Raw genomic sequence first — 72,089 nt, 5'->3', positions numbered from 1 at the left:
GTGCGTGTAGGTCGCCGGAGGGCGTCTGTTCTTTGCTCAGACAGGACGGGGTTAAAGGAGCTGCTGATTCGGAGGCTCTGGCTCACTCAGCCCGGGGGGTAGGGAGGGTCACGGAGTGTGGGGCGGGCCTGCAGCGGCAGAGGCCGGCGTGACGTTGCAGCCTGAGGCGCGCCGTGCGATCTCCCGGGCGAGTTGTCCCTGGATCCCGGGACCCTGGCAGTGGCGGGCTGCACAGGCTCCCCGGAAGGGCGTGTGGCTAGTGACCTGTGTTCGCACACAGGCCTCCTGGTGGCGGCAGCAGCGGCCTTAGCGTCTCATGTCTGTCTCTGGGCTCCGCACTTTTAGCCGCGGCTCGCGCCCGTCCCTGGAGCTCTCTCAAGCAGCGTTCTTAATCCCCTCTCCTCGTGTACCAGGAAACAAAGAGGGACGTAAAAGTCTCTTGCCTCTTCGGCAGGTCCAGACTTTTCCCCGGACTCTCTCCCGGCTAGCCGCGGTGCACTAACGCCCTGCAGGCTGTGTTCACGCCGCCAACCTCAGTCCTCTCCCGGCGCTCCGACAAAAGCCGGAGCCTCAGCTCCCAGTCCCGCCCGCCCTCGCGGGCGGGCAGAAAAGCCTCTCGGCTGGTGAGTTCCGGTCGGCCTGATTCTCTGCGCTGGAATCTGTCCGCTTTGCCCTCCGCACCCCTGTTGCTGTGCTCTCCTCCGCGGCTCCCAAGCTCCCCCACTCCGCCTCCCGAAGTCTCCACCCGCGAAGGGGCTTCCTAGTGTGTGGCCACTTTTCCTCCTTCACAGCTCTCTCCCGCTGGTACAGGACCCGTCCCTATCCTTTTGTCTCTGTTTAGTTTTTTCTTTTGCCCTAACCAGGTACGTGGGGGGTTCCTTGCCTTCTGGGAGGCCCGAGGTCCTCTGCCAGCGTTCAGCAGGTGCTCCGTAGGAGTTGTTCCACGCGTAGATGTATTTCTGGTGTATCTGTGGGGAGGAAGGTGATCTCCGCGTCTTACTCTTCCGCCATCTTCCCGGAAGTCCCTGGTTTGCTGGAAATTTTTTAATCACAGTTTCAATTTCAGTGCTTGTGATTGGTCTCTCATATTTTGTGTTTCTTCCTGATTCAGTCTTGGCAGATTGTGCATTTCTAAGAATTTTTCCATTTCTTTCATGTTGTCCATTTTATTGGCATAGAGATGCTTGTAGTAATCTCTCATGATCTTTTGTATTTCTGCAGTGTCATTTGTTACTTCTCCATTTTCAATTCTAATTCTATTGATTTGAGTCTTCTCCCTTTTTTGCTTGATGATTCTGTCTAATGGTTTATCAATTCTTTTTATCTTCTCAAAGAACCAGCTTTTAGTTTTATTGATCTTTGCTATTATTTCCTTCATTTCTTTTTCATTTATTTCTGATCTGATCTTTATGATTTATTTATTTTGCTAACCTTGGGGGTTTTTCGTTCTTCTTTCTCTAATTACATTAGGTGCAAGGTTATGTTGTTTATTCGAGATGTTTCCTATTCCTTAAGGTAGGATTGTATTGCTATAAACTTCCCTCTTAGAAATGCTTTTGCTGAATCCCATAGGTTTTGGGTGTCGTGTCTCCATTGTCATTTGTTTCTAGGTATTTTTTCAATTCCTCTTTGATTTCTTCAGTGATCACTTCGTTATGAAGTAGTGTATTGTTTAGCCTCCATGTATTTGTATTTTTTACAGAACTTTTCCTGTAATAGGTATCTAGTCGCATAGCATTGCGGTTGGAAAAGACTTCATACAATTTCAATTTTCTTAAATTTACTAAGGCTTGAGTTGTAACTGAAGATATGATCTATCCTGCAGAATATTCCATGAGCACTTGAGAAAAGTGTGTATTCTGTTGTTTTTGGATGGAATGCCTTATAAATATCAATTAAATCCACCTTGTTTAATGTATCATTTAAAGCTTTTGATTCCTTAATTATTTTCATTTTGGTTGATCTCTCCATTGGTGAAAGTGGGGTGTAAAAGTCCCCTAGTATGAATGTGTTACTGTCTATTTCCCCTTTTATGGCTGTTAGTGTTTGCCTTATGTATTGATATGCTCCTATGTTGGGTGTATATATATTACAATTGCTATGTTTTCTTCTTGGAATGATCCCTTGATCATTATGTAGTGTCCTTCTTTGTCTCTTGTAATAGTCTTTATTTTAATGTCTATTTTGTCTGCTATGAGAATTGGTACTCCAGCTTTCTTCTGATTTCCATTTGCATGGATTATCTTTTTCCATCCCCTCACTTTCAGTCTGTATGTGTCCCTAGGTCTGTAGTGGGTCTCTTGTAGACAGCATATATATGGGTCTTGTTTTTGTATCCATTCAGCCAGTCTGTTTCTTTTGGTGGGAGCATTTAGTCCATTTACATTTAAGGTAATTATCGATATGTATGTTCCTATTCCCATTTTCTTAATTGTTTTGGGTTTGTTATTGTAGGTCATTTCCTTCTCTTGTGTTTCTTGCCTAGAGAAGGTTCTTTAGCATTTGTTGTAAAGCTGGTTTGGTGGTGCTCAACTCTCTGATCTTTTGGTTGTCTGTAATGTTTTTAATTTGTCCATCAAATCTGAATGAGATGCTTGCTGGGTAGAGTAATCTTGGTTGTAGGTTTTTCTCCTTCATCACTTTAAATATGTCCTGCCACTCCCTTCTGGCTTGCAGAGTTTCTGCTGAACGATCACCTGTTAATGTTATGGGGATTCCCTTGTGGGTTATTTGGTTTTTTCCCTTACTGCTTTTAATATGTTTTCTTTGTATTTAATTTTAACCATTTTATTTATATATGTCTTGGCATGTTTCTCCTTGGATTTATACTGTATGGGACTCTCTGTGCTTCCTGGACTTGATTAACTCTTTCCTTTCTGATATTAGGGAAATTTTCAACTATAATCTCTTCAAATATTTCTCAGTCCCTTTCTTTTCCTCTTCTTCTTCTGGGACCCATATAATTCGAATATTGGTGCATTTAATATTGTCCCAGAGGTCTCTGAGACTGTCCTCAGTTCTTTTCATTCATTTTTCTTTATTCTGCTCTGCAGTAATTTTTTCCACTGTTTTATCTTCCAGATCACTTATCCGGTCTTCTGCCTCAGTTATTCTGCTATTGATCCATTCTAGAGTATTTTTAATTTCATTTATTGTGTTGTTCATCATTGCCTATTTCATCTTTAATTCTTCTACGTCCTTGTTAAATGTTTCTTGCATTTTCTCTATTCTATTTGCAAGATTTTGGATCATCTTTACTATCATTATTCTGAATTCTTTTTCAGGTAGACTGCCTATTTTCCCTTCATTTGTTAGGTCTGGTGTGTTTTTATGTTGCTCCTTCATCTGCTGTGTGTTTTTCTGTCTTCTCATTTTGCTTCTTACTGTGTTTGTAGTCACGTTTTTGCAGGCTGCAAGTTCATAGTTCCCCTTGTTTTGGTGTCTGTCCCCAGTGGCTAAAGTTGGTTCAGTGGGTTGTGTAGGTTTTCTGGTGGAGGAGACTAGTGCCTGTGTTCTGGTGGATGAGGCTGGATCTTGTCTTTCTGGTGGGCAGGTCCACGTCTGGTGGTGTGTTTTGTGGTGTCTGTGGCCTTATTCTGATTTTAGGCACCCTCTCTGCTAATCAGTGGGGTTTTCTTCCTGTCTTGCTAATTGTTTGGCATAGGTTGTCCAGCAGTGTAGCTTGCTGGTCGTTGAGTGAAGCTGGGTGCTCGTTTTGAGATGGAGATCTCTGGGAGATATTAGCCATGTGATATTACATGGGGATGGGAGGTCTCTTGTGCTCCAGTGTCCTCAAGCTGGCTTTCCCACCTCAGAGACACAGCACTGACTCCTTGCTGCAGCACCAAGATCCTTTCATCCACGTGGCTCAGAATAAAAGAGAGAAAATGTAGAAAGAAATAAAGAGGGTAAAATAAAATAAAACAAGATAAAGTAAAATTATTAAAATAAAAAATAATTATTAAGAAAAAATTCTTTTTAAAAAGTAAAAAAATGAAAAATAAGTAAGTATGGGCAGAACTCTAGGACAAATGTTGAAAGCAAAGCTATACAGACAAACTCTCACACAGAAGCATACACATACACAGTCACAAAAAGAGCAAAAGGGGAATAAATAATAAATCTTGCTCTCAAAGTCCACCTCCTCAATTTGTGGTGATTAATTGTCCATTCAGGCATTCCACAGATGCAGGGTACATGAAGTTGATTGTTGATATTTAATCCACTGCTCCTGAGGCTGCTGGGTTTAATTTCCCTTTCTCTTCTTCTTTCATACAGCTCTGGGGCTTATCTTTGGATATGGCCCCACCTCTGCGTGTAGGTCGCCAGAGGGTGTCTGTTCTTCGCTCAGACAAGACGGGGTTAAAGGAGCCGCTGATTCAGAGGTCGAGCCTATGGTGGCAGAGGCCAGTGGGACGTTGTACCAGTGTGAGGTGCGCCATGCGTTCTTCTGGGGAAGTTGTCCCTGAATCCCAGGACCCTGGCAGTGGTGGGCTGAACAGGCTTCCCGGAAGGGAGGTGTGGATAGTGACCTGTGCTCGCACACAGGCTTCTTGCTGGTGGCAGCAGCAGCCTTAGCGTCTCATGCCTGTCTCTGTGGTCCATGCTGTTAGATGTGTCTCTCTCCCGTCTCTGGAGCTCCTTTAAGCATCTCTTTTAATCCCCTCTCCTCGAGCACTAGGAAACAAAGAGGGAAGAAAATGTCTCTTGCCTCTTTGTCAGGTCCAGAGTTTTGCCCGGATTCCTCCCAGCTAGCCGTGGTGCACTATCCCCTTCAGGCTGTGTTCACGCCACCAGTCCTCTCCCTGCGATCCGACCGAAACCCACGCCTCAGCTCCCAGCCCCCTCCCACCCCGTTGGGTGAGCAGACAAGCCTCTCGGGCTGGTGAGTTCTGGTCAGAACCGATCCTCTGTGCGGGAATCTCTCTGCATTGCCCTCCACACCACTGTTGTTGTGTTCTCCTCCACAGCTCCAAAGCTTTCCCCCTCCACCACCTGCGGTCTCTGCCCATGAAGGGGCTTCCTAGTGTGTGGAAACCTTTCCTCCTTCACAGCTCCCTCCCTGAGGTGCAGGTCCCATCCCTATTCTTTTGTCTCTGTTTTTTCTTTTTTCTTTTGCTCTACCCAGGTATGTGGGGAGTTTCTTGCCTTTTGGGAAGTCTGAGGTCTTCTGCCAGCGTTCAGTAGGTGTTCTGTAGGAGTTGTTCTACATGTAGATGTATTTCCGATGTATGTTTCGGGAGGAAGGTTATCTCCACATCTTACTCTTCCACCTTCTTCCCCCTCTCCCCCTCTATTCCTTTTTAAATTAGTGTTTTCATCTTAAATAAATGCTGAAATTTATAAAATACTTTTCTGAAGACCTACAATTCTTGTTTTCAGAATAAAGTAGATAAGGAAAGAATATAAAGTTGGAATGTTTATATGATATTTTGAGTATTTCTATTCTCAGGCAAGACTAGCTTCAAGCGAGAAGACAGTGAAAGATGAGCTGCAGGCGTTTTCATTTCCTGGGGGAAAAGCTTAAGTTTTATGACAGAAATAGGCATGTATCTGTGTATATGCTCTGTTCAGCTCAGTGTTTGGCACAGAATATTTGCTCAAGAAATATTTGTTGACAGAGGAAACAAAGAAGTGAGAATGGATGATTCTACTGAACACCACAAATTATTCTAAATATAAACTTTCAACTTGTAAGATAACAAAACCGGAGGTTGCTCTGGCAACATCTCAAAGTTGATCAGTCATATATATGTATTAACTTTCTTCTACAAGCCAAACAGTGTTCTGGGTGCCATGGTTAATAAAAAAGAAGATTTGATTACTGCCCATGAAGGGCTTTCAGTCTGGTTGGAAGACAATATTAGGATCAACCTGACAAATAAATAACAATGTAAGTGTCATAGTGTTTTTAGGGGAAGTTGAGCTTTGAAAAAGATACCTACAGAAGGGGAAAAAAATTGTAGGAAAAAATGAGAGTAATATTAATAAAATAATAAAGGCAATAATATCACTAATAAAGTCTTACACTTGTGTAGTGATTTAACATTTACACAACCCTTTCACATCTTCTTTGTCATTGAAACTGAACAACAATTTGTTTTAATGAGTAGGTTATGTACTGGTATTCTTTTTGTCAGATGACTTAACCCAAATCACAAAATAACTGCTACTTAATTGTGGAGTTAAGTCTCAAATCCATTTTTTGTGTCTCCTCCAAGTTAGAAATTGATTGAGAAGAGGAGATAGCCTACAAGAGTATGGATGAGAAATAGTCTAGGTATATAGATTTGGAAATACCCACAGAAAAGTGGAAATTGAAGTCATAATAACAAATGAATGCTTCCAAGAAGAAACTTTGAGTTGCATATGGGAGGAAGAAGAAGTGACAGAAATGAATATAAATAGTGGTTAGGAAGGATGAAAGAAAACAATAATAGTAGAAATTCCAAAAAGTTACAGTGGGAGACACATTTCCAATGAAAACAAGAAGTCACTAGGTAATGAAGATGGAAACAAGGACATAGTATTTTGTAAAAGGTTATTACAGGGGACCATTAAAAGAGTGCCTTTAAGAGAAGAACTAGAGAAAGGGGACAAGAAAGGAGAATTGAAGAGAAAAGTAAGAGCACTAAGAAAAAAGTTACAAATACAATGGTTAAAGCTATAAAGGTAATTAATAAATGAACTAAAAATAGCTACAATCATACTAGAAAAAGAGAAAATGAATAAAAGCTTCAACCATTTTGGAAGAAAACCAACAAAAAATGTATAAAATTGAGAAGAAACCATATAAATATGTCATTTAGAGATATGGAAGTAATCAGCAAACAAAAACACATTAATATGTGCCTATGTCTTTCTGTATGTATGGGGGATTAAATTATACTGATACATCTATATCTCATCATCAAATAGAGTGAGATGACCTCAAATTAATGGTAGCTTTGGATAAAAAGATCAGATTAGGTAATTATAGTGAGATTGGAATTGACATACATACACTAATATGTATAAAATAGATAACTAATAAGAAACTGCTATACAAAAAAATAAAATAAAATTCAAAAAAAGATAATTATAGTGTCAGAAAAAAATGACTTCCTAAGTCATGACTGTATATTGTACATACATTTTTTAACATCTTTATTGTTGTATAATTTATAAATAATTGATTTTCTGCTTTATAACAAAGTTAATCAACTTTACATATACATATATCCCCATATCTCTCCCCTCTTGCATCCCACCCTCCCTATCCCACCCCTCTAGGTGGTCACAAAGCACAAAGCTGATTTCCCTATGCTATGGGGCTGCTTCCCACTAGCTATTGATTTTATATTTGGTGGTGTATATATGTCCATGCCACTGTCTCACTTTGTTCCAGCTTACCATTCCTCCCCCCCTTGCCCTCAAGTCTATTCTCTAGAAGATCTGCATCTTTATTCCCATCCTGACCCTAGGTTCTTCATAATCGTTTTTTTTAGATTCCATAAAAATGTGTTAGAATATGGTATTTGTTTTTCTCTCTCTCACTTACTTCACTCTGTATGACAGACTCTATATCCATCCACCTCAGTACAAATAATTCAATTTCACTGCTTTTTATGACTAATATTCCATTGTATATATGTGCCACAACTTCTTTATCCATTCATCTGTTGATGGACACTTAGGTTGCTTCCATGTCCTGGTATTGTAAATGGAGCTGCAATGGACATTGTGGTACATGACTCTTCTTGAATTATGGTTTTCTAAGGGTATATGGCCAGTAGTGGGATTGCTGGGTCATATGGTAGTTTTATTTTTAGTTTTATAAGGAGCCTCCATATTGTTCTCCATAGTGGCTGTATCAATTTACATTCCTACCAATAGTGCAGGAGGCTTCTGTTTTCTCCACACCCTTTCAGCATTTATTGTCTGTAGATTTTTTTGATGATGGACATTCTGACTAGTGTGAGGTGATACATCATTGTAGTGTTTTTTTTTTTTGTTTTGTTTTTTGTTTTTTGCGGTATGCAGACCTCTCACTGTTGTGGCCTCTCCCGTTGCGGAGCGCAGGCTCCGGACGTGCAGGCTCAGCAGCCATGGCCCTCGGGCCCAGTCACTCCATGGCAAGTGGGATCTTCCCAGATTGGGGCAAGAACCCGTGACCCCTGCATTGGCAGATGGACTCTCAACCACTGTGCCACCAGGGAAGCCCCATCATTATAGTTTTTATTTGTATTTCTCTAATGATTAGTGATGTTAAGCATTCTTTCATGTGTTATTGGCAATCTGTATATCTTCTTTGAAGAAATGTCTATTTAGGTCTTCTGCCCATTTTTGGATTGGGTTGTTTGTTTCTTTGATATTGAGCTGCATGAGCTGCTTATAAATTTTGGAGATTAATCCTTTGTCAGTTGCTTCCTTTGCAAATATTTTCTCCTTTTCTGAGGGTTGTCTTTTCATCTTGTTTATGGCTTCCTTTGCTGTGCAAAAGCTTTTAAGTTTCATTAGGTCTCATCTGTTTATTTTTGTTTTTATTTCAATTTCTCTAGAAGGTGGGTCAAAAAGGATCTTAGTGTGATTTATGTCATAGAGTGTTCTGCCTCTGTTTTCCTCTAAGAGTTTAATAGTGTCTGGCCTTACATTTAGGTCTTTAATCCATTTAGGTCTTTAATTTATTTTTGTGTATGGTGTTAGGGAGTGTTCTAATTTCATACTTTTACATTTACCTGTCCAGTTTTCCCAGCACCATTTATTAAAGAGGCTCTCCTTTCTCCACTGTATATTCTTGCCTCCTTTATCAAAGATAAGGTGTTCATAAGTGCGTGGGTTTACCTCTGGGCTTTCTGTAGTGTTCCATTGATCTATATTTCTATTTTTGTGCCAGTACCATAGTGTCTTCATTACTGTAGCTTTGTGGTATAATCTGATTTCAGGGAGCCTAACACCTCCAGCTCCATTTTTGTTTCTCAAGATTGCTTTGGGTATTCAGGGCCTTTTACGTTTCCATCCAAATTGAGAAAATTTTTGTCCTAGTTCTGTGAAAAATACCTTTGATATTTTGATAGGCATTGCATTGAATCTGTAGATTCCTTTGGATACTATAGTCTTTTTTACAATATTGATTCTTTCAATCCAAGAACATGGTATATCTCTCCATCTGTTTGTATCAATATTAATTTCTTTCATCAGTGTATTAGAGCTTTCTGCATACAGGTCTTTTGTCTCCTGCATACAGGTCTTTTGTATTCCTAGGTATTTTATTCTTTTTGTTGCCATGGTAAATGGGAGTGTTTCCTTAATTTCTCTTTCAGATTTTTCATCATTAGTCTATAGGAATGCAAGAGATTTCTGTGCATTAATTTTGTATCCTGCTACTTTACCAAATTCATTGCTTAGTGCTATTAGTTTTCTGGTAGCATGTTTAGGATTCTCTATTTGTAGTATTATCATGTCATCGGCAAACAGTGACAATTTTACTTCATATTTCCTGATTTGGATTCATTTTATTTCTTTTTTCTTCTCTGATTGCTATGGCTAAAACTTCCAAAACTATGTTGAATAATAGCAGTCAGAGTGGGCAACCTTATCTTGTTCCTGATCTTAGTGGAAATGGTTTCACTTTTTCACCATTGAGGTTGATGTTGGCTGTGGGTTTGTCATATATGGCCTTTATTATGTTGAGGGAAGTTCACTCTATGCCTTCTTTCTGAAGGGTTTTTATCATAAATGGGTGTTGAAATTTGTCAAAAGCTTTCTGTGCATCTATTGAGATGATCATATGGTTTTTCTCCTTCAATTTCTTAATATGGTGTATCACGTTGATTGATTTGCTTATATTGAAGAATCTTTGCGTTCCTGGAATAAACCCTACTTGATCATGGTGTATGATCCTTTTAATGTGCAGTTGGATTCTGTTTGCTAGTATTTTGGTGAGGATTTTTGCATCTATGTTCATCAGTGATATTGGCCTGTAGTTTTCTTTCTTTGTGACATCTTTGTCTGGTTTTGGTATCAGGGTGATGGTGGCCTCGTAGAATGAGTTTGGGAGTTTTCCTCCCTCTGCTATATTTTGGAAGTTTGAGAAGGGTAGGTGTTAGCTCTTCTCTAAGTTTTTGATAGAATTTGCCTGTGAAGTCTTCTGGTCCTGGGCTTTTGTTTGTTGCAAGATTTTTAATCACAGTTTCAATTTCAGTGTTTGTGATTGGTCTGTTCATATTTTCTATTTATTCCTAGTCCAGTCTTGGCATGTTTTGCATTTCTAAGAATTTATCCATTTTTTCCAGGCTCTCCATTTCATTGGCATAGAGTTGCCTGTAGAATATTGGTGTGTTTAACGTTTTTCCAGAGGTCTCTGAGACTGTCCTCAATTCTTTTCATTCTCTTCTCTTTATTCTGCTCTGCAGTAGTTATTTCCACTATTTTATCTTCCAGGTTATTTATCCACTCTTCTTACTCAGTTATTCCACTACTGGTTCCTTCTAGCAAATTTTGCATTTCACTTATTGTGTAGTTCATCATTGATTGTTTGCTCTTTAATTCTTCTAGGTCCTTCTTAAACTTTTTTGGTATTTTCTCCATTCTATTTCCAAGATTTTGGATAACTTTTACTATCATTATTCTGAATTCTTTTTCAAGTAGACTGCATATTTCCTCTTCATTTGTTTTGTCTGCTGGGTTTTTACCTTGCTCCTTCATCTGTTGTGTGTTTCTATGTCTTCTCATTTTGCTTAACTTACTCTGTTTGTGGTCACGTTTTTGCAGGCTGCAGGTTCGTAGTTCCCTTTGTTTTGGGGGTCTTCCCTCAGTGGCTAAGGTTGATTCACTGAGTTGTGTAGGCTTCCTGCTGGAGGGGACTAGTGCCTGTGTTATGTTGGATGAGACTGAATCTTGTCTTTCTGGTGGGCAGGTCTACATCCAGTGATGAGTTTTGGGGTGTCTGTGACCTTATTATGATTTTAGGCAGCCACTCTGCTAATGGATGGTGCTGCATTCCTGTCTTGCTAGCTGTTTGTCATAGAGTTCCCAAACTGTAGCTTGCTGGTTGTTGAGTAGAACTGGTTTTGGTGTTGTGATGGAGATCTATGGGAGGTTTACGCTGTTTAATATTACATGGAGCTGGGAGGTCTCTGTTGGACCAATGTCCTGAACACGGCTCTCCCACCTTAGAGGCACAGACCTGACACACGGCCAGAGCACCCAGACACTGTCATCCACACGGCTGAATATAAAGGGGGGGGAGAAAGAAACAAGAAAAAAATGTAAATAAATAAAATAAAATAATTAAAGTAAAAATAATAATTAAAAATAAAAAAATAAAATGTAATTACAAAAAGCAGGAAAGAAGAGAGCTACTAAACCAAAAACAACAAGTCCACCAATGATAACAAGTGGTAGAAAGTATACTAAACAAACAAACAAACAAACAAAAACGGACAGGCAGAACCCTAGGACAAATTGTAAAAATAAAGCTATACAGACAAAATCACACAGAAGCATACACATACACACTCACAGAGAGAAAAAAAAGGAAAAAAATAATATCATTGCTCCCAAAATCCAATGCCTCAATCTGGGATGATTCGTTGTCTATTAGGATATTCCACTGGTGCAGGGTACAAGTTGATTGTGGAAGTTTAATCCGCTGCTCCTGAGGCTGCTGGGAGAGATTTCCTTTTCTTTTCTTTGTTTGCACAGCTCTTGGATTTCAGCTTTGGTTTTGGCCCTTCCTTTCTTTCTAAGTCGTCTGAGGGCGTCTCTTCTTCACTCAGAAAAGACGAGGTTAAAGTAGCAGCTGAGGGCTTCCCTGGTGGCACAGTGGTCAAGAATCTGCCTGCCAAAGCAAGGGACACGGGTTTGAGCCATGGCCCGGGAAGATCCCACATGTCGAGGAGCAACTAAGCCCATGTGCCACAACTACACTGCCTGAGCTCTAGAGACCACGAGCCACAACTACTGAGTCCATGTGCCACAGCTACTGAAGCCTTTGTGCCTAGAGCCTGTGTTCTGCAACAGGAGAAGCCATGACAATGAGAAGCCCGCACACTGCAACGAAGAGTAGCCCCGGCTCACTGCAACTAGAGAAAGCTGACGCAAAACAACGGACACCCAACACAGCCAAAAATTAAAAAATAAAATAAGAAATTAAAAATAATAAATAAAGTAGAAGCTGATTAGGGGGCTCTGGCTCACTCAGGTCAGGGGGAGGTAGGGGTGTGGAATGTGGGGCAAGACTGTGGTGGCAGAGGCCAGTGTCACATTGCAACAGCCTGAGGTGTTCTGTGTGTTCTCTCAGGGAAGTTGTCCCTGGATCACAGGACCGTGACAGTGACCGGCTGCACAGGATCCAGGAGGGGAGGTGTGGATAATGACCTGTGTTCACACACAGGCTTCTTGGTAGCTGCAGTAGCAGCATTAGCATCTCATGCTCATCTCTGGGTTCTGCACTGATAGCCACGGCCCAAATCCATCTCTGGAGCTCATTTAGGCAGTGCACTTAATCCCCTCTCCTTGTGCACTGTGAAACAAAGAGGCAAGAAAAACTGTCTTGCCTCTTTGGCAGTTCCAGACTTTTCCCCAGACACCATCCTGGCTAGCTGTGGTACACTAACTCCCTTCAGGCTGTGTTCACACAACCAACCCCAGTCTTCTCCCTGGGATCAGACCTCTGAAGCCTGAGCATCAGCTCCCAGGCCCACCTGCCCCAGTGGGTGAGCAGAAAAGCCTCTCGGGCTGGTTAGTGCTGGTTGGCACCGATCCTCTTTGCGGGAATCTCTCTTCTTTACCCTCTGTGCCCCTGTTGCTTGCTTTCCTCCATGGTTCCTAAGATTCTCCTGCACCACCTGCCATCTGCACCAGTGAAGGGGCTTCTTAGTGTGTGGAAACTTCTCCTCCTTCACAGCTCCCTCCCACTGGTTCAGGTCCCATCCCTATTCTTTGTCTCTGGTTTTTCTTTTCTCTTTTGAACTACCCAGGTATGTGGGGAGTCTCTTGTATTTTGGGAGGTCTGAGGTCTTCTGCCAGTGTTCAGTAGGTGTTCTGTAGGAACTGTTCCACATGTAGATGTATTTCTCTTATATTTGTAGGGAGGAAGGTGATCTCCACATTTTACTCTTCCCCCATCTTGAAGGTCTCCTCCTGTACATACATCTTTGAAATTTTTCCAAAACTCAGAATCAGAGTGGTCCTTAAGAATTCCTCTATCTTTTCTTAAGAAGGATTCTATGGAAGAGTCTGAGAAGTATAGGTGTTAGCTCATCTCTAAATGTTTGATAGAATTTGCCTGTGAACCCAACTGGTCCTGGGCTTTTGTTTGTTGAAAGATTTTTAATCACAGTTTCAATTTCAGTGCTTGTGATTGGTCTGTTCATATTTTCTATTTCTTCCTGATTCAGTCATGGCAGGTTGTGCATTTCTAAGAATTTGTCAATTTCTTCCAGGTTGTCCATTTTATTGTCATAGAGTTGCTTGAAGTAATCTCTCATGATCTTTTGTATCTCTGCAGTGTCAGTTGTTATTTCTCTTTTTCATTTCTACTTCTATTTATTTGCGTCTTCTCCCTTTTTTCTTGATGAGTCTAGCTAATTGTTTACCAATTTTGTTTATCTTCCCAAAGAACCAGCTTTTAGTTTTATTGATCTTTGGTATCATTTCCTTCATTTCTTTTTCATTTATTTCTGATCTGATCTTTACGATTTCTTTCCTTCTGCTAATTTTGGGGATTTTTTGTTCTTCTTTCTCTAATTGCTTTAGGTGCAAGGTTAGGTTGTTTATTCTAGATGTTTCCTGTTTCTTAAGTTAGGACTGTATTGCTATAAACTTCCCTCTTAGAACTGCTTTTGCTGAATCCCATAGGTTTTGGGTCGTCATCTCTCCATTGTCATTTATTTCTAGGTATTTTTTTGATTTCCTATTTGATTTCTTCAGTGATCACTTGGTTATTAAGTAGCGTACTGTTTAGCCTCCAAGTGTTTGTATTTTTTACAGATCTTTTCCTGTAATTCATATCAAGTCTCATAGCATTGTGGTTTGAAAAGATACTTGATACAATTTCAATATTCTTAAATTTACAAAGGTTTGATTTGTGACCCAAGATACGATCTATCCTGGAGAATGTTCCATGAGCACTTGACATAAATGAGTATTCTTTTGTTTTTGGATGGAATGTCCTATAAATATCAATTAAGTCCATCTTGTTTAATGTATAATTTGAAGTTTGTGTCTCCTTATTTATTTTCATTTTGGATGATCTGTGCAATGGTGAAAGTGGGGTGTTAAAGTCCCCTAGTATGAATGTGTTACTGTTGATTTCCCCTTTTATGGCTGTTAGTATTTGCCTTATGTATTGAGGTGTTCCTATATTGGGTGCATAAATATTTACAATTGTTATATCTTCTTCGTGGATCAATCCCTTGATCATTCTGTAGTGTCCTTCTTTGTCTCTTTTAATAGTCCTTATTTTAAAGTCTATTTTGTCTGATATGAGAATTGCTACTCCAGCTTTTGTTTGGTTTCGATTTGCATGGAATATCTTTTTCCATATCCGCACTTTCAGTCTTTATGTGTCCTTTGGTCTGAAGTGGGTCTCTTGTAGACAGCACATATATGGGTCTTGTTTTTGTATCAATTCAGCCAGTCTAGGTCTTTTGGTGGGAGCTTTTAATCCGTTTACAGTTAAGCTACTTATCGATATGTATGTTTCTATTCCCATTTTCTTAATTGTTTTGGGTTTGTTATTGTAGGTCTTTTCCTTCTCTTGTGGTTTTTGCCTAGAGAAGTTCTTTTAGCATTTGTTGGAAAGCCTGTTTGGTGGTGTTGAACAGTCTCAGCTTTTTCTTATCTGTAAAGATTTTAATTTCTCCATCAAATCTGAATGTGATCCTTCCTGGGTATAGTAGGAACACTCGCAATCTCATTCTATGAGGCCACCCTCACCCTGATACCAAAATCAGACAAGGATATCACAAAGAAAGAAAACTAGAGGCTAATATCACTGATGAATATAGATGCTAGAATCCTCAACAAAATACTAGCAAAAAGAATCCGACAGCACATTAAAAGGCTCATCTCACATGATCAAGTGGGGTTTATTCCAGGAATGCAAGCATTCTTCAATATACGCAAATCAATCAATGTGATACACCATATTAACAAACTGATGGAAAGAAACCATATGATCAGCTCAGTAGACACAGAGAAGGCTTTTGGCAAAATTCAACACCCATTTATGATAAAAACACTGCAGAAAGTAGGCATAGAGAGAACTTTCCTCAACATAATAAAGGCCATATATGACAAAGCCACAGCCAACATTGTCCTCAATGGTGAAAAACTGAAACCATTTCCACTAAGATCAGGAACAATGTAAGGTTGCGCACAATCACCACTCTTATTCAATATAGTTTTGGAAGTTTTAGCCACAGCAATCAGAGAAGAAAAGGAAATATACCGAATCGAAATCAGAAAAGAAGAAGTAAATCTGTCACTGTTTGCAAAACACCTGATACTATACATAGGAAATCCTAAAGATGCTACCAGAAATCTACTAGAGCTAATCAATGAATCTGGTAAAGTAGCAGGGTACAACATTAATGAACAGAAATCTCTGGCATTCCTATATAGTAATGATGATAAATCTGAATGTGAAATTAAGAAAACATTCCCATTTACCACTGCAACAAAAAGAATAAATATATAGGAATAAACCTCCCAAAGGATACAAAAGACCAGTATTAAAAAAATTATAAGACACTGATGAAAGAAATGAAATATGATACAAATAGATGGAGAGATATACCATGTTCTTGGATTGGAAGAATCAACATTGTGAAAATGACTCTACTACCCAAAGCAATCTACAGATTCAATGCAATCCCTATCAAACTACCACTGGCATTTTTCACAGAACTAGAACAAAAATTTCACAATTTCCATGGAAATACAAAAGACCCAGAATAGCCAAAGCAATCTTGAGAACGAAAAACAGAGTTGGAGGAATCAGGCTCCCTTACTTCAGACTATACTACAAAGCTACAGTAATCAAGACAGTATGGTACTGGAACAGAAACAGAAATATAGATCAATGGAACAGAATAGAAAGCCCAGAGATAAACCCATACACATATGGTCAACTTACCTTTGATAAAGGAGGCAGGAATGCACAGTGGAGATAAGACAGCCTCTTCAATAAGTGGTGCTGGAAAAACTGGCAGGTACATGCAAATGTGTGAGGTTAGATCACTCCCTAACACCATACACAATAATAAGCTCAAGATGGATTAAAGACCTAAATGTAAGGACAGAAACTATCAAACTCTTAGAGGAAAATATAGGCAGAACAATGTATGACATAAATTACAGCAAGATCCTTTTGGACCCACCACCTAGAGAAATGGAAATAAAAACAAAAATAAACAGATGGGACCTAAGATAACTGCCAAGCTTTTGCCCAGCAAAGGAAACCATAAACAAGACCAAAAGACAACCCTCAGAATGGGAGAAAATATTTGCAAATGAAGCAACTGACAAAGGATTAATCTCCAAAATTTACAAGCAACTCATGCAGCTCAATAACAACAAAACAAAAAACCCATTCCAAAAATGGGCAGAAGAGCTAAGTAGACATTTCTCCAAAGAAGATATACAGATTGCCAACAAACACTTGAAACAATGCTCAACATCATTAATCATTAGAGAAATGCAAATCGAAACTACAATGAGATATCATCTCTCAGCAGTCAGGATGGCCGTCATCAAAAAAGCTAGAAACAAAAATGCTGGAGAAGGTGTGGAGAAAAGGGAACACTCTTACAATGCTGGTGGGAACGTGAATTGGTACAGCCACTATGGAGAACAGTTTGGAGCTTCCTTAGAAAAGTACAAATAGAACTATCATACAACCCAGCAATCCCACTACTGGGCATATACCCTGAGAAAGCCATAATTTAAAAAGAGTCATGTACCAAAATGTTCACTGCAGCTCTATTTACAATTGCCAGGATATGGAAGCAACCTAAGTGTACACCATTGGATGAATGGATAAAGAATATTTGGCATATATTCACAATGGAATATTAGTCATAAAAAGAAACGAAATTGAGTTATTTGTATTGAGGTGGATGGACCTAGAATCTGTCATACAGAGTGAAGTAAGTCAGAAAAAGAAAGACAAATACTGTATAGTAACACATATATATGAAATCTAAGAAAAAAAATTTCATGAAGGACCTATGGGTAAGATGGGAATGAAGACACAGGCCTACTAGAGAATGAACTTGAGGATATTGGGAGCGGGAATGGTAAGCTCTGGCAAAATGAGAAAGTGGCATGGACATATATACACTAACAAACTTAAAATAGACAGCTAGTGGGAAGCAGCCACATAGCACAGGGAGATCAGCTCAGTGCTTTGTGACCACCTAGAGGTGTAGGATAGGGAGGGTTAGAGGGAGAGAGACACAAGATGGAAGAGATTTGGGAATATATGCATATGTATAACTGATTCGCTTCGTTATAAAGCAGAAACTAACACACCATTGTAAAGCAATTATACTCCAATAAAGATGTAAAAAGAAAAATAAGGATTATATGAGGTAATTATGTTCATTCAATGTCACCATCATTTCTTGAGTTCTAGTAGTTCAGTTACCTCTGCTACCTCATTAGGGGTATTCCATTCCTATTCTAACCCAATTATGAGCAGATATATTGCTTCTTTCAGCCACCATTAGAGAACACTAAACACTTCCTCCTGTGCTGTCTACACCAGTGTCAATTTATAGTTCATGTAGTTTGATTCCTCATTTTGGAGATGAAACAACAGGCCCAGAATAGGGAAGAGGTTCACTTGCCTTATTTTATCATGTTGCAACATGTGTTTTAAGAAAAATATATATATGTAACCTAGCCCCACAGTTACTATCTGTTTAACTTCAATTTGTTTTTTGGCTGATTTCACGTAGAATAAATACTTTGAAGTGCATTCCAGTTTTATACAAATAATACCTACTTTCCTTGAATAACAACAATGAATCATCTTGTAATCTCCTTTTTTGGGGTGTTTTCTGATTATTTGGTTGGCCTTCTTTGGCCCTTAATTAATTCTAGAATTTGACAAGATGAGCTATTTAATCAAATGCTTAGTATTGAGTATAATGGCATGTTAACCTCTGTGTGCTCAGTAAATGACAATACCTGTTGGAAAATGAAATAAGCTATCAATTATCTGATTTTATTAAGCAGAGGGTGACAGCTAAAATATAGATTGGTTTGTTTATTAACTTAAACATTTTGTACTAAATGTGGTTTTTTTTTTACCTTGTGTTCATAGAGCCTGGATGAAATTAAAATCTACATGTGTCATTATTTGAGGAATCTTGATAAGGTTGGGGCTCCTTCAATATGCATAATACAATATCAGATACTATACTAGGTATTTTATATAGTTATTTTCCCTGTAGAATGTCCTGTTAATGTCCCATTTTGCATTGAGGAAAATGATGCTCCAAATGATTAAGAAAGTTCCTCAAAAGTATCTTGCTACTAAGTGGTAGAGTAAGGATTCAAATCAAATCTGTCTTACTCCAAAGCTGTAGTAGCAGCCATTAAATTATACAACATGTATGACACTTCCTATTTTCAAACTGCTTTAGTTCTTTGGGGAGAGATTAGGAAATCTCCTTTGTTTACGCATTTCAGTATAGTAAAACTTCATTTATTGCAATGCTCAGAGTTTTGGAGTTGTTGACAGTTTATTATTTACTGAGGACTAGTTTTTAATTTTTTAACCCCTGTTGAAAACTACCTTATGGATAAGATAATTTCTGCCAATATAGAAATCCAAGAATAAATAAAAGAAATTACAGATACATTTGATTATATAAAAATTTAAAAAATTGCACAGCAAAATAAACCATAAAAAATTAATAGACATGTGAGAATTGTGGACAATCCAACAAAGAAGACAGATAAAGAATTAACTTCTAAGTATACAAAGGGTCTTTCATAAATTGACAAAAAAATTATAAATAACTGATGATAAAAATGAACAAAGAATACAAAGGAATGATTCTTAAATGATTAAACCCAAGGTGACACAAAACATTCAAAGGATGTTCAAACTCAATTGTTGTCAGGGAAATGCAAATAAAAGTATCAATGATATAATTTTGTATCCATTGGAGTGTCAAAAGGAAGAACTATTGCTGACTGGGATGCAGAGAAGTATATAATATTATTTATTGCCTTTAAATAAAACAATAACAAAACCTCACTCTCTCTCATGTTTTCTACACCACTCCTCCCATCCTCCAATCCCCTTCACCACATGTGGATGTGTTTGTGTGTGTGTGTGTGTGTGTGTGTTTGAAGGTTTGATACAGTACAGTGACTCTTAGAGAAATGTATGGAATGATACATAGTAGACTGTTGATAAATGTCATTTAGGGAGGAGATAAAAAGTAACAATGGATGGGAGTAGAAATGGGGAGTGGGGAGAAAGCAAAATTAAAGGACTGAAGTAAAACAAATCTGGAATGTATAATATCCCATCATGTAAAATTATGTGTGTTTTCATAAGTAAGTTGGAAATAAAAACAAGAGTGTTAGATATATGTCTACTGAATTTTAAGGATGACCAGGGTATCATCAAGTGATAAAGTAACATATAAAGTACTGCATATGCGTGATTTTATTTCAGTCAAAACAATTTATCTATCTATCTGCTTACTTATGCTTGTAAGTAGAAGATGATGTAAATGAAAAAAGGACACGAGGTTGCTAACACTGGTTACCACAAGAGGATAGAAATGTAGGGACATTTGGAGTGGAGGAATGGGCATGAGGATATAAATGATTTTCTTTATATATTTTGTATTACTCTGGTTGTAATAATAAATACGTATTAATTTTGTCACTAAAAATACATATAAAGGAAAGTTAACCATACAGAAAGAAAATCAGTAAGAAAACATTGGCTTTAACTGACACATTAGACAAGATGAACTTTATACTGAGCATTTCATGCAAAAGTAATGAAATACACATCATTCTCAAGTGCACATGGAACGTTCTCAAGTATAGATCATGTTAGGCCACAAAGCAAGTCTTAATAAGTCTAAGAAGAAGGAATTTATGTCAAACATATTTTCCCACCACAGTGGCATGAAAATAGAAATAAATTACAAGAGGAAAACTGGAAAAAATGACAGATATGTGGAGCTTAAACAACATGCTACTGAAAAAAATGAATGTTTCAAAGAAGAAATAAAAATATACCTTAAGGCAAATGAAAATGGAATTACAAGTTATCAAGTAATATGGAATGCAGCTAAAGAAGTCTTAAGGAGGAAGTTCATCATGATAAATGCTTGCCTCAAGAAACAAGAAAAAATTTAAATAAGCAAACTAACTTTACACCTCAAGGAACTAGAAAAAGCAAAACAAACTAAGCCCAAAGTTAGAAGAGAGAAGGTAGTAAGAAAGATTAGAGCAGAAATAATAAATGAAATAAAGCCTAAAAGGCCAATAGAAGAGATCAGTGAAACTAAGAGTTGGTTCTCTAAAAAATTAAAAAGATAAACAAATCTTTAGTAAAATCACCAAGAAGAAAAGGGAGACGATTCATATAAATAAAATTAGACAAGTAAGAGGAGACATTACAACAGATAGAATAGAAATACAAATGATCATGAGACTACTATAAACAATTATACACCAAAAAATTGTACAACTTAGAAGAAATAGATAAACCCTAAAACAATATGACATACCAAGACTGAATCATGAAGAAATAGAAAATCTGAACAGACAGATTACTAGTAAGCAGATTGAACCAGTAATTTAAAACTTCCCAAAAAACGAAAGTCCAAGACCAGATGGCTTCACTGGTGACTTCAACCAAATATTTAAAGGATAATTAATACAAATCCTTCTCAAACTCTTTCAAAAATTAGAAGAGGAATTAACACTGCCAAACTCATTTATGAGGCCAGCATTACTCTGATACTGAAACCACACAAAAACACCACAAGGAAAAAAAAAAGGATCAATATCCCTGAGGAACATAGATGCAAAAATCCTCCATAAAATATTAGCAAACTGAATTCAACAATACATTTAAAGGATCATACACAATGATTAAGTGGCATTTATTCCAGGGATGGATGGATGGTTCAATATCTGCAAATCAATATGTTATATCACATTCATAAAATGAAGCATAAAAACATATGACCATCTCAATAGATGTAGAAAAATCATTTGCAAGATTCAACATTTATTTATAATAAAAACTCTCAAAATGTTACATAAGGAATATACATCAGCATAATAAAAGTCATATATGAAAAACCCACAGCTAACATCATATTCAATGATATAAAACTGAAAGCTATTTCTATGAGATCAGGAACAAGAAAAGAATGCCCACTCCACCACTTATATTCAATGTAGCATTGGATGTCCTAACCAGAGAAGTTAGGCAAGAAGAGGAAATAAAAAACATCCAAGTCAGAAAAGAAAAGAAACTGTAACTATTTGGAGATGACTTGATACTACAAATGGAAAAACTTAAAGATTGCACCCAAAATGGTGAGAACTAACAAATACATTCAGTAAAGCTGCAGGATATAAAATCAATAAACAAAAATCTGATGTGCTTTTCTACACTAACAATGAACTAACAGAAAGAGAAATTAAGAAAACAATTCCATTTATATTTGCATCAAAAAGAATAAAGTACCTAGAAATAAATTAACCAGGAGATGAAAGACCTGTTCACTGAAAACCACAAGTCATTGATAAAAGAAATTGAAAAAGACACAAATAAATGGAGAGCTATTCCATGTTTATGTATTGAAAGAATTAATATTGTTGAAATGTCTGCACTCCCCAAAGCAATCTACAGATACAAATCAATATCAAATTTCCAATGGCATTTTTAACAGAATAAAACTAAAAATCCTAAAATTTGTATGGAACCATAAAAGACACCAAGTAGCCAAAGTAGTCTTGAGGAAGAACAAAGCTGGAGGCACCATATTCTTTGATTTAAAACGATATTACAAAACTATAGCAATCAAAACAGTATAGTTTTGGCATAAAAGCAGACACTTAGATCAATGGAACAGAATAGAGAACCCAGAAATAAACCCACCCAGATACAGTCAATTTATTTACAACAAATGAGCCAAGAATATACAATGAGGAAATGACAGTCTTCAATAAATTGTGTTGAGAAAAGGGAAGAGCCAAATGCAAAATAATGAAAGTGTACTATATTTTATACCATACACAAAAATTTACTCAAGACAAATCAATGATTTGAACATAAGACCTGAAATCATAAGATTCCTAGAAGTGAATACAGGCAGTAAGATTCTTGATATAAGTCAGTGATAATTTTTTGGATTTGACACGAACAGCAAAGGCAACAAAAACAAAACTAAGCAGGTGGGACTAGATCAAACTAAAAAGCTTTTGCATAGAAAAAAAACTATTAACAAAATGAAAAGACAAACCTACAGAATGGGAGAAAATATTTGTAAATTGTATATCTGATAAGTGGTTAATATTCAAAATATGTAAATAACACATAAAACTCAAAAGGAAAATAAACAATTCAATTAAAACATGGACAGAGGATCTGAATAGTCGTTTTCCCAAAGAAGGCATATTGATGACCAACAGGTACATGAAAATGTGCTCACTATCACTAATCATCAGGGAATTGCAAATCAAAACCACAGTGAGATATTGCCTCACATCTATTAGAATGGTTATTATCAACAAGACAAGAAAAAATTGTTGATGAGGACTGGGGAAAAGGGAAACCTTGTGCACTATTGGTAGGAATGTAAATTAGTGTAGTCACTAGGGAAAACTGTATGCAGGTTTTTCAAAAAGTTAAAAATAGAACTACCATATAATCCAGCGATCCCACTTCTGGTTAATCAGAAGAAAATGAAAACACTAACTCAAAAGAATATTTGCACCCTCATGTTTATTACAGTATTATTTACAATAGGAAAGATATGAAAACAACATGAGTATCTATCAATGGATGAATAAAGAAGTTGCAGAATATATATTCATACCTATATATGTATGTGTGTGTGTGTGTGTGTGTATATATATATATATATATATACAATGTAAAAGTATTCAGTCATAAAAAAGAAGGAATTTGTGAGACATTCAAGATGGCAGAGGAGTAAGACATGTAGATCAACTTCCTCCCCACAAATACATCAAAAATACATCTACATGTTGAGCAAATCCTACAGAACACATACTCAATGCTAGCAAAACACCTCAGACTTCCCAAAAGGCAAGAAAATCCCTATGTACCTGGGTAGGGAAAAAGAAAAAATAGAGACAAAAGGATAGGGATGGGACCTGCAACTCTGGGAGGGAGCTATAAAGGAAGAAAAGTTTCCACATACTAGGAAAACCCTTCACTTGCTGAAATGGGGGGTGGGTGGGAGGGAAGCTTCAGAGCCACGGAGGAGCGCTCAGCAACAGTGGTGCAGAGAGCAAGAAGGAGAGATTCCCACACAGAGGATTGGTGCTGACCAGCACTCACCAGCCTGAGAGGCTTGTCTGCTCACCCATGGGTGTGGGTGGGGACTTGGAGCTGAGGCTCGAGCTTTGGAGGTCAGATCCCAGGGAGAGGACTAGGGTTGGCTATGTGAACACAGCCTGGAGGAGGCTAATGCACAACAGGTAGCTGGGCGGGAGTCTGGGAAAAACTCTGGACCTGGCTAAGAGGCAAGAAACCATTGTTTCGGGGTGCACGAGGAGAGGAGACTCCTCCCCTGTCTGCCCACAGAAGGCAGAGCACTGCCTAAATGAGCTCCAGAGATGGGAGCAAGCTGCGGCTATCTGATCAGACCACAGAGACAGGCATAAAAAGCTAACACTGCAGCTGCAGCCACCAAGAATCCTGTGTACAAGCACAGGTCACTATCCACAAACTCCTCTGGGAGTCTGTGCAGCACACAACTGCGTGGGCAGTGTGATCAAGGGACACTTCTCCAGGAGAAAAAATAGAGTGACTCAGACTGTTGAAATGTCTTGCGGGCCTCTACCATAACTACAGTACCTTTCCCTCCCCCTGGCCTGAGTGAGCCAGAGCCCTAATCAGTTGCTGATTTAACCACTTCCTGTCTGGGCAGGAACAGATACCTGAGGGTGACCTACACACAGGGGTGTGGCCAAAACCAAAGTTGAACTCCAGAAGCTGTGAGAACAAAGAAGAGAAATAGAAATTTCTCCATGCAGCCTCAGGAGCAGCAGATTAAATCCCCACAATCAGCTTGATGTACACTGAATCTGGGGAATACATGAATAGACAAAGAATCATCCCAAAATTGAGGAGGTGGACTTTGGGAGCAACTGTATACTTGGGGTTGCTGTCTGCAAATGATTTGTTTCTGATTTTTACATTTATCTTAGTATAGTTTTGAGCGCTTGTTACCATTGGCATATTTGTTTATTGGTTTGGTTGCTTTGGTTTTTAAATTATTATTATTTTCTTAAATTTGAATTATTATTTTTATTATTATTTATTTTCTTTGCCTTTTTTCTCCCTTGTCTTCTGAGCTGTCTGGCTGACAGGGTCCTTGTGTTCCGCCCTGGTGTCAGGCCTGACCTTCTGAAGTGTGAGAGGCAAGTTCAGGACATTGGAACACCAGAGACCTTCCAGAGCACATACTATCAATCAGTGAGAGCTCTCCCAGAGGTATCCATCTCAACATTAAGACCCAGCTAAACCAAATGGCCAGGAGAGTCCAGTGCTGGATGTCCAATGCCAAACAACCTGCAAGACAGGAACACAACCCCACCCATTACCAGAGAGGCAGCCTAAAATCACACTAAGTTCACAGACAGCCCAAAACACACCACTGGACGTGGTACTGCCCACTAGAAAGAAAAGATCCAGTCCCACCCAACAGAACACAGGCACCAGTCCCCTCCATCAGGAAACTGACAAAAGCCATTGAATCAACCTCACCCACTGGGGGGAAAACACCAAAAATAATGGGAACTACAAACCTGAAGCCTGCTAAAAGGAGACCATAAACACAGCAAATTAAGCAAAGTGAGAATAGAGAGAAACACACAGCAGATGAAGGAGCAAGGTAAAAACCCAGAAGACCAAACAAATGAAGAGAAAATAGACAGTCTACCTGAAAAAGAATTCAGAGTGATGATTGTAAAGACGATCCATGATCTTGGAAATAGAATGGAGAATATACAAGAAACATGTAACAAGAACCCAGAAGAACAAAAGAGCAAACAAACAATGAAGAACAAATGAAATTATAAATGAAATTAAAAATTCTCTAGAAGGAATCAATAGCAGAATAACTGGTAAAAAACGTATAAGTAACATGGAAGATAAAATAGGGGAAATAACTGCTGCAGAGCAGATTAAAGAAAAAAGAATGAAAAGAATTAGGAACTGTCTCAGAGACCACAGGGACAACATTAAAGGCTCAAATATTTGAATTATAGGGGTCCCAGGAGAAGAAGAGGAAAAGAAAGTGTTCAGAAAATACTTGAAGAGATTATAGTTGAAAACTTCTCTAACATGGGAAAGGAAATAATCAATCAAGTCCAGGAAGTGCAGAAAGTCCCATACAGGATAAATCCAAACATGCCAAGACATATCATTAAAACTATCAAAAATTAAATAAAAAGAAAAAATATTAAAAGCAACAGGGGAAAAGCAACAAATAACATACAAGGAATCCCCATAAGGTTAACAGCTGAAGCTTCAGCAGAAACTCTGCAAGCCAGAAGGGAGTGGCAAGACACATTTAAAGTGATGAAAGGGAAAAACCTACAACCAAGATTACCCTAGCCAGCAAGGATATAATTCAGATTCAATGGAGAAATTAAAACGTTAACAGAGGAGCAAATTTAAGAGAATTCAGCACTAACAAATCAGCTCTAAAACAAATACAAAAGGAACTTCTCTAGGCAGGAAACACAAGAGAAGAGACCTACAAAAACAAACCCAAAACAATTAAGAAAATGGTAATAGAAACATAAATATTGATAATTACCTTAAATTTAAATGGATTAAATGTTCCAACCGAAAGACACAGGCTTGCTGAATGTTTACAAAAACAAGACCCATACACGTTGTCTACAAGAGACACACTTCAGACCTTGGGACACACACAGACTGAAACTGAGGAGATGGAAAATGTTATTCCATGCAAATGGAAACCAAAAGAAAGCTGAAGTGGCAATTCTCATATTAGACACAATAGACTTTAAAATAAAGTCTATTACAAGAGTCAAGGTATGACACTACAAAATTATCAGGGGATCAATCCAAGAAGAAGACAATGATTGTAAATATTTATGCACCCAAAATAGGAAAACCTCAATACATAAGGCAAATGCAAACAGCCATAAAAGGGGAAATCAACATTAACACAGAAATAGTAGGGGACTTTGAACCCCACTTTTAACACTGAACAGATCATCCAAACTGAAAATAAATAAGGAAACACAAGCTTTCAATGACACATTAAACAAGATGGACTTAATTGATATTTATAGAACATTCCATCCAAAAATAACAGAATACACTTTCGTCTCACGTGCTCATGGAACATACTCCAGAATAGATCATATCTTGGGTGACAAATCAAGCCTTGGTAAATTTAAGAAAATTGAAATCATATCAAGTACCTTTTCCAACCACAACGCTATGAGACTAGATATCAATTACAGGAAAAAAATCTGTAAAAAATATAAACACATGGAGGCTAAAAAATACATTACTTAATAACCAAGAGAACACTGAAGAAATCAAAGAGGAAATAAAAAATACATAGGAAAAAAGACAAAGAAAACATGACAACCCAAAACCTATGGGATGCAGCAAAAGCTGTTCTAAGAGGGAAGATTATAGCAATACCATCCTACTTCAAGAAACAAAAAACATCTCAAATAAACAACCTAACCTTACACCTAAAACAATTAGGGAAAGAAGAACAAAAATCCCCAAAGTTAGCAGAAGGAAAGAAATCATAAACATCAGATGAGGAATAAATGAAAAAGAAATGAAACAATAGCAAACATCAATAAAACTAAAAGCTGGATTTTAGAGAAGGTAAACAAAATAGATAAACCATTAGCCAGACTCATCAAGAAAAAAAGGGAGAACACTCAAATAAATAGAAATAGAAATGAAAAAGGAGAAGTAACAACTGACACTTCAGAAATACAAAGGATCAGGAGAGATTACTACAAGCAACTATATGCCAATAAAATGGACAACTTGGAAGAAATGGACAAATTCTTAGTAAAGCACAACCTTCTGAGACTGAAACAGGAAGAAATAGGACATATAAACAGACGAAACCCAAGCACTGAAATTGAAACTGTGCTTAAAAATCTTCCAACAAACAAAAGCCCAGGAAAAGATGGCTTCACATGCAAATTCTATCAAACATTTAGAGAAGAGCTAACACCTATACTTCTCAAACTCTTGCACAATATAACAGAGAAAGGAACACTCCCAAACACATTCTACAATGCTACTATCACCCTGATAAGAAAACCAGAAAATGATGTCACAGAGAAAGAAAATTACAGTCCAATATCACTAATGAACTTAGATGCAAAAATCCTCAACAAAATTCTAGCAAAAAAATCCAACAGCACATTAAAAGGATCATACACCATGATCAAGTGGGGTTTATCCCAAGAATGCAATGATTCTTCTGTATATGCAAATCAATTAATATGAAACACTATATTAACAAACTGAAGAATAAAAACCATATGATCATCTCAATAGATGCAGAAAAAGCTTTGACAAAATTCAACACCCATATATGATTAAAAAAAACCCTCCAGAAAGTAGGCATAGAGGGAACTAATCTCAGCGTAATAAAGGCCATACATGACAAACACACAGCCAACATTGTCCTCAGTGGTGCAAAACTGAAACCACTTTCACTAAGATCAGGAACAAGACAAGGTTGCCCACCCTCACCACTATTATTCAAAATTGTTTTGGAAGTATTAGCCACAGCAATCAGAAAGAAAAAGAAATAAAGGTAATCCAAATCAGAAAAGAAGTAAAGCTGTCACTGTTTTCAGATGCCATGATATTTTACATACAGAATCCTAAGGATGCTAACAGAAAACTCCTGTAGCTAATCAATAAATTTGGTAAAGTAGCAGGATACAAAATTAATGCACAGAAATCTCTGGCATTCCTATACATTAATGATGAAAAATCTGAAAAGAATTTAAGGAAACGCTCACATTCACTATTGCAACAAAAAGAATAAAATACCTAGGAATAAACATATCAAAGGAGACAAAAGACCTGTAGGCAGAAAAGTATAAGACAGTGATGAAAGAAATTAAAGATGATACAAACAGATGGAGAGATATACCATGTTTTTGGGTTGGAAGAATCAACATTGTGAAAATGACTCTACTACACAAAGCAGTCTACAGATTCAATGCAATCCCTATGAAACTACCACTGGCATTTTTCACAGACCTAGAAAAAATCTTTCACTCTTTGTATGGAAACACAAAAGACCCTGATTAGCCAAAGCAATCTTGAGAAAGAAAAATGGAGCTGGAGGAATCAGGCTCCCTGACTTCAGACTATACTACAAAGTTACTGTAATCACATCAGTATGGTACTGGCAGAAAAAACAGAAATATAGATCAATGGATCAGGATAGAAAGCCCAAAGATAAACTCACACACATATGGTCACCTTATTTTTGATAAAGGAGTCAAGAATTTACAGTGTAAAAATGAACGCCTCTTCAGTAATTGGTGCTGGGAAAACTGGACATCTATATATAAAAGAATGAAATTAGAACACTCCCTAACACCATACACAAAAATAAACTCAAAATGGATTAAAGACCTAAATGTAAGGCCAGACACCATCAAACTCTTAGAGGAAAACATAGGCAGAACACTTTATGACATAAATCTCAGCAAGATCCTTTTTGACCCACCTCCTAGAGAAATGGAAATAAAAACAAAAATAAACAGATGGAATCTAATGAAACTTAAAAGGGTTTGCACAGCAAAGGAAACCATAAAGAAGACCAAAAGACAACCCTCAGAATGGGAGAAAATATTTGCAAATGAAGCAACTGAAAAAGGATTAATCTCCAGAATTTACAAGTAGCTCATGCAGCTCAGTATCAAAAAGCCCCCAAAACCCAATCCAAAAATGTACAGAAGACCTAAATAGACATTTCTCCAAAGAAGATACACAGATTGCCAACAAACACATGAAAGGATGCTCAACATCACTAATCATTAGAGAAATGCAAATCAAAGCTACAATGAGGTATCACCTCACACCAGTCAGAATGGCCATCATCAAAAATCTACTAACAGTAAATGCTGGAGAGTGTGTGGAAGAAACAGAACCCTCCTACACTGTTGGTGGAATGTAAATTCGTACAAGCATTATGGAGAACACTATGGAAGTTCCTTAAGAAACTAAATATAGAACTATCATATGATCCAGCAATCGTACTCCTAGGCATATACCTAAGGAAAACCCTAATTCGAAAAGATACATGCACTCCAATGTTCATTGCAGCACTATTTACAATAGCCAGGACGTGGAGGCAACTGAAATATCCATCGATAGAGGAATGTATTAAGAATATGTGGTACATATATACTATGGATATATCTCAGCAATTAAAAAGAACAAAATAATGCAATTTGCAGCAAGATGGATGGACCTAGAGGTTTTCATACTGAGTGAAGTAAGTCAGAAAGAAGACAAGTATATGATATCACTTATCTGTGGAATCTACAAAAATGGTACAAATGAACTCATTTACCAAACAGAAATAGAGTTACAGATGTAAAAAAGAAACTTTTGGTTACCAGGGGGGAAAGTGGGGAGAGGGATAAATTGGGAAATTGTGATTTACATATACACACTACTATATATAAAATAGATAGCTAATAAGGACCTACTGTATAGCACAGGGCACTCTACTCAATACTCTGTAATGACCTATATGGGAAAAGAATCTAAAAGAGTGGATATTTGTATATGTATAACTGATTCACTTTGCTGTACACCTGAAACTTATACAACATTGTAAATAAACTATACTCTAAGAAAAATTATTAAAAAAGGAAAAAGACAAATACTGTATGATCTCAGTTATATGCAGGAATTTTTTTTTAAAAAAATGAAAACAAAAAACTGAATTACAGAAAATGGATTGGTTTTTGTCAGATGTGGAGAGGCTAGGGAGTGGACAAAATGGGTCAAAATGGTTAAAAAGTACAAACTTCCAGTTATGAAATGAATAAGTCATGGAGATACAATGTACAGCAGGGTCACTGTAGTCAATAATACTGTATGTATATTTGACAATGCTAAGAGAGTACATTTTAAAAGTTTTCATCACACAAAAAGTATTTTGTAACTATTCATGGTGATGAAGGTTAAATAGACTTGTTGTGGTAATAATTTCTACAACTATACAAATATCAAATCATTATGTTGTATATCTGAAACTAATATAGTGGTGTATGTCAATTATATCTAAATAAAATTAGAAAGAAAAAAATTAGAATGGAAAACAAAACACTCTAAATTAAGACTAGTTTTCTACTCCAGTAAGTGTAATATAAAGAATTCTTCATTCATAGTTGAGGAGCATGTCAAGCTTTACAAACATAATTCAAATATGAATTATTTTAATCCAGAACAGAGCTGGCCCTGAAAAAAAGCACTTGGCAAGAAAATAATCTTGGTGTGTATGAGAAACAAAAAGAATGTGGTTTGGCTAGATCATAAAATAAAATGGAAAATTGGTTCAAGATGAGGGTGGAAAATAGGCAGGAGCTGGAATAATATATGCAGTGAAAGGTAGGGTAAGCAGCCTTGGTTTATTCTGAATATAATGGGAAACCACGAGAGTGTTTTAAGCAGTGGAGTGTAGAAGTAGCAAGGCTAGCTAGGAACTCTTGCAGTATTCCAGCAAAGATTATGATGATGATTGGGACCATTTAGGTGGTAGTGATTGAGAAGGTAGGAGTGGACTGATTCAGGATACATTTTGGAGATAAGGTAGACAAGTCTTACTGATTGATTACATGTGGGGAATGAGGAAAAGAGCAGAATCATATATGATATCCAGATTTTAAAAGATTAAATGGGTGGATCACAATGCCATTTATTAAGATGGAGAATACTGGGGAGGAATAGGTTTGGGGATGGGTTAAGAGTATTATTGAGATATATTAAGCCTGAGATGTCTAGTAGGCTCTACACTGAAATTTTCAAGTAGGCAATTAGATATAAGAATTTGGAACTGTTTGGAAAGACCAAAGTTGGATATATTAATTTTGGAGTTATCAATACATAGATGATATTTAAAACTGTTGAATGAGATGAACTTATGAAGGAGAATTTTAGATAGAGAAGTTCCAGGACCAAGTCTTAGATCATTCCGACATTAAAGGTGAGGAAGAGTAGGATACAATAAAGGTGGCGAAAAGCTACCAGTAAGTAGAAAGAACAGGAGAGCATAGAGTCAAGTAAAGTGTTTTTAGAAAGAAGAAGTGGTGGGTTTAAATGCTGCTGGACTATAGAATAACATGAGGAGAGAAGAGAGACCAGTATATGTGAATACAAGAAGGTATTTGGTAATTCTGAAAAGAGCAGTTTTAGTGAAATAGTAGGTATGGAAGAGCATAAATAGATGGTAGCTATGCACATGGAAGTTTATTAAAGAGACTTGGTGTGAATATATACAAGGCCAGAACATACCCTGAAAGTTCTTTTTTACAGTTAAAATTAATCATCGGTCCAAAGAATTTTGTTGTATTGTTTTCTTGTATTTTACTTATTTTTCATAAAAACTGCTTTTGGAAAAGAATTCAGCTTTTTGAGTGTCCCTTTTTCTCATTTATCTTAAAAATTATCCACCAATATATTTTCATTCCTTATAAATCTTGCTCTTGTGACTATCCACCCATTGACTTAACCTCTAAGACTGAATAAATAATGGAGTCATTACTCAGCTTTGAGTGTCAAAGCTGACATTTTGAGTTCACCAGGAGAAAAATGGACTTAAAAACCAAGCTTTCTGAGAGAGATAAAAGGAATTTATAAATCCCTCCCACAAATGGAAAATATATGAAGAGCAAATGGAGGTCAATATATAAGGTTTTATTATAAACAAAGGATAGAAAAAACTTGGAATACAAGGTAAAGGGAGATTCTCACCAATCCAGAAGAGGAAATAGAAGCTCTCTGAGAGGGAAAAACAAAAATAGGGGGACAGGGAGGAAGAGGAGAAAGGGCGGGAAAAAATTAATTAAGTATAAAGCTCAAGGTCGAGACCCAGCCATATCTACAGATGTTCTGAATTTAGCAGCACAGAGAGCATCAGACCTACCATGCTGAGAATAGACAATTAACACTGTGCAAAAGTAGAGGAAACACAGACTTATTCCCAGAAACCATGCAAATGAATTACACTTCAACCAAAGATCAGAGAGCCAAAAAGGGAGGACAACAATGGGAAGAGCAGCCCTTCCATCCAAAATGAGATGTCTAACTAAGCTTCCCCTTACAGCCAGGTTTTGAAGGAAGGGGGATTGAAAGTGAGATCTTCTAAAGGAGAGAAATAGAAACTTTAAATTTACAGAGTATTTACCTCCAAAGAGATTGGATTGACCTTGAAGAGACTGCTATAAACCAGAAAAAAACTAGTTACTTCCAGCAAGTTAACATTTTCCCCCTAATTATCAGTAAGAAAGACCGCTCATAAAGATATGGATTAAATAATTAAATATGGTTTTTGCATATCTGAATCCTAGTATACTATGTTTCTATCTTGCTGTGTCTGAATTTGGTTGAGTTTTTACTATATGCAACAACTGCCTAGGAAATGTCTTTATTTCTCACTAAAATCTGTCCTTTAGAATTTTTAGTCATTTTCCTTTTGGTTCTTTCATAAGTATAGAACAGTTAATCACTTTTGTAATATGACTTTTTAAAAATAATTATAAATATTTTCTTAAATCACAAGCCAGTTCTCTCTGCTCCAGTCTAAATATTATTTTTAACTTTTTGACATTTGTTTTGCAAATCTTTTGAGTCCTTTGGAAGTACTCTTCATCTTTCTCATCTGTGAGCCCCAAACTTGTCAGTATACCAGGAAAATGGAACTATTCTTCAGAGAACATATAAACTCAAAATTTAAAACTATCTTTCATTTTTAATCCAATTTTCTCTAAAAATAAAACAGGAGTAATCATACCAAAGGAGCATATCTTGGTTTTGGAGGTGGAGGAGGATTCTGGCACCCACAGAGACGTTTGGCCTTAGGTGATGGCAGTAAAGTCTCACAAGGAAGTAGTGGTGGTCTTTCTCTTGATGGAGGAACTCTACCTGTACCTACGTTTTTCCCTTTTTCTTTGAATATAGTCCTTTTGGATGGCATTTTGAAATTTCTCTTTGGTTCCAGTGCTTCCTTCTTTGAATCTGTAGATGTGGCATCTGATTCATCAACTATCCTTTTAGGCCTAAGTTTATATAGTGACTCTTCAGATTCAGCATCTGAACTTTTCAATGTTTCAGGCTTCTTTAGGTTTTTCTCAGAAGACACATCAGATTCAGCATCACTAGACTCTAGGTCCTTCTTTGCATCCTTCTTTTTTGCATCTTTTTTGAATCTTTCTTAACCTTCTTTTAATCCTCTTGTCCGTCTTTGATTCCCAATCAGACTTGGTTTCAGTAGACTCTTCAGACTTCATTGCAGACTTCCTTTTGTCATCTTTCTTTGAATTTTTTACCCATTTTTGTATCCCCTTCAGATTCAGAATCAGCATCAGTAGACACAACATCCTTCTTGGCATCCTTTTCCTTGTCATCTTTCTTTGAATTTTTCTTTGCATCTTTTGAATCTACAGATTCTTCTGCATCCTTCTGGCCATCTTTTTTGTCATCTTTCTTTGAATCTTTCTTTGCATCCTTTGAGTTTCCAGATTCTGCATCAGTAGACTCTGTGTCCTTCTTTGCACCCTTCTTGCTGTCTTTCATTGCACTTTTCTTATCTTTCTTCTCATCTTTCTTTGCATCTTTTGAATCTTCAGATTCAGCATCAGAGCCCTTCCCCTTTGTATCCTTTTTTGCATCCTTCTTTGGAAGCTTTTTAAAATTATTCTGTGAGTAGTTATTTAACCACATATCAAATTCCATGGGTTCAGCACCAGACTCCTCTAAATACATCATTAAATCCATATTTGAACTACTTTTTGAGCAAATCTCTAATTTGGCATCACGATTGTTCTTTCAGCTCCTATAATACTTCTTTGTACATATGGATTCAAAATCCATCTCCCTGGAATCCTTTGAATATCTCTTATCTTTTTTTTATCCTTTATTGAGACTGACTTAGAACCTTTGGATTCTGGGTTTGCTTCTGAATTGGACTTTGACTTCTTAGATAGTTGACTTTCATGTGATGATTTTGATGGAGTTTTAACTGCTTTATTTCCTCTTTTAGGTTTCTCATTATTTACTGTTTTCTTGGATTCTAAAGTTGTTTTGTGTGGGCCTATAGCTTTCTTGGAAACTTTCTTCAAATTTATTCCTTTTTTGTCATCTTTGGACTTTTTAGATTCTGCCTTTTTAGAATGAGTGATAAGAGTATAAGAATGTCTGAATGAAGCCTGTCTCCTGATAGTTAAATTAATAGATGACCTTTGAAATGTTTTTCTTAATGAATGTATTATCCATATATGAGCTGGCTTCTGAGCTTCATCTAAATTTCTTTTGTCATGTCTATGAAAAAAATTTGGTTAGAATAATGATGTGTTTTTTGAATTAGTTATATCTTGTTATATTGAAACATAAAAATAGTCTAGCTTTTAGATAACCATCTATTTAAATAGTTTTTTTTTTCCTTTTCAACATTCTATGTGTGTTTGTGTGTGTATGTGAGATAACTCCACTTTGGAAATAAAATAAATTTAGGTGGAACCTTAGAATTTCCTCAATGATTAATATTAGGATCAGAGCAGGCCCACATGATCCATGACATTTCAGGTCCTGTCCTCACAACTGATAATATGTTCCATTTGGACTCCTACAGGGGAGAGATCTTTTGGAACATTTAATGTACCCCTCAGCCCCAAGTCAGATCAGAAATAAGCTGATGCCCTTGAAGGTTGTTATGATAATTCTTATGATAGGCTACAATTTTATAGACTTCAGGTCTAGCTTGATTTCTACACCTACTTTCAAGGTCTCTGAACAGATTTAAAGCCTAAGATCCCTGCTGTGAAATACTGCCAAAAACAAAGACATAAAATAAAACAAATATTATATACACATTTCTTAGTGTAACAATAGTGTATATTTTTTACTCCAACCCAAACATTTCTCAAATCTGGTTGTCATAGTGGCCACATAGACTAATTTACATTTACTTCTTATACTCCTTCAGCTATCCATTAGGGATATCACCAGTCAGTGAAATTGTTATATGGAATTAAAGGAGGACAATGAAGAGAAGCATGAAACTTTGATCTCTACAGATGTAAAAATGACCATTGAATAAATGCATTGACTGTGACCCTGCTTTGGGAGATACTTTTAAAATATATTTTGATATCTGGGTGACCTCAGTAGGCTAGCTTTTCTTTTTGTTAGTTGATAGAATAACTTCACTTTATAAAAGCAGTAGAAAACGTGAATCTCCAAGTATCTAGTATTTGAATGCCAGATTAAAGAAAATGGAAAGGCCCTGAAACCTCATCAAGATGGGCTCCTCAAGTAGTGAAATTGAGACTGTGATTAAGAATCTTCCAACAAACAAAAGCCCAGGAACAGATGGCTTCACAGGCGAATTCTATCAAACATTTAGAGAAGAGCAAACACTTATCCTTCTCAAAATCTTCCATAATATAGCAGAGGGAGGAACACTCCCAAACTCATTCTACGAGGCCACCATAACCCTGATATGAAAACCAGACAAAGATGTCACAAAGAAAGAAAACTACAGGCCAATATCACTGACGAACATTGACGGAAATATGCTCAACAAAATACTAGCAAAGAGAATCCAACATCACATTAAAAGGATCATACACCATGATCAAGTGAGGTTTATTCCAGGAATGCAAGGATTTTTTCAATATATGCAAATCAATCAATGTAATACACCATATTAACAAATTGAAAGAGAAAAAACATATGATCATCTCAATAGATGCAAAAAAAACACTTGACAAAATTCAAAAAACATTTATGATAAAAAACTTCCAGAAAGTAGGCATAACAGGAACTTACCTCAACATAATAAAGGCCATATATGAAAAACCCACAGCCAACATCATTCTCAATGGTGAAAAACTGAAAACATTTTCACTAAGATCTGGAACAAGGCAAGATTTTCCTCTCTCAACACTATTATTCAACATAGTTTTGGAAGTTTTAGCCACAGTGATCAGACAAGAAAAAGAAATAAAAGGAATCCAAACTGGAAAAGAAGAAGTAAATCTGTCACTGTTTGCAGATGGCATGATACTAAACATAGAGAATCCTATAGATGCAACCAGGAAACTACTAGAGCTAATCAATGAATTTGGTAAAACAGCAGGATATAAAATTATGCACAGAACTCTCTTGCGTTCCTATACACTAATATTGAAAAATCTGAAAGAGAAATTAAGGAAACACTCATATTTATCATTGTAACAAAAAGAAGAAAAAACCTAGGAATAAACCTACCTAGGGAGAGAAAAGACCTGTATACAGAAAACTATAAGACCCTGATGAAAGAAATTAAAGATAATACAAACAGATGGAGAGATACACCATGATCTTGGATTGGAAGTATCAACATGTGAAAGTGACTATACTATCGAAAGTAATCTACAGATTAAATGCAACACTTATCAAACTACCAATGGCAGTTTTCACAGAAAGAAAACAAAATACTTCACAATTTTATGGAAACACAAAAGACCCTGAATAGCCAAAGCAATCTTGAGAGAGAAAAACGGATCTGGAGGAATCAGGCTCCCTGACTTCAGATTATACTGCAAAGCTACAATAATCAACACACTATGGTACTGGCACAGAAAGAGAAATATAAATCAATAGAACAGGATAGAAAAGCAAGAGTTAAACCCATGCACATATGGTCACCTTATTTTTGATAAAGGAGGCAAGAATATGCAGTGGAGAAAAGACAGCGTCTTCAATAAGTGGTGCTGGGAATACAGGACAGCTGCATGTAAAGAATGAAATTAGAATACTCCCTAACACCATACACAAAAATAAACTCAAAATGGATTAAAGACCTAAATGTAAGGCCAGAAACTATCAAACTCTTAGACAAAAACATAGGCAGAACACTCTATGGCATAAATCACAGCAAGATCCTTTTTGACCCATGTCCTAGAAAAGTGGAAATAAAAACAAAAATTAACAAATGGGACCTAATGAAATTTAAAAGCTTTTGCATATCAAAGGAAAACATAAACAAGACAGAAAGACAACCCTCAGAATGGGAGAAAATATTTGCAAGGAAGCAAGTGAGAAAGGATTAAGCTCCAAAATTTACAAGCAGCTCATGCAGCTGAATATAAAAAAAACAAACAACTCAATGCAAAATGGGCAGAAGACCTAAACAGACATTTCTCCAAAGAAGATATACAGATTGCCAACAAACACATGAAAGAATTCTCAACATCATAATCATTAGAGAAATGAAAATCAACACTACAATGAGATATCACCTCACAGTGTTCAGAATGGCGATCATCAAAAAATCTACAAACAATAAATGCTGCTGAGGTTGTGGAGAAAAGGGAACCCTCTTGCACTGTTGTTGGGAACGAAAATTGATACAGCCACTATGTAGAACAGTGTGGAAGTTCCTTAAAAAAGTAAAAATAGAACTACCATACAACCCAGCAATCCCACTACTGGACATATACTCTGAAAAAAACATAATTCAAGAAGAATCATGTACCACAATGTTCATTGCAACACTATTTACAATAGTCAGGACATGGAGCAACCTACATGTCCATCGACAGATGAATCAATAAAGAAGATGTGGAACATATATATAATGGAATATTACTCAGACATAAAAAGAAACGAAATTGAGTTATTTGTAGTGATGTGGATGCACCTAGAGTCTGTCATACAGAGTGAAGTAAACCAGAAAGAGAAAAAAAAATACCATATGCTAACATATATACATGGAATCTAAAAAAAAAGAAAAATGGCTCTGCAAAACCTAGGTGCAGGACAGGAATAAAGACACAGACCTGGATAATGGACTTGAGGATACAGGGAGGGGGAAGAGTAAGCTGGGGTAAAGTGAGAGAGTGGCATTGACATATATACACTACCAATTGTAAAATAGATAGCTAGTGGGAAGCAGCTGCATATCACAGGGAGATCAGCTCGGTGCTTTGTGACCACCTAGAGGGGTGGGTTATGGAGGGTGGGAGGGAGATGCAAGAGGGAGGAAGTATAAGGATATATGTATATGTATAGCTGATTCACTTTGTTATAAAGCAGAAACTAACACAACATTGTAAAGCAATTATGCTCCAATAAAGATGTTTAGAAAAAATTGTCTCCTCTTCTAAGACTCAAATTTTATATGTTGTTTTGTGGCCGGTTAAATTTTCCTGATAGATCCCTCCAGTTGCAACATTAGATTCTCCAGCTTACCTAGACTATGAGGTATATAATGCTTTTGAAATTGAGAACCACGTATAAATAAAGTTTAATCTGAAGTAGTTGGAGGCAATCTACTATACAGGGAGTTATAAATTTAGAAATATCTGCTTCCAATTGGTAGTAAAATTCAAATTATATATATATATATATAATTTATATTTATATATTGTCTCATCTTAAATTTCGTAATAAATGACATTAATATTTACAAGAACTGCAGTTTGTGTTTCTGAAGGTCTTAATCTCTTTTTACTACCTGGCTGTGGTTGTTTGGGAAATGTAAAGTGAAGTATTGTTGATTCCATAATTTTCTGCTTGATTCCCTGACTGAAATAAGAGAGAATAATAGACAATTTGCAGTTAATAGCCAGACTTTCATCAGCCCTGAACTATTCTTGAGCAATAAATATATTAAGTTGTCACTCAAAATATAGCTTTCCCCCCTGGAGTTTGTAGTTTATTTGCATATTAGTTAGGAAAGATAAAAACTGATTTCTCCATTTAGCACCAAAATAACTTTAAAATGACATTGGTAATTTTATTTTCTAGATGAAACCAATTTTCACAGTTACATAAATCATAATAATTACAATAATACAATCAAACTGTAAGAAGGGAAAATAGAGAAAAATTCACTGTTTCCATCAAAACATCTCCATCAACTCAACTGTGTTGTTTTTTTCTTTATGTCATTTTGGTTGGATTGCAGCAAATATAACGTCTTTTTTTATAATCCCAATAATAGCTAGCACAATCCCGAGAATAGTCAGTAAAACTCTCAATTCCTTAAACCTAAGTGCATCTTTTAGTTCTCCTCTGACCCCAATGACCTCCCAAGTCACAGAAATTACGGCCATAGACCCAAATGCTACATGAAGGTCTGAAACCCTTATTTAAAGAAAGGGCATGAAGCTTGTCTTTTTGCCTTGTTTATGGTTTCCTTTACTGTGCAAAAGCTTTTACGTTTCATTAGGTCCAATTTGTTTATTTTTGTTTTTATTTCCATTTCTCTAGAAGGTGGGTCAAAAAGGATCTTGCTGTGATTTATGTCATACAGTGTTCGGCTTATGTTTTCCTCTAAGAGTTTGATAGTGTCTGGCCTTACATTGAGGGCTTTAATCCATTTTGAGTTTATTTTTGTGTATGGTGTTAGGGAGTGTTCGAATTTCATTCTTTTACATGTAGCTGTCCAGTTTTCCCAGCACCACTTATTGAAGAGGCTGCCTTTTCTCCACTGTATATTCTTGCCTCCTTTATCAAAGATAAGGTGACCATATGTGTGTGGGTTTATCTCTGGGCTTTCTATCCTGTTCCATTGATCTATATTTCTGCTTTTGTGCCAGTACCATACTGTCTTGATTACTGTAGCTTTGTAGTATAGTCTGATGTCAGGGAGCCTGATTCCTCCAGCTCCATTTTTCTTTCTCAAGATTGTTTTGGCTATTCGGGGTCATTTGTGTTTCCATACAAATTGTGAAAATTTTTTTCTGGTTCTGTGTAAAAAGCCAGTGATACTTTGATAGGAATTGCATTAAATCTGTAGATTGATTTGGAGAAAATATTTACAAATGAAGCAACTGACAAAGGATTAATCTCCAAAATTTACAAGCAGCTCATGAAGCTCAATATCAAAAAACAAAGAACCCAATCCAAAAATGCGCAGAAGACCTAAATAGACATTTCTTCAAAGAAGATATACAGATTGCCAACAAACACATGAAAGAATGCTCAACATCGTTAATCATTAGAGAAATGTAAATCAAAACTACAATGAGATATCATCTCACACTGGTCAGTATGACCATCATCAAAAAATCTAGAAACAGTAAATGCTGGAGAGGGTGTGGAGAAAAGGGAACCCTTTGTTGGTAGGAATGTAAATTGATACAGCCACTATGAAGAACAATATGGAGTTTCCTTATAAAATTAAAAAGAGAACTACCATCTGACCCAGAAATCCCACTACTGGGTATATACCCTGAGAAAACCATAATTCCAAAAGAGTCATGTACCACAATGTTCTTTGCAGCTCTATTTACAGTAACCAGGGCATGGAAACAGTCTAAGTGTCCATCGACAGATGAATGGATAAAGAAGATGTGGCACATATATACGATGGAATATTACTCAGCCATAGAAAGGAACAAAACTCAGTTATTTGTAGTGAGGTGGATGGACCTAAAGTCTGTCATACAGAGTGAAGTAAGTCAGAAGGAGAAAATCTAATACCGTATGGTAACACATATATAGGGAATCTAAAAAAAACAAAAAGTTCATGAAGAACCTAGGGGCAAGATGGGAATAAAGACACAGACCTATTAGAGAATTGACTTGAGGACATGGGGAGGGGGAAGAGTAAGCTGGGACAAAGTGAGAGAGCAGTAATGTATATATGGACATATATGCACTACCAAATATAAAATTGATAACTAATGGGAAGCAATTGCATAGCACAGGGAGATCAGCTCGGTGCTTTGTGACCAGCCAGAAGGGTTGGATAGGGAGGGTGGGCAGCAGGGAGACGCAAGAGGGAAGAGATATGGGGATATATACATATGTATAACTGATTCACCTTGTTATAAAGCAGAAACGAACACACCATTGTAAAGCAATTATACTCAGAAAGGGCATGTACACATTTGAGGGCACCAGAATAGAGTAATTAGGAGGATCAAACTATCTGGGAACTATCAAAAGAAGAGGTATTGAGATAATTCAGATACTTCTCCTGGAGATGAGGAGGTTAATGAGAGATGCGATCATTATACTCAAACATTTAAAGAGCTGGTATATACAAGAATGGTAGCAAAAGTAACAATAGGATTGCTGCAACTGCTAACACTTATACAGTGTTTACTATATGCTAGACTATGTTTTAAGCACTTTACATATATCAACTTATTAATCATCACAACCCTTTGAATTAGGTAATATAATTTATAATTGCCTCCATTTTACAGATATAGAAAAATAGAGCACTGAGAGAGGTTAAATTACTTGCCCCCAAATCATAAAGTAAGTAGAAGAGTTAAGATTCAAACACAGATAGTTTGGCTCCAGAATACATGCTCTTAATTACAATGTTAGAGATTTCACCTACATGTTTCATGAGGGAATAACTAGACCAATGGATAAAGGTTGTAGCAGTGCAAGTGGATTTCAGCTCAATATATTAAGGAGAACTCTTCTATAGTTGTAGCTTTTCAACACCTGGAATATCCACTTTCATCTTTCTGACTATATTTTCCTTCTCTACTTTGAGTTTTGTAATGGTGAATTTTAAAAACAAGAAAACCTTTTGCAAATAAGTTTGATTTTTATAATTAGGAAGAACTAAATATTTCCTTTTAAAATAGCTAGTAGAAACCCACATCAAGTCCAGAAATACTTTAAACGCACACACACACACACACACACACACACACACACACCAATATACATGATTCTCTTAAACTTTAGCAAAAATTCAGGGCATTTAAGCTTTATCACATTGAATGGAAGAGACTAGTCATTTTCCATAAAATTATTTTCAAATATAATCTAAATAATATTGAGCTCCAAAGACTAAATCCTTACTTGGTAAGGAATTATCATATGTTCTGATGTTTACTTCTCGTCTGTTAAAAAAAAGAAAATGTTTAATTGAATTTGTATTATGGCTAATAATAATAATGACTATTATTACTAAGATGCCTTTAATAGTAATGCTTTGAGAAATCTTGGAAAGTACTCATTTATTCTGGTAATAATTATACTGTCCATCGAGGATACACACGGTATAATTTATTTTTATTGTTTAATTTTTATGGGCTATTTTTAAATTTTTTATGTTTTTAAAAAAATTATTTTATTTATTTTTAAATATTACTTCCTTATTAATTAAGAGGAACAGTAGGTTGTGACCACTGTTAATTCTGAGATTGTACTTATATACACAAATACTTTACAGCATGATTTTTTGACTGACCTAAGCCATCAAGTTTGTAAAAACAAACAAAAATAGGTCAAAATGATCAAATATATTTATATATGAGTCAAATTTATTTTCATTTCCTAAGTACAGCTTTGGTACCAGCACAAAGCCTGGTCCATATTCATCATTAAATAACTACCGACTTACTTAGAAAGATTTTGGAGACACTGAGTAATAAAAATATCTAGTCCAGTGGTTCTCAACTAGAGGTAAACATGATAATTAACTTGGACATTTTTAAAATGTAAACATGTCTGAGAACTGCTCCTGGACCCATGAAGCAGAATATCTGTGTGTGGCTTTATCAAGCCTGTATTTAAAAACTCTCCAAGTTATTTGGAAACTCAGTTGAAGTTAAGAATCACTGCTTTGAATTGTCTTGAAACAGGAAACTTCATAGATTTCTGAAATAGTCAAAGCTTGTGGTTTTGCTTTTACAAAATATAGATCAATTGTCTATTAGTTTGTGTTGAAACCATATTCATTCTATAGAGTAGCTAGAAGATTATATGGCCTGGGAGTTTGGAAATTTAACAGTTTGGAAGTCTGACATGCTGGCTGGATCACTGCTTTCACATCCTGGGAAAAATACTTTGCATCTGCATTGATTTTGACTTATTTCCTACAGTCTAAAGTAATTTTTTTCAAACTTTCTTTTGAGCACAACTCAATAATTGTGATGTGTGTATAATTCATATTCTACTGTAATAATATACTTTATAAATTATATATTAAGATAGAAAAATTTGATATGAAATAAAATATATAAATTAAAATTCTCATATCCTGTCCCTACAAGCCAATGGATTGTCCTGCACATGCACCTCACTTTGGAAAACACTAGAAAGGGCAATCAAGGAACAGTGAGAAATGGGAAAATTCTGCCAACATGCTTGTCTTATATAGATGTGGGCTTAGTCTCAAATTATTGGAAATTCAAATATAGTTAAACCTCTGAAAAGTTTTATTCATTTCAAAATATACTTTTTTAGTGCTATAAATGATTATGTGTATATTCCTTTGGTACATAGGTGATCCGAATCTGTATCCTGACATAAAGGGAAAAATTAGTAATAGAAGCCAGAAGAGAATGGAAGGGTATATTTAAAATTCAAAAAAAAAAAAAAAAAAAAAAGCATGCAAATTTAAGATTCTTAACCCAGCAAAATTATTCTTCAAAAATGAACATAACTTGTTTCTCCATTCAACCGATGATAGACATTTAGGTTGCTTCCATCTCCAGGCTATTGGAAATAGAGCTGCAATGAACATTTTGGTACATGACTCTTTTTGAATTACGGTTTTCTCAGGGTATATGCCCAGTAGTGGCATTGCTGGGTTGTATGGTAGTTCTATTTGTAGTATTTTAAGGAACCTCCATATTGTTCTCCATAGTGGCTGTATCAATTTACATTCCCACCAGCAGTGCAAGAGTGTTCCCTTTTCTCCACACTCTCTCCAGCATTTATTGTTTCTAGATTTTTTGATGATGGCCATTCTGACTGGTGTGAGATGAAATCTTATTGTAGCTTTGATTTGCATTTCTCTAATGATTAATGATGTGGAGCATTCTTTCATGTGTTTGTTGGCAATCTGTATATCTTCTTTGGAGAAATATCTATTTAGGTCTTCTGCCCATTTTTGGATTGGGTTGCTTTTTTTTTGTTATTGAGCTGCATGAGCTGCTTGTAAATTTTGGAGATTAATCCTTTGTCAGTTACTTCATTTGCAAATATTTTCTCCCATTCTGAGGGTTGTCTTTCTGTCTTGTTTATGGTTTCCTTTGCTGTGCAAAAGCTTTGCAGTTCCATTAGGTCCCGTTTGTTTATTTTTGTTTTTATTTCCATTTCTCTAGGAGGTGGGTCAAAAAGGATCTTGCTGTGATTTATGTCATACAGTGTTCTGCCTATGATTTCCTCTAAGAGTTTGATAGTTTCTGGCCTTACATCTAGGACTTTAATCCATTTTGAGCTTATTTTTGTGTATGGTGTTAGGGAGTGTTCTAATCTCATAGATTAGAATCTCATTTTAAATCTCATTAAAAAAATCTCATTTTACATGTACTTGTCCAGTTTTCCCAGCACCACTTTTTGAAGAGGCTGTCTTTTCTCCACTGTATATTCTTGCCTCCTTTATCAAAGATAAGGTGACCATATGTGCATGGATTTATCCCTGGGCTTTCTATCTTGTTCCATTGTTGTACATTTCTGTTTTTGTGCCAGTACCATACTGTCTTGATTACTGTAGCTTTGTAGTATAGTCTGATGTCAGGGAGCGTGATTCCTCCAGCTCCATTTTTAGTTCTCAAGATTGCTCTGGCTATTTGGGGTCTTTTGTGTTTCCATAAATATTGTGAATTTTTTTGTTCTAGTTCTGTGAAAAATGTCAGTGGTAGTTTGATAGGCATTGCATTGAATCTGTAGATTGCTTTGGGTAGTACAGTCATTTTCACAATGTTGATTCTTCCAATCCAAGAACATGGTATATCTCTCCATCTATTTATATCATCTTTAATTTCTTTCATTAGTGTCTTATAATTTTCTGCATACAGGTAAAATAGAATATTACTCAGCTGTTAAAGGAAATGAAATTGAGTTATTTGTAGTGAGGTGGATGGACCTAGAGTTTGTCCTACAGAGTGAAGTAAGTCAGAAAGAGAAAAACAAATACCATATGCTAACACATATATATGGAATCTAAGAAAAAAAATAAGGTCATGAAGAACCTAGGGGTAAGAAGGGAATAAAGACACAGACCTACTACAGCATGGACTTGAGGATATGGGGAGGGGGAACGGTAAGCTCTGACAAAGTGAGAGATTGGCATGGACGTATATACACTACCAAATGTAAAATAGATAGCTAGTGGGAAGCAGCCGCACAGCACAGGGAGATCAGCTAGGTGGTTTGTGACCACCTAGAAGGGTGGGGTAGGGAGGGTGGGAGGGGGGGAGATGAAGAGGGAAAAGATATGCGAACATATGTATATGTATAACTGATTCACTTTGTTATAAAGCAGAAACTAACACATTCTTGTAAAGCAGATATACTCCAATAAAGATGTTAAGAAAAAAAAGAAGAAGCTTGCATTTCTGGGGAATGGTAAAAATACTAATTTGTGGTAAACATCAATAAATCAAAGGATTATGCTTTCATTTTTAAGCTAACCACAAAAGAATAATGAAAGGCATTTGCATAAAATAATAGAGAAGGAAATGTAAATAAAATGTTTTATTAACATAAAGGAAAGCAATAAAGGAGAAATAACAAAAAATATGGGACAAATAATAAACAAAAAGTTAAATATTATATTTAAATCCAAACATAAAGTAACTACATTAAAAGCAAATGGAGTAAGATTAATAAGTTATAGAAATATTCTGTATAACATTGTGCCTATAGTTAACAATACAGTGTTTTACACACAAAAATTGGTAAGAGGATTGTTCTCATGTTAAGAAAAGTATATGGACTAAGTACACCACTTAAAAAATGAAAATGTCACAGGGGATTATAGGAGATACACCAAGAATATAAGGACACATAATGGTTAATTTTTTTTTTAATGGAGAAGGGATACACTGTGCTCACCAATGGATAATAACCTCCAAATGTAAAATAGCTAGCTAGTGGGAAGCAGTCACATGGCACAGGGAGATCAGCTCGGTTCTTTGTGACCAGCTAGAAGGGTGGGATAGGGACGGTGAGAGGGAGGGAGACACAAGAGGGAAGAGATATGGGGATATATGTATATGTATAACTGATTCTCTTTGTTATAAAGCAGAAACTAACACACCATTGTAAAGCAATTATACTCCAATAAAAATGTTAAAAAAAAAGCTCATGGAGCTAAACTAATTTAACTAAGTTAACTTTAAGATAAATAAAAATAAATGGGGACATTTTATAATGGTACAAAGCTCAATCCAATAGAAAGATGTAGTAATTCAAGATTTTTATGTACCCACTGACATAGTTTTAAAAAATATAAAACCAAAATTTTAAAAGGAAAAGTCATAATGTGCAAACTGACAATTATAGTTGGAGACTTTGGCATACTCATTTTAATAACTAATAGACCAAGAAGACAAAAATGTATCAGTAGAGATATAGAAAATTTGAATAATATAATTAATACAACTTGACATAGTATAAAGACTTTACAGCAAACAACTGCACAATATACATTTTTTTCAAGTTCACATGGAACAGTTAACAAAAGTGACAATAGACTAGGCAATAAGCAAGTCTCAATAAGTATCAAAGTACTGAAATCATATGGTATATGTTTTCTGATCACAGTTGAATAAATCTAGAAATCAGTGACAAAAAAATACTAAAAAATACCTAACAATTGGAAATTAATAATACAAACTATGGATTAAAGAATAACAAGGGAAACTAAAAAATATTTTGAACATTATTTTGAATAGCATAAAGAAAAATACAATAGTTAAATATCTGTGGGATATAAAAACTTATTAAAATCTTTATAACTTTAAATTTGTATATTAAAAAGAAGATAGGCTGAAAAATCAATGACCTAAATATCCATTTCATGAAACTAGAAACAAAACATCAGATTGAAGCCAATATATTTAAGAGGAAAAAAATAATAAAGACACCAACAGAAAAAAATGAAAGAAAGCAAAAACTTTATGCCAATATATTTAAAAATTTAGACAAAATAAATAAGTTCCTTAAGAAAGAACACATGTGAAATCTGAAATAAGGGGTAATGGAAAATATGAATTATTGTATGTATATTAAAGACATTGCCTTTATAATTAAAAATGTACTGACATAGAGAATCCCAGGTGTGGATGTCTTCATTGATTAATTTTCCCAAACACCTAAGGAAGAGGTAGTAACAGCTATTCAAAAACTCTTCCAAATAATAGAATAGTGGACTCACTTATCAATTTGTTCTATGAGAAGAGCATAACCTTGATACCAAAATCTGATGGGGTCATTAATAGGAAAAAAATTTACAGACCTATATCTCTCATAAACATGCCTGAATAGATGCCTGAATCCTTAAACATTTAAACGAATTAAATACATAGAAAGGATATTCTATCACAATCAAATGCGATTTATTTCAGGTTACTTTAACATTTGAAATTCACCACATGAACACATTAAAACAAAGAAGGGAAATTTATATAAACATTTCAATATGCAGATAAAATCTAACACATTCATGGTAAATTTTTTAGCAAACAAGGAATAGAAGAAAACTTCCTTAGCCTGATAAACAAGATGTACAGAAAACTAGAAAAAAATGTTAATACCCAATGGTGAAGCATTAGAAACATTCCCCTTAAGCTCAGGAACAAGAAAAGGATATCTGTTAGTACAACTTCAATGTAACATTTTACTGGGGGGTCCCAGCTAGTGCAATAAGGCAAGAAAAATATAAATAAAAATTCTAAGAATAGAAAAAAAAGAAATAAAACAGTTAGTATTTACTGGCAGCATGTTTACATAGAAAATCAATAATATCTACAGACACACAATTAGAATTACTAAAAGAATTTAACTAAATTGCTAGATATGAAGATTAAATGTAAAAATCAATTATATTTTTATATACAATAAAACAATTAAAATCATTGTAATAATAACATTTATATATAACATAAATACCAAATACTTAGATATAAATCTAAAAATATATGTGCAATGCCTCTACACTGAAGGGTACAAATCAATATTAAGATAAATTAAAGAGAACATAAGTAAATGGAGGTATATACCATGTTCAGGGTATGGAAGATTCAATATTGTTAGTTTAGCAATTCTTACCAAATTGATACATTGATTCAATGCAATCCCAGTAAAATTTGTTTTGACTTTTTTTGATAACTGACTAGATAATTCTAAATTTTATATGGAAATAAAAGAGGCAAGAATATATAAGACAATTTGAAAGAAAAGCAATAAATGTGAAAGATATATATTACCAAACATCAATATATATACTTATTATAAAGTGACAGCAATTAAGATAATCTAGTATTGGCATGAAAACAAATAACCAACAGAACAGACTAAGAAGTTCAAAAAAAGTGACCTATATAGATATGGTCATATGCATTATCCCAAAGTTGTTATGCATCACAGAAAAATGTTATTTTCAATAAACAGTACTAGTCATTTGGGTATCTTCAAGGGAAAAAATATGATTCTTAACCTGATCTAACATTATACACCCAAGTCAATCCTAGCTATATTGTAGACCTAAAGTTGAAAGGTAAAATAATAAAGTTTCCAGGAGGTAACATAGGAGACTATCTTAATGATAGTGGAATAAACGTTTCTTTAACAGGACACATAATTCCATAACCATAAGGGAATAGAATGACATATTTGGCTTCTGTTATCCGATTGTTATAAACTGTACTACTCTTCCCTTTTACAGTAATGGAAATGTAAAAAAAAAATGAATAGAAGAAAAGACACAGTTCTTTCAATATTTTTTGTGAGAAATGGTATAGTCATGACAATAGTAATAACAATAAATAATATGCTTTTTATGTTTTCATAGTGTTTTGTTGTTTAAAACGTACTTTCAAATATACTATATCATTTAATATAATTGTATAATTTTTATTTGCTTGATTTTTTCTGAAGTGAAATCTTGCTCTCAAAATTCTTTATTTCTTCTCAGTTTATGTATCTCTTACTTTAAATCTACCTTTTATAAAATGCCTTCCTTCTTGTCCTATTGTTTTTGCTCCACTTTTATTTCACTCATTACTTTTCTTGAAATTGTATTCCCTGGTAATTGACTGAGTTAATCCTTCAAATTTGAATAAGAAATTATTATATGGTTTTCATTAATTTATTCACTCAGCTAATAAATATTGAGCACTGTGAAAAGCTGATAAATGACCCTCAAAATATTCATATCCAAATCATTGGAACGTGTGAATGTTGCCTTATATGGAAAAAAGGGACTTTGCATATCTGATTAATTTAAAACCTTGAGATCAGGAAATTATTCTAGATTATCCAGGAAGGCACTCGATGTAATCACCAGACTTCTTTTACAGAGGGTAACAACAGGGGTAGAGGAGAAGAAGGCAGTCTGGTGGTAAAATCAGAGATTGGAATGATGCACTTCAAAGAAAGAGGGAGGAGGCACAAGCCAAAGAATTCAGGTAGTCTTTAGAAGCTAAAAACAGACAAGGAAATGGGTTATCTCCTAAGAGCCTCTAGAAGAAACCAGCCCTGTTAACACCTTGATTTTAGGCTAGTAAAACTGATTTCAGATTTCTGACCTCTAGAACTGTAAGAAAATAAATTTGCAGTTTAATCTACTGATTTTGTGGTAATTTTTCACAGTAATAACAGAAAATTAATACAAATCTGGGTGTCAGTAGTGAGTGCTGCTGTAACAGATACCTAAAAATGTGGATGTGACTTTGTTTTTATTTAAATTTTATTTATTTAATTTTTGGCTGAGCTGTTTAGCATGTGGGATCTTGGTTCCCCAACCAGGGATCAAACCCATGCCCCCCTGCATTGGAAGCACAGACTGTTGACCACTGGACCACCAGGGAAGTCCTCTGGATGTGATTTTTGAACTGGGCAGTGGGCAGAGGCTGGAAGCATTTAGAGAAGCTAGGTTTTTTTCAAGCCTAGATTTGCCTTGAGAAAACTGTTTGTAGATATATGAATGTTAAAGACTCTGCTGATGAGGACTATAGAAAAAGCAGGGAGCATGATAGAAAAAGCCTATATCACCTTAGAGAATATATAAATTGTTAAATACAGAGTATTGGTTAAACATGGATGTTAAAGGTATTGACGATGAAGGTTCCAAAGGAAGTAAGGAGCACATTAAAGAAAGCTTATATCATCTTAGAGAATACTTATATTGTCATAAACAGAATTTTGGTTGAAATGTGAACATTAAAAGTATGGCAGGTGAATATTTAGCAGGAAGTGAAAAACATGTTATTGGAGACTGAAGGAAAGGAGGTACTTTATATAATTGTTAGAACTTAGGTTAATTGTGTTCTATGGTTATGTGGAAAGCCATTATTGTAAGTGACAAACTTGAATTTTTAGCTGGGGAGATTTTCAAGTTAAGTATTGAAGGTACAACGTGGTTTCTTCTTGCTGTTTATAGTAATATGTGAAAGGCAAGATATAAGATTGAGGGAATAATTATTAAGAAAAAAGAACCAGGACTTGATAATTGGGAAATTCTCAGTGTATCCAGATTTAAATAAATACTGAAATTAAGAGGTTCACTGGCAGGAAAGTGTGCTCTGGAGAGAAAACTAAGAGTGTGGCTGGACAAATTTTCCTAGTAAAGAAGAGATTAGGCACATGACTCATGTGTCTACTTAGCCATCTTAGCAAAATACAGAAATAGAGATGAGATTGTACATGAAAGATATGTGGAGAAGCCTCTTGTCTAATGGCATAAATCCTCATGATATACACAAGAGGCCCACAAGTTTTTTGAGAATGTTATAAAAGCAGAAACACTTCCATCTTGACCCAAAAGGGACAGAAATACAAAAAAATAAATAAAAGGCCATTAAACTGCCAAAATTCTATAGGCAGGAAACAGGCTGACAAAACTATTTAGTTGTAAACATGTACTATCCTTCAAGAAAAAAACAGAGCTGAAGGCCCAGAGGATGTAGCCTGAAGCCACAGTGGATTATTCCCAGGTATTAAACCTAATGGAATTTTCCCAGTTAGATTTAGAAACTTCTTAAGACTGGTGACTCCTTTCTTCCATTCATCTTTGCCCTTTTGGAATGGGAGTGTCTATGACTGTTATCCTATCTTGTCCAACCATTGTATTTTGGGAGCAGAAAATGTGTTTCTAATTTTTCAGCTCAATAGATGGAAAGAAATTTTGCTCCAAGATAGATCATACATAGTATTTCACTTACACCTGATTGTGATGATTTAGAATATGGGATCTTGGAGTTTTCAGCTGGTAAAATTTAGATAAGATTATGGACTTAAATTAATACTGGAATGGACTGATACTTTTGGGGATGTTGTGTTGAGAGCAATGTATTTTGCTTATGGGAAGGACATGCATCTTTGGGGTCCAGGGAAGACTGTGGTAAATTGAATAATAAACCCCAAAGATATCCATTTCCTAATCTCTAGAATTTGTGATTATTACTTTATATAGCAAAAGGGAAGTTGTAGGTATGATAGTTAAGTATCTTGAGTTGGAGAGATCATCATGGATTATCCAGGTGGATCCTAAGTGTAATCACAATAGTTTTTTTAAAGAGAGACTCTGAGGGAGATTTGACTGAAGAAATAAAGGAGACAATATGACAACAGTCACACATCCAAGAAATGCTGGTAGCCACCAAAACTGGAGGAGACACCAAATGAGTTATCCCCTAAAGATTCCGGAAGGACTCAGCCCTGCCAACACCTTGATTTTAGCTCAAAACAACTCATTGTGAACTTCTGCTTTCCAGAGCTATAAGATAATGAACTTATGTCATTTTAATACATTTAGCTTATGGTAATTTGCACATTGGCCATTGGAGACTAATACACAAGGTAAGAGGATTTTACAACAATCTAGATATGAGATCAAGATGATTTAGATTTTGGTGGCACAATTGGTGATGATAAATGACTGAATTCTAGGTATATTTTTTAAGTGGTCTCTATAGGATTTGCTGATATACTGGATTTTAGCTGCTAGAGAAAGAGAACAGTCAAGGATGACACCAAAAATGTGTTGGGGTGTGTGTGTGTGTGTGTGTGTGTGTGTGTGTGTCTGTGTATATTTGAACAACCAAATGAATAGTGGTGCCAATTTTTGAGAAGAAGAATATTTGTTGATGACCATGTTTAGAATGAAGCAATAATTTTGTTTTCATATTGAGTTTGAGATATTAGATATTCCTGTGGAGATGTCAATAAGGCAGTTATATATATATATGGCAGTTATATATATATATATAAATTATAGAAGAGATCTGGTTGGAATAGAGAACTGGAATTCATGAACATATAGATGATATATAAAACCATGGGACTGGTGATATTGTATATTAAACAGTTATAGATAAGAAAGAGAAGAGGTCCAAGGCCTGAGTTTTTGGGTTTCCCAACATTTAAAGATTGGAGAGAAGAAAGAACAGCAATAGAGTCTGAAAAGGAATAACTAGTATGATGGAAGTGATAACAAAAGAGGATAGTAATACAATAACCAAGAGAAAAATAATATAAAAAGGAGGATCAACTGTATCAAATGTTGCTAGTGGATTTTAAAATGTAAAGGTCATTGTTTCCATGGAGTCTAGGGTAGTTTGAGAGAAAGTCTAGGGTAAGTTTGAGTGAAAAGGGAAACTAGTAATAATGAGTGGACTGGGGATTCGGGTATGAGGGTTGGAGACCTAGTATGGGAAAGTAACTTTTTATGACTTGTCTTTTTGTTCTTTTAAAATTTTCTACCATATATATGTATTAACCATTTTCATTAAAATCTGGTTAAAATAAAGATTGTTTATGGGAGAAAAGGAAGTGGAGATAACTAATACGGATAATTACTTCAAAAATTTTGCTATATAAAGGTGATAGAAAATGGGGTGGTAACTGAAAGAGGCTGTGTGGTCAAGGGAATATTTTTTAACGCTAGGAACTCATTCTGCTTTTTTTTTTTGATATGCTGATGGGAATGATCCTATTGAGAATTAAGAAAAATATGATAGAGTCATGTCAGCAACATGGCTGAATAAGACATCCCTCACTCATACCACATGCTCACCCCCCCGCAACAATAACAATTTATCCATCCACAGACAAAAGTGCCTTTGTAGGAGCTGTGGGATCCAATACAACATGCCAAGGGACCAAGGAATAATCTTGCTCACCTGTGTGTTGGATAACAGGCCTTGGTCCCAGCTGTGGACTCTGCAGTGACCCAAAAACTATCCTCGGCCACTCTCAACTATGGTCCAGGATTCCCTGGAGAACGTTGTCTTAGACAATCAGCCACAGATGAGAAAGCACTTGTGGAAGTCCAGGTTTCCAGGGGAGAGGTTCCAGGCCACATGAGAGCAAAAAAAAAAATACAAATTTGGGTGCTTGGAAAGGGTAAGATCAATAGTTGACTTTACAGGCATCACCCCTTGCCTAGGGCAGCACAGTTCAGGGCCAAAAGAAACCTCCTTGTCCTGTGATTTCTCCCATGGGGGACAATGAGGTTGTGTAAGTGAGCACCCAGCTTCCTCAGCTGTGTAGAATGCTGCCAAAGAGGATCATTTCTCTCTCACCATATCCAGAGTACTGATTTATGAGCAGCATGGGTGGAAAGAGGTTGAGAGAAGAGCAGATAGGGCCCTCAGAGGGAATTAAAGGGAAATAAATCCTACTGTGTTGCAAACTACATCAAGAAGCCTACCCACAAGCTGCTGGGATGACTTGCTCATGGATCCCCCCAACTGGCCCACAGGCACCCCAAAATTCCATGTGCCTCACCCATATATACTCCCACCCTGTGGCTGGCTCCCTGTGCATGCCTTTAATGGTGGTGAGAGTGAACTTTGAAAGATGAATAGTGAGCATGCACAGAAAGCTGGCATGAATCTGTGAGCCAAGGAGAGACCACAAACATGAGCTTCTGTTCTACCCCTAGGAAAGCAAAAGGGAGACTGTCAGCAGTTGGCCTGATGCACTACAAGATTGAGAGATGGTACACAAGCTTAAGAATTCTGCAACAAAATGGATCAAGAAGTATGGAGCAGGAATAGCCATAGAGGGTCTGAGAAAGCCTCAGAATCCCTAGCAGGGCAGATGGAAGGTATTTATCTCCCAAAGAATGGAGAAAGTCACTGCAACTTCAAATGTGAAGACAGCAATGCAAAACTTCATGAAAAATGAAAAATCAAGGAAACATGGTACCACAAAAGGATCACAATTATCTTCCAGTAACTAATCACAAAGATATAGAGACTTTTAATTTACCTAATAAAGAATTCAAAATGGCTGTTTTGAGGAGGTACAAGAAAACACAGAAAGACAATTCATTGAAATCAGGAAAACAATACACAAACAAATTGATCAGTTTAACAAAGAGGTAGAAATCATAAAGAAATAAACAGAAATTCTCAAGCTGAAGAACATGGTGAATGAAAAAAAATGCAATAGAGAGCACCAACCAGAATAGATCAAACAGAAGAAAATAATCTATGAATTAGAAGACGGGACCTTTGAAATTATTGAGTCAGAATAGAACAAAGGAAATAAATGAAAAAGACTTAAGAAAGCCTGTGCGATATATGAGATACCATCAAAAGAACAATTTGTTTCTGACTTCAATAGTCAGAAATCTCACAAGCCAGGAGAGAGTGAGATGGTATATTCAAAGTGATGAAAGCAAAAAAAAAAAAAAAAAAAACAACCAAAAAAACTGCCAACCAAGAATACTTTACCCAGCAAAATTTTCCTTCAGAAATAGAGGAGAGAAAAAATTCCCCAGACGAACAAAATCTGACAGATTTCATTACCACTAGAACTTTCTTACAAGAAATATTGAAAGGAGTTCTTCAAGATGAAATTAAAGGACAATAATTAGTAACATGAAAACATATGCATATATTTAACACATTTGGAAAAGTAGTATATAGTCAAATTCAGAATACTCTAATACTGTAATATGATGATATATTAACCACTACTTAATTGAAGTTGAGTATTTATCAGTGTAAAATAGAATATTACATCAATGACATTTTTTGGTAAGACTGATGGTAACCACAAAACAAAAAACTATAATAGATACACAAAAGATAGAGGAAGTAGAGAATCAAAATATATTACTATGGATAATAATCAGTTTACAAAGGAAGGCAGCAAGAGAGGAAAAAGAAACAAGGGAACTATGAAACAGCCAGAAAGCAATTAATAAGATGATATTAGTAAGTCCTTATTTATCAATAATTACTTTAAATGTAAATGGATTAAGTTCTCCAAACAAAAGACATAGAGTGGTTGAACGAATACAAAAACAAGACATAACTATATGACACTTACAAGAGACTCACTTCAGCTTTAAGAACACACATAGGCTTAAAATGAAGTGATGGAAAAATATATTCCATACAAGTAGATATCAAAGGAAAACAGAGGGAGCTATGCTTACATCAGACAAAATAGACTTTAAGTCAAAAACTGTAATAAGAGAAAAAGAAGAGAAATAGAATTATAAAGGGATCAATTCATCAAGAGAACATAACAATGGGAAATATATATTCAGCAAAGAATTAGAGTACCTAAATATATTAAGCAGATACTAACATGTGTGAAGGCAGAAATAGACACAAATACAATAATAGTAGGGGACTTCGGTAGCCACTTGCACCAATAGATAGATTCTCCAGACATAAAATCTATAAGGAACCATTAGATTCGAAATATATTTTATACCAAATGGGTCTAACTGACATATATGTAATATTCCATCCAATAGCAGCAGGATACATATTCCTCTCAAGAGCAGTCTCCAGGAAAGATAATACAATATATCACAGAACAAGTCTTAGACACTTTAAGAAGATTGAAACCATACCAAATATCTACCAGCCACAATGGTATTAACATGATTATACACTGTGATAAAAAAATTAGTAAATGTGATAATCCACATTAATAGAATAAAAGATAAAAATCTTATAATTATCTCAGTAGATACAGAAAAAGCACTGACAAAATACAGCATTCTTCCATATAGGAACAAACTCTCAATAAATTGACTATAGAAGAAATGTACCTCAATGTAATAAAGGCCATCAATGACAAACCCTCATCTTAAATTAGTCTGAATGGTGAAATGCTGAAATCTTTTCCTCTCTGATCAGGAACAAGTGTGACCACTCTTGCCACTCTTATTCAACGTAGACAGGAAATCCTGGCCAGATCAATTAGGCAAGAAAATAAATACAAGGCATCCAAATCAGGAAGAAGTCAAATTATTTCTGTTTGCAGATATATGATCTTGAATATAGAAAATCCTAAAGACTATACCAAAAACTGTTAGAACTAATCAGGAAATTCAGTAAAGTTGTAGGATACAAAACATAGAAATTTCTTTTACTTCAATACACTAAAACCAAAATATCTGAAAAATACAGAAAACTATTTTATTTACAATAGTTAAAAATAACAAAATACTTATAAATATATTTAACCAAGGAAGTAAAATATCTGCACACTAAAAATTATGACTTTGATGAAAGAAAATATAGAAGACATGAATAAATGGAAAGACATCCCAAGTTCATGAATCAAAAGAATAATATTGTTAAAATGTCCATACTACCAATCAAAAGCCATATATATATTAAATAGATTAAATGCAATCCTTATGAAAATTTCAATGGCATTTTCCACAAAAATAGAAAAAAAATTCTAAAATTTGTACAAAACAACAAAAGACTATGGATAGGCAAAGCATTCTTGAGAGAGAAGGATAATGCTGAAGACATCAGAGTTACTGATTGAAAACTATACTACAAACCTATAGCAATCAAAACAATATGGTACTGGCATAGGAAACAGAATCATAGACCAATGGAACAGAATTAAGAACTCAGAAATAAACCCCTGCATATATGGTCACAAAATTATTTATGAGGGTACCAAGATAACAAAATGGGGAAAAGAGAGCCTCTTAAATGCTTCTGGGAAAACAGGATATCCACATGCAAATGAATAAAAGTGGACCCCTATCTTACACAACTCAAAAAAAAATTGAAATGGATTAATGACTTAAACGTAAAAATTGAAAATGTTCAGCTCCTAGAGGAAAACAGGGGAAAATCTCTTTGATATTCTCTTGCAATTGATTTTTTGGATATGACACCAAAAGTACAGACAACAAAAGCAAAAATAAATAAGTGGGACTACATCAAGCTTAACAGCTTCTGTACAGCAAAGTAACAACCAATAAAATTTAAAAAGCAACACATATAATGGGAGAAAATATTTGCAAACCAATTATCTGATAAGGGGTTAACATCCAAATTATTTAAGGAACCCATACAACTCAGTAGTAAAATAGTAAACAGATTAAGAAATGGACAAAGGAAGTGAATATTTTTCAAAAAAGACATACGAAAAGTCAACAGGCATATGAAAATATGTACCAAATGTACAATCAACAAAAGAAAAATAAACAAGTGGAACAACATCAAGCTGAAAACTCCTGCACAGCAAAAGAAACAATATAAAAATGAAAAAGCAGACTACAAAATGAGACAAAATATTTTCAAATCATCTATCTGTTAAAGGGTTAATATCTAAAATATATGAGACACTCATACAACTCAACAGCAAAAATAAACCAAACAATCTGAAGTTTTTTTAAAATGTGCAAAGGAACTGAAGAGACACTTTCCCAAAGTATGTATACAAATGGCCAACAGGTTTATGAAAATATGCTCAACATACTTAATAATCAGAGTAATCCATATCAAAACCAGAGTGCGATATCGCTTCATACCTGTTAGAATGGTTCTTACCAAAAAGAGAAGAGACAAGTATTGCTGAGGCTGTGGAGAAAAGGGAACTTTGGCACTCTTGGTGCAGATGTTAATTGGTACAGTCACTGTGGGCAACAAGAGGGAGGTTCTTTAAAAATTAAAACCAGAACTACCATATGATATAGCAACCACACTTCTGGGCATATATCCAAAGAAAATGAAATCATTCTATTGAAGAGATGTGAGGTGTGTCTATCATCCATCTATCTATCATCTATCTATCTATCTATCTATCATTTATTTAATTTAGCCATGATAAAGAAGGAAATCCTGCCATTTATGACAACATGGATGGACCTTGAGGATATTATGATAAGTGAAATAAGTCAGAGAAAGACATATACTGTACAATCTCACTTAAAATTAAGTTAAAATGAGGTCATTCTGGATTAAGGTGGGGCCTAATACAATGACTGGTGTCATTATGAGAAGAGGGAAATTTGGAACACACACAGGGAGAGTGAACCTTGTGATAATGGAAGCAGAGATTGAAGTGATGCAGCTATAAGCCAAAGAATGTCAATGATTGCCAGCAACTGCTATAAGCTAGGACAGAGGCATAGGAGCTCCATCAGAGCCTCCAGAAGGAGCCAAATCTGCTGCCACCTTGATTTTGGACTTTCAGCTTCCGGAAGTGTGAGACAACTAAGCCACCTGATTTGTGGAGATTTGTTTTGGCTTCCCTAGGAAATTAACCCACTCAAGTTATACTCAGGTATGAGCAAGAAGAGGGCATCTGCTCTAACAGGAGGGAAGGCAGAAAATAGGGTTGTAAAGATGCATGTAGATTAGTATATTCAGTTGTGATAATGGTAAATTTTTCCCCTAGTTGTCTCTATTAGCTGAGAGTAGGATAGAGTGAAGGTATTGTAGATTTTAGAAAAGAAAAGGTGAGAAAAATTCATCTTCAAGAGTAGGAGAGCTGTGAACAGATGATAGAAGTTTAATATTATTGCCGGGTAACATTAACTGTGTACTTGCAGTTTGTCATCATAAATCTAAATTGAAGCCAGTTTTCATGGTTACATGTCTTTCCTCAACCACATTCAGTTGCAAAGCTACTATCATGGAGTAATAGGAGAGTTGGATTTATCTAAAATTTGGGGTTTTGTCAGCAGAGGTGTCAAAAGGAGAGTGGGGAAATGGAATTGAGGATGTATGCAGGGAATTATTTGTGCTGATTCACCATGAGCCTATAAGAATTTAAGATAGGTAAGAATCTATAATGGGTAAGAACATAAGTAAAGCCACAGGGAGGGGATTGATGAGTGATATTTCAAAGGTGGTAAATCAATGGTAGGTTTTAGAGGGGCAGAATAATCGTTGGAGTGGGGCTATTAAAGTTACCTGAGGCAATCTTTGGAGAGTGAAATCTTTGAAAATGAGATTTTGGAGTGATATGTATGGACATGAGCCACTGAAATAAGATGAAAGACAAGCTAGTTGGAGAAGATAAAGTCAAAGAATTGAGATGTTAGGGTATGACAATGTCTACATAGAAAAATCACTAGGAATTAAGACAAGAGTACAGATAGTGGAATGGCAGTAGGCCAGACAAAAAAAAATCATGGGAAAATGAAGGGGAGTAACCTGGAAGTCAGTAGATGAATATAGAAAGGAAAGGTAGCAGGTGATATAATCTGATGACATAAGATTCAAAGCTGACTCTTTTTAGGGAGTAGAGAGGGAGAATGACTTGGAAATGCCACTGAGGAAACAAGCAGACACCTACTGCACCTCTGAGCCCTGTGGTATGAGGGAATATGGGGAGGGAAATATGTCTCACTAGAGAGGGTTTTGCTTATAACATTGTGTTTCAAAGAGATAATGCCCATTAGTGACATAATTCTAAGCCCTTTGTGACATAAGAGGTAAGATTAGATGTAGGCAACATCAAACTAGAAGTACGTTTATGAAAGCACTAGGGAACTCAATTTTAATTTCTAGATCAAATCATTCTTTTTCTTTCAAACTGTATTGACTTTTCTGATTCTAAAAGTAATACATACTCATTGAAAAAATCCAAACATTACAGAAATGTATCATTTAAAAAGGAACAAATCCCTATAATTTTTTAGAATTTGAATTTCTGAGTCAAAGATTTTCTAAACATTCATTTCATTATTGAGGTTGTGTAGCTTTTCATATTTTTACTGGTCTTTGAGGTTTCCTTTTCTATAAATTACCTCTTCATATCCTCCAACTATGTCTATGCCACCTTAACTGTATCTTTTTTTTTTACTTCTTTATTGGAGTATAATTGCTTTAGAAGTTGTGTTGGTTTCTGCTGTATAACAAAGTGAATCAGCTATATGTATACATATATCCCCATATCTCCTCCCTCTTGCATCTCCCTCCCATCCTCCCTATCCCACTTCTCTAGGTGGTCACAAAGGACCGAGCTGATCTCCCTATGCTATATGGCTGCTTCCCACTAGCTATCTATTTTACATTTGGTAGTGTATGTATGTCCATGCCACTCTCTCACTTTGTCCCAGCTTACCCTTCCCACTCCCATGTCCTCAAGTCCATTCCCTACATCTTCATCTTTATTCCTGTCCTGTCCCTAGGTTTTTCAGAACAATTTTTTTATTCCATATATATGTGTTAGCATACAGTATTTGTTTTTCTCTTTCTGACTTACTTCACTCTGTATGACAGACTCTATGTCCATCCACCTCACTACAAATAACTCAATTTCGTTTCTTTTCATGGCTGAATAATATTCCATTGTATATATGTTCCACATCTTCTTTATCCATTCATCTGTCTATGGACACTTAGGTTGCTTCCATGTCCTGGCTATTGTAAATAGAGCTGCAATGAACTTTGTGGTACATGACTCTTCTTGAACTATGGTTTTCTCAGGTTATATGCCCAGTAGTGGGATTGCTGGGTCATATGGTAATTCTATTTTTAGTTTTTTGAGGAACCTCCGTACTGTTCTCCATAGTGACTATTAATTTGCAATCCCACTAGCTTTTAAAATTAGATTGTATCATAAGAAATTTCCATTTTTGTAGGTCAAAAAATGGTTGAATATTGATCATCTCATATGGCTAAACTTAATACACATGGATATTAGCTGTTAGCTCTAAGTCAATGTGGCCTACATTATCATAATTTTTTGTATTACTCTCATCAATATTCTTTTAAAGGAGATTGACCTTTAAAATAAAGACAAACACTGAAAGATGTAGCCACTAAATCCTGAAGAAATACATTTAATTCCTATGAATAATATTTTATCATCCACTTAATGATGACTTTAAAAAATCAACTCGCTATAATTTTCTCAATTGGAAATAATACAAAGTCTTCATTTTTATCAGAACAACAGAATGGCCTAATTTTCTTTACATATAAAATTAAGTATACCAATGTACTATAATAAAGTCTTACTATGTTGTAATCTGCTTTACTTTTTAAAGTGCCTTCACATACATTGTTTCCCTTCTCTCTAAAATAAGATGTGGTTAAAAGTACACATACACACACACTCAGAGAGATAAAATCGTCAAGGCCATGCAGCTATTTGGTGAAAGAGCCTGAAATAGCTAAATCTCAAAGTAAAACACCCAAGATATTAATGGAAATTTTATACCTCTCTTTATAATACAACTTTTAATCTATACATAAAGTTACCATGAGAGAAACATTATTTACATTAAAATATAAATATGCAACTTAATTGAGCATATTAACCATTAAAAACAATTAAAAAATATTGGAAAGTTGACTTACAGTCTTGGAAGAGGCATTTCTCCTGCCCGTCTGTTGCCAAGACTTTAGCACTGTAAGTTCAAACTGGTAATGTTGAGTGATGACATTATAAAGAGACTAAAAAACAAGAAGTTAAAGGGAAAAGACAGAGTAATTACATTTCACAGTGCATAGGTGCTTTTGAAGTCTATTCAATAATCATAGCTATGTTCACACACAGTGCTTCACAGCTTGAAATGAGAGAATCAGTTTTTCACTGATTGAATCTGATTGTTTAATAAACATCTAATTGTTTGATATCTGCCTATTTTAACACAAGTTTTGGACATGCATGTGTCCACACAGATGTATGCATATGTGTATGAGTGTGTGTGTGAAAGAGCTATATAAGCTGAAAGGAAAATACAAGAATATAATCATTCCTATATAAAGAGCAACTGTAATTGGGTACATTTTCTTCACATTCAGGCTTTGTTTTAGCCAAGACTATGTATATGTTCACAGTGATTTTTCCTCAGAATAACTTGAATATAGTTTATTCTTAGGAATGTATTTTAAGCAAAGGTAAAATGTCTATTAAAATAGTAACAACAAGTCTGAAATGTGGTTTTTTTCTCCCCAAACTTGAACACAAATATTCATTATGTATAGAGTTATGTTAGAAAAAGTTATCAAATTCTACTTGGTAGGAAATTTGTGAATGTGAACTTTTCATTATATGAAATGGAAACTTGTTCAGTAGGTTAGAATGTGTACAGAGATGAATGTCTTTTATGTGTCCTAGATAACTGAAAGTGAGCATCGTTTTGGTCCTGGGAGGAAGAGTAATTCATTAGTTATTCTCAGTTTGTTTAAACCACTTTCTTTGACATTGGATTAATTTTATTTATGTAAATTTGTATTTCTTATATAAAACTGACCCATTTTATTTTAGAAAATGGAAGGAAGTGTGATTCAAGACATCAAGTTAGTTTCTATTTGAGCAGTGCTATGCAGTATATCTCAGAACCATTTTATTGGCCAAGCTAAGTTTCAAAAATCTGTCAAATAGTATTGCCTTCTAAAGGAAAGTAATGAAGTCCATTCAATTTTTAAGTAAAAAGTGGACCACAATCATATAAAGGAATAAAAGGAATACTAACTATGTGTGAAGAGCCTTGAAAAATGTTCTTACCCTGAGGTCCAGTAATTCCACTCCTAGGGATGCATCCTAAGTAACATTATTTACACACAAAGCCTTTCATTTTAGTTTTACATACAATTTTAAAATTTGGAAACACACTAAAAGTCCCAGATTAGGGAGTGGTTTCAGTAAATTACTAGATTAAAATTCCATGAGGACAGGAATCTTGTCTGTTTTGCTCATCACCGTAGCCCTAGCATTCACATGAAAAAAACAGGAACGTAAAACTGTAAGTATAGTTTGATATTTCCTACATGAAACAAACATATTTATGGTGAAAAGAAAGGAAGAAAATACATCAAAATGCTAATAGCAGGATTATGGGTAATTTTATTTTCTGCATACAATGTTTTACATTTAAAAATTCCTACAAAGTATGTCTATATTAAGAAGCAAAAAAATGTATTGATAGAAATATATGTAAAGAATTGCAAATGAAAATAGAAATGATATTTGGAACATTTATATTCTTGGATTATTGTTGCTGATAAGACAATAAGCGTTACTTTCAAAAAACTGTTGAGGTAAAGCCAATTAAAAAATAATCGTGATGAATGACTACTTTGTTTTTTAGACATACTTGTTAAATCAATGAAAATAGTCAAATATATAAAAATAAGGCTTTAATGGACAAAAAATAGTGTCAAAATTTCCAAGTGTTACTTAAGAAATATTAACTAAGTAATATCTATGAAAATATAAAGCTGTAAATGGCTTATTCTAGCTCTTGTGAAGAGTATGCTAAAACTTTTGATTTTCCATTTGTACTTATACTTATTAATTTGGAGTTTGAAGCAGAGGGAAGAATGAGTGAAGCGATGAACCAGAGAAGAGCCTTGTAGTAAATGCTAGAAAAGATCTGGGGCTCAAGCACGTGCCCTATAAACCCCATCAACAAGGCAGTATTGAGGCATAACTGAAGCTGACTGTGTCTTCTTCTCTTTCTCTTTTGTGACAGCTGTTTCCCTTTATTTCCCAGATTTCCCTTATTTCCCTTTATTTCTCAAGTCTTTCCCAGACTCATTTAAATGAGATTTTACTTGGATATAAAGCAGGAAAGAGTTAAAAGATATACACATACTGTATACAATGAGTTTTGGCCTGGGCCCTGGGCTTCTCCAAGGATGACATCGAGCCATTTTTTTTTTAAACATCTTTATTGGAGTATAATTGCTTTACATTGTTCTGTCAGTTTCTGCTGTATAACAAAGTGATCAACTATACGTATACATACATATCCCCATATTCCCCTCACTCTTGTGTCTCCCTCACACCGTACCTATCCCACGCCTCTAGGTGGTCACACAGCACCGAGTTGATCTCCCTGTGCTATGGAGCTTTTTCCCACTAGCTATCTATTTTACATTTGGTAGTGTGAATATGTCAATGCCACTTTCTCACTTTGTCCCAGCCTACACTTGCCCCTCCCCATGTGCTCAAGTCCATTCTCTATGTCTGCGTCTTTACACCTATCCTGCCCCTAGGTTCTTCAGAACCAACGTTTTTTGTTTTTTTTGCTTTTTTAAATTCCATGTATATGTGTTAGCATATTGTATTTGTTTTTCTCTTTACGACTTACTTCCCTCTGTATAACAGACACTAGGTACTTCCACCTCAGTACAAATAACTCAATTTCGTTTCTTTTTATAATTTTTTTCTCAGAACGTTTTATTTTATTTTACATTTTTACATCTTTATTGGAGTATAATTGCTTTACAATGGTGTGTTAGTTTCTGCTTTATAACAAAGTGAATCAGTTATACATATACATATGTTCCCATATGTCTTCCCTCTTGCGTCTCCCTCCCTCCCACCCTCCCTATCCCACCCCTCCAGGCGGTCACAAAGCACCAAGCTGATCTCCCTGTGCTATGCGGCTGCTTCCCACTAGCTATCTACCTCACGTTTGGTAGTGTATATCTGTCCATGCCTCTCTCCCGCCCTGTCACAGCTCACACTTCTCCCTCCCAGTATCCTCAAGACCATTCTCTAGTAGGTCTGTGTCTTTATTCCTTTCTTACCACTAGGTCCTTCATGACATTTTTTTTCTTAAATTCCATATATGTGTTATCATACGGTATTTGGCTTTCTCCTTCTGACTTACTTCACTTTGTATGACAGACACTAGGTCCATCCACCTCATTACAAATGGCTCAATTTCGTTTCCTTTTATGGCTGAGTAATATCCCATTATATATATGTGCCACATCTTCTTTATCCATTCATCCGATGATGGACACTTAGATTGTTTCCATGTCCTGGCTATTGTAAATAGAGCTGCAATGAACATTTTGGTACATGACTCTTTTTGAATTATGGTTTTCTCAGGGGATATACCCAGTAGTGGGATTGCTGGGTCATATGGCAGTTCCATTTGTAGTTTTTTAAGGAACCTCCATACTGTTCTCCATAGTGGCTGTACAAATGCACATTCCAACTACCAGTGCAGGAGTTTTCCCTTTTCTCCAGACGTGCTCCAGGATTTATTGTTTCTAGATTTTCTGATGATGGCCATTCTGACTGGTGTGAGGTGATATCTCATTGTAGTTCTGATTTGCATTTCTCTAATGATTAATGATGTTGAGCATTCTTTCATGTGTTTGCAGGCAGTCTGTTTGTCTTTTGGATAAATGTCTATTTAGGTTTTCTGCCCATTTTTGGATTGGGTTGTTTGTTTTTCTCTTATTCAGCTGCATGAACTGCTTATAAATTTTGGTGATTAATCCTTTGTCAGTTGCTTAATTTGCAAATATTTTATCCCATTCTGAGGGGTGTCTTTTGGTCTTGATTATGGTTTCCTTTGCTGTGCAAAAGCTTTTAAGTTTCATTAGATCCCATTTGTTTATTTTTGTTTTAATTTCCATGTCTCTGGGAGGTAGGTCAAAAAGGATCTTGCTGTGTTTATATCATAGAGTGTTCTGCCTATGATTACCTCTAAGAGTTTGATAGTTTCTGGCCTTACATTTAGGTCTTTAATCCATTTTGAGCTTAGTTTTGTGTATGGTATTAGGGAGTGATCTAATCTCATACTTTTACATGTACCTGTCCAGTTTTCCCAGCACCACTTATTAAAGAGGCTTTCCTTTCTCCACTGTACATTCCTGCCTCCTTTATCAAAGATAAGGTGACCATATGTGTTTGGGTGTTTCTCTGGGCTTTCTATCCTGTTCCATTGATCTATCTTTCTGTTTTTGTGCCAGTACTATACTGTCTTGATTACTGTAGCTTTGTAGTATAGTCTGAGGTCTGGGAACCTGATTCCTCCAGCTCGGTTTTTCATTCTCAAGATTGCTTTGGCTATTCGGGGTCTGTTGTGTTTCCATACAAATTGTGAAATTTTTTGTTCTATTTCTGTGAAAAATGCCAGTGGTAGTTTGATAGGGATTGCATTGAATCAGTGGATTGCTTTGGGTAGTAGAGTCATTTTCACAATGTTGATACTCCAGTCCAAGAACATGGTATATCTCTCCCTTTATTTGTATCATCTTTAATTTCTTTCATCAGTGTCTTATAATTTTATGCATAGAGGTCTTTTGTCTCCTTAAGTAGGTTTATTCCTAGATATTTTAGTCTTTTTGTTGTAGTGGTAAATGAGAGTGTTTTCTTGATTTCACTTTCAGATTTTTCATCATTAGTGTATAGGAATGCCAGAGATTTCTGTGCATTAATTTTGTATCCTGCTACTTCAACAAATTAATTGATTAGCTCTAGTAGTTTTCCAGTAGCATTGTTAGAATTCTCTATGTATAGTATCATGTAATCTGCAAACAGTGACAGCATTACATCTGCTTTTCCAATTTGGAATCCTTTTATTTCCTTTTCTTCTCTGATTGCTGTGGCTAAAACTTCCAAAACTATGTTGAATAAGAGTGGTGAGAGTGGGCAAACTTGTCTTTATCCTGATCTTAGTGGAAATGCTTTCAGTTTTTCACCATTGAGGATGATGCTGGCTGTGGGTTTATCATATATGGCCTTTATTATGTTGAGGAAAGTTCCCTCTATGCCTACTTTCTGGAGGGCTTTTATCAAAAATGAGTGTTGAATTGTGTCGAAAGCTTTCTCTGCATCTATTTGGATGATCATTTGTTTTTTCTCCTTCAATTTGTTAATATGGAATGTCACGTTGATTGATTGGCGTATATTGAAGAATCCTTGCCTCCTGGAATAAAACCCAGTTGATCATGGTGTATGATCCTTTTAATGTGCTGTTGGATTCTGTTTGCTAGTATTTTGTTGAGGATTTTTGCATCTATGTTCATCAGTGGTATTGGCCTGTATTTTTCTTTCTTCCTGACATCCTTGTCTGATTTTGGTATCAGGGTGATGGTGGCCTTGTAGAATGAGTTTGGGACTGTTCCTCCACTGCTATATTTTGGAAGAGTTTGAGAAGTATAGGTGTTACCTCTTCTCTAAATGTTTGATAGAATTCTCCTGTGAAGCCATCTGGTCCTGGGCTTTGGTTTTTTGGAAGACTTTTAATCACAGTTTCAAATTCAGTGCTTGTGATTGGTCTGTTCATATTTTCTATTTCTTCCTGATTCAGTCTTGGCAGTTGTGCATTTCTAAGAATTTGTCCATTTCTTCCAGGTTGTCCATGTTTTTGGCATAGAGTTCATTGTAGTAATCTCTCATGATCTTTTGTATTTCTGCAGTGTCCGTTGTTACTTCTCCTTTTTAATTTCTAACGCTACTGATTTGAGTCTTCTCCCTTTTTTTCTTGATGAGTCTGGCTAATGGTTGATCAATTTTGTTTATCTTCTCAAAGAACCAGCTTTTAGTTTTATTGATCTTTGCCATCATTTCCTTCATTTCTTTTTCATTTATTTCTGATCTGATTTTTATGATATCTTTCCTCTTGCTAACTTTGGGGCTTTTTTGTTCTTCTTTCTCTAATTGCTTTAGTTCCAAGGTTAGGTTGTTTATTCGAGATGCTTCCTTTTCCTTAAGGTAGGATTGTATTGCTATAAACTTCCCTCTTAGAACTGCTTTTGCTGCATCCCATAGGCTTTGTGTCGTCATGTCTCCATTTTCATTTGTTTCTAGGTATTTTTTGATTTCCTCTATGATTTCTTCAGTGATCACTTCGTTATTATGTAGTGTATTGTTTAGTGTCCACGTGTTTGTATTTTTTACAGATCTTTTCCTGTAATTGATATCTAGTCTCATAGCATTGTGGTCCAAAAAGATATTTGATAAAATTTCAATTTTCCTAAATTTACCAAGGCTTGATTTGTGACCTAAGGTATGATCTATCCTGGAGAATGTTCCATGAGCACTTGAGAAAAATGTGTATTCTGTTGTTTTTTGGATAGAATGTCATATAAATATCAATTAAGTCCATCTTGTTTAATGTATCATTTAAAGCTTGTGTTTCCTTATTTATTTTATTTTTGGATGATCTGTCCATTGGTGAAACTGTGGTGTTAAAGTCCCCTACTATGAATGTGTTACTGTCGATTTCCCCTTTTATGGATGTTAGTATTTGCCTTATGTATTGAGGTGCTCCTATGTTGGGTGCATAAATATTTACAATTGTTATATCTTCTTCTTGGATCGATCCCTTGATCATTATGTGTTGTCCTTTTTGTCTCTTCTAATAGTCTTTATTTTAAAGTCTATTTTGTCTGATATGAGAATTGCTATTCCAGCTTTCTTTTGGTTTCCATTTGCATGGAATATCTTCTTCCATCCACTTACTTTCAGTCTGTATGTGTCTCTAGGTCTGAAGTGGGTCTCTTGTAGACAGCATATATATGGATCTTGTTTTTGTGTCCATTCAGCCAGACAGTGTCTTTTGGTGGGAGCATTTAGTCCATTTACATTTAAGGTAATTATCGATATGTATGTTCCTATTCCCATTTTCTTAATTGTTTTGGGTTTGTTATTGTAGATCTTTTCCTTCTCTTGTGTTTCTTGCCTAGAGAAGTTCCTTTAGCATTTGTTGTAAAGCTAGTTTGGTGGTGCTGAACTCTCTCAGCGTTTGCTTGTGTGTAATGGTTTTAATTTCTCCATCGAATCTGAATGAGATCCTTGCTGGTTAGAGTAATGTTGGTTGCAGGTTTTTCTCCTTCATCATTTTAAATATTTCCTGTCAGTCCTTTCTGCCTTGCAGAGTTTCTGTTGAAAGATCAGCTGTTAATCTTATGGCGATACACTTGTGTGTTATTTTTCCTTTGCTTCTTTTAATATGCTTTCTTTGTATTTAAGTTTTGATAATTTGATTAATATATGCCTTGGAATATTTATCCTTGGATTTATCCTGTATGGGACTCTCTCTGCTTCCTGGACTTGATTAACTCTTTTCTTTCCCATATTAAGGAAGTTTTCAACAATAATCTCTTCAAATATTTTCTCAGTCCCTTTCTTTTTCTCTTCTTCTTCTGGAAACCCTATAATTCGAATGTTGGTGCATTTAGTGTTGTCCCAGATGACTCAGACTGTCTTCAGTTGTTTTCATTCTTTTTTCTTTATTCTGCTCTGCAGTAGTTATTTCCACTATTTTATCTACCAGGTCACATATCTGTTCTTCTGCCTCAGTTTTTCTCCTATTGATCCCATCTAGAGTATTTTTAATTTCATTTATTGTGCTGTTCATTGTTGCTTGTTTCAGATTTAGTGTTTCTAGGTCTTTGTTAAATGTTTCTTGCATTTTGTATAGTCTATTTCCAAGATTTTGGATCATCTATACTATCATTATTCTGAATTCTTTTTCAGGTAGACTGCCTATTTCCTCTCCATTTGTTAGGTCTGGTGGGTTTTTATCTTGCTCCTTCACCTACTGTGTGTTTTTATGTCTTCTCATTTTGCTTATCTTACTGTGTTTGTGGTCTCCTTTTTGCAGGCTGCCGGTTCGTAGATCCTCTTGTTTTTGGTGTCTGTCTCCAGTGGCTAATGTTGGTGCACTAGGTTGTGTAGGCTTCCTAGTGGAGGGGACAAGTGCCTGTGTTCTGGAGGATGAGGCTGAATCTTGTGTTTCTGGTATGCAGGTCCATATCTGGTGGTGTGTTTTTGGGTGTCTGTGGAATTATTATGATTTTAGGCAGCCTCTCTGCTAATGGGTGGTGTTGTGTTCCTGTCTTGCTAGTTGTTTGGCATAGGGTGACCAGCACTGTTGCTTGCTGGTGGTTTAGTGAAGCTGGGTGCTGGAGTTGAGATGGAGATCTCTGGGAGATTTTCACCATTTGATATTATGTGGAGCTGGGACGTCTCTTGTGGACCAGTGTCCTGAAGTTTGCTCTCCCAACTCAGAGGTGCAACACTGCCTCCTGGCTGCAGTACCAAGAGCTTTTCATCCACACGGATCAGAATAAAAGGGAGAAAATTTAGAAAGAAAGAAAGAAAGAAGGAAAGAAATAAAGAAAGAAAGACAGGAAGAAAGAAAGAAGGAAGGAAAGAAAGAAAGAAACAAACAAACAAAGAAAAAAGAAAGAAAGGAGTGAGGGTGGGAGGGAGGAGTGAATGAAGGAAGGAAGGAAGGAGGGAAGGAAGGAAAGAACGAAATAAGATAAAATAAGATAAAGTAAGATAAAATAAAATAAAGTTATTAAAATAAAAAATAATTATTAAGAAAAAAAATTTTTTAAGGAAAAAACAAAAACGGACAGATAGAACCACAGGACAAATGGTGGAAGCAAAGCTATTCAGATGAAATCTCACACAGAAGCATACACATACACACTCACAAAAAAAGGAAAAGGGGAAAAAATCATAAATCTTACTCTCAAAGTCCACCTCCTCAATTTGGGATGATTCGTTGTCTATTCATGTATTCCACAGATGCAGGGTACATCAAATTGATTGTGGAGCTTTAATCCGCTGCTTCTGAGGCTGCTGGGAGAATTTTCCCTTTTTCTTCTTTATTCTCACAGCTCCTAGGGCTCAGCTTTGGATTTGGCCCCGCCTCTGCGTGTAGGTCTCAGGAGGGCATCTGTTCTTTGCTCAGACAGGACTGGGTCAAATGAGCAGCTGCTTCAGGGAGTCTGGCTCACTCAGTCCGTGGATGCGGATGGGTACCGTGGGTGGGGTGAGCCTGTGGCAGCAGAGGTCAGCATGACGTTGCACCAGCCTGAGACACTCCATGTGTTCTCCCGGGGAAGCTGTCCCTGGATCCCGGGACGCTGGCAGTGGCGGGCTCCACAGGCTCCCTAGAAGAGGGTGAGGATAGTGACCTGTGTTCGCACACAGGCTTCTTGGTGGTAGCAGCAGCAGCCTTAGCGTATCACGCCCATCTCTGGGGTCCGCGCTGTTAGCTGCAGCTCGTGCCCGTCTCTGGAGCTCCTTTAAGCAGGGCTCTTTATCCCCTCTCCTCACGCACCAGGAAACAAAGAGGGAAGAAAAAGTATCTTGCCTCTTCGGCAGGTCCAGACGTTTCCCCGGACTCCCTCCTGGCTAGCCATGTTGCACTAACCCCTGCAGGCTGTATTCATGCCGCCAACCCCAGTCCTCTCCCTGCGCTCCAACTGAAACCTGAGCCTCAGCTCCCAGCTCCTGCTACCCCAGCGGGTGAACAGACAAGCCTCTCGGGCTGGTGAGTGCTGGTCGGCACTGATCCTCTGTGCAGGAATCTCTCCTATTTGCCCTCTGCACCCCTGTGGCTGTGCTCTAGTTCATGGCTCTGTAGCTCCCTGCTCCACCACCTACCGTTTCTGCCTGCGAAGGGGCTTCCTAATGTGTGGAAACCTTTCCTCCTTCACAGCTCCCTCCCACTGTTGCAGGTCCTGTCCCTATCCTTTTGTCTCTGTTTATTCTTTTTTCTTTTGCCCTACCCAGGTACGTGGGGAGTTTCTTGCCTTTTGGGAGGTCTGAGGCCTTCTGCCAGCGTTCAGTAGGTGTTCTGTAGGAGTTGTTCCAAGTGTCCATGCATTTCTGGTGTATCGGTGGGGAGGAAGGTGATCTCCATGTCTTACTCTTCCCCTCG

General features: G+C 36.0%; 1 protein-coding gene across 1 annotated transcript; it reads right to left on the bottom strand.

The window, feature by feature from the left end:
• Positions 1–33,290: 33,290 nt before the first annotated feature.
• On the bottom strand, positions 33,291–46,781 carry CYLC1 (cylicin 1). The gene is given in 9 exon segments (XM_033404048.1): positions 33,291–33,713; positions 33,715–33,823; positions 33,825–34,413; positions 34,416–34,822; positions 36,056–36,090; positions 38,956–39,032; positions 39,035–39,073; positions 42,323–42,363; positions 46,768–46,781. Coding segments are annotated over 9 exon segments (1,734 nt in total).
• Between the last annotated feature and the right edge of the window lie 25,308 nt (positions 46,782–72,089).

The sequence above is a fragment of the Orcinus orca genome, chromosome X, assembly GCF_937001465.1.
Source record: "Orcinus orca chromosome X, mOrcOrc1.1, whole genome shotgun sequence".
Taxonomy (NCBI): Eukaryota; Metazoa; Chordata; class Mammalia; order Artiodactyla; family Delphinidae; genus Orcinus; species Orcinus orca.
Note: the sequence above shows the minus strand (reverse complement) of the source record. Positions and strands in the feature narration are given on the sequence as shown.